The sequence below is a fragment of the Cibotium barometz genome, chromosome 13 (genome assembly GCF_041138505.1).
Source record: "Cibotium barometz isolate CiBa-2024 chromosome 13, ASM4113850v1, whole genome shotgun sequence".
Taxonomy (NCBI): Eukaryota; Viridiplantae; Streptophyta; class Polypodiopsida; order Cyatheales; family Cibotiaceae; genus Cibotium; species Cibotium barometz.
In genome coordinates, this window is record NC_141058.1 from 11,601,971 (window position 1) to 11,670,351 (window position 68,381).

Consider the following 68,381-nt stretch of genomic DNA (forward strand, 5'->3'; position numbering starts at 1 on the left):
CTTTTTTTATCACTAGCCATGGTGGAAGATTATAGTGAACTAGACAATTTGCATATTTTAGTTATAAATCCCGACAATTGTACGATTTCTAGTGATTTTCAAGTCTAAAACATAACCAAATTTTTATAAAGGAATCCTACCAATACAGTGGTTGGGCGGTTGGCTAACCCATAGGCTGGATCAGGGGATTCCTGCGATACAAATAGTTACGATTAAGTTACCTTAATTAGATTAAGTCCTAGGAAGACCTGGGCTGTGCCTCACAAAAGCGAGAAAAAAGCGGTGATTCTATGGACCAAGTGCAAGTCTCTTCCTTGATCTGACCATGTAACTTTTGGGTTCGGTTGGATCAGTTTGGTTAGCTAAGACTTTGACTCGTTAGATCAATTCTCCCGTTAGATAATTTTTCCTGGCGAAATCGAGCGTGCCTTCCAGGCAAGGGACGTTTTTCCGGGTTCCATTTCAGAGGAACCCCCAGGCTAGTCTCTAGTCTGTGGATCCCTGGCCCACATGAGAGACTGACGTTGCTTCTGCCGCCAGCGCCCTCAGAGGGGGCATCGCGAAGGGGGCAGGGGTCTCACAGTAATAACTATCTTGTATTGCTTGCAACATTTCTCTACTCTAAGGTTTGGAAGATTATCCGAGGGTTTCATGACTATGCTCTTGAGATTATCGTAGGGTTTTAGTGTGGCTAAAAATACGGCTAAATACATGGCTACTTCATGGCTTGACCGCATGTATAATCGCGCCTTGTATAATCGCATTTCTAGCCACGTTCATAATCGCGTTCGTATCCTGAGATGATAACCACTTCTCACACTCCCTTTTACTTATTATTGAGCTAGTATCTCGTGATGTTGGTCCATGTTTAATATAATAAATAGACTGATATTGTATTGTAGCTATAGTGGTGTGTGTTAGTCTTTCTTTAAATGTTCACATAACTACCTCTATTTTTTCTGAAGAGATATAGCTCTTTTTCATGACAATGTATACAAACTCTTATCCTTCTAAGGATAAGTGACGTAGATTGTCTTTTGTACAAAAAAATAGTTCATTGCCCTTGTTTTGAGATCGTATCGGTATTTTTAGACCTTAGCCAAGGTATGGAGGACTCATATTTTGTTCTCTTGCATAGATTATGAAATATTAGCTGATGTGTGTTGGGATTAATGATTAGGACTAAACAAAGATGTTCCTACAAGTCTAGAACCAAAGTATCAAAGTGGCTTGAAGATTTTCAAGGCTTAATAGGAGGTTGTAAGGAGCTATATAGGATGCCCTCAACAAGGGGCACACGAGATAAAAGACATTTAGTTTTATACACCTAACGAGTCTTGAACACATGCACGTTTATGTACTGTACTCTCGTTTAAAAATAAACACGCCTAGTGGGTACCCCTTTTTATTTTCTTGAATCAAAAGTTGTACGTTTAGTGTTGTATTTCATGCTCTGATTCGGTGCTCACATAACCCAGTTCGTAGTGTAATTTTCCCGGCTAAAACTTAGAAATCCCGGTTGAAATTTCATGTTGCCTTTAATTTTAATGGTTAAATTTGCATATTTTAGTTATAAATCCCGACAATAGTACGATTTCTAGTGATTTTCAAGTCTAAATCCCAGTTAAATAAGCCTACGCATTGCCTTTAATTTTAAGGGTTGAAAAAAACATTTTTTTCTAGCAGTGCTCTGATATGAAACCTGGAGGTGTTGGGAATGTGTGTTGAGAAGCTCACTTGATGTAAATGTACTTCTTTTACTTGACTAGGCATTTGAGATCATAATTAGAAGAATAAAGAATACTGATGTTTTGGTGGCGTCTAGAAAATGTGGCAGGGCCTTATAGGTTCTTGGTTTTTAATTAAAGAAAAAAGCAAGGCCTAAGGTGAGTTATTGGTGCAAAAAGCAATGAGTTATTGAGGAAGACAGGCACAAGTGGTCTAGTAGTAGAGGTCGAGATCAAAGGAGAGGATCCATCGGGCAGGCATAACCGGCACGATCTCGACGAGGCGATTGGTGACGAGGCCGCGCGCGAGGAGGAAGTCGCCGGTGCCGCCAACGACGGTGAGGGTGCGCACTTCCTGGGCCTCCACGATTTGGCCCATGATGGTGAGGGTGCCCTTGTAGGTGCCATCGTCGATGGTGGCGGTGAAGGTGTGGAAGAGCACGAAGCCTTTCTGGCTGTCCAGCACGTAGAAGCCCTGCGCCACCCCAGCCGACGCCGAGCGGTTGGAGGCGCCCAGCGTCAGTGGGGCCTCGAAGGTGGTCACCACGCCGAAGGAGAAGGGGTGCCCGGAGGGGGCGAACTGTACACCGAGGTGAAGTAGGTGTTATTCACGGCCGTGCTGTACACGGTGTTGTGGAGGTAGAATCTGTAGTGGGACGGGCCGGCCTTGATCTTCTTGTTGTGGCAAGACGCCGGCGTGGCGTTGAAGCTGATCAGCGCCAGTAGCAGGCATGATGCGAGGAGCCAGCGGTTGGCCATATTTTGAATACAGCGGTGATCACACAACAGTAGCTCGCTTGATCAGCCTACAGGAAAATTATTAATATTTGGGAAATCTAAGGAGGACTTGATACGATGTGCAGTAGGCTCCCATATATATATATATATATATATATATATACTATATATAAAGTACAAAGCCGGCAAATTGGGCCGGCCAATCCGTCAACGCTAGTGGGTTTTTGTTTGGTTGTGCTTACTATGAAAGGAGCATCAAGCTACGAGCAATAAGGCCCCAAAACGTTTTTTTGTGGGCATCAATTAATTTGTGTGCGTCTTTTGTAGGTTTGATTAATGTTCTTTTTTGTGGTTAATTAATTATTTTGAGGAATGGTGATTATTAGTTTGATTGCTTTTCTTTAGAATGCATACCCACATTGTGTGGGGTTTCCTCACAGTCTCTCTTGTGCTTGCTCCTGCATGTTGTACGCCTAACCGCTCTCTCTATTAGACCAACGTCCTTGACGATGGACTGTTCTCTCTCTGAGTTCCGCCGAGCCATAAGGAGGAGGAAGTGGGGGTGCTTGTTGGGCGCGTTGAGTGGGGTGGGTTTTGGAGGTTGATTGAGGGGGAGAAAGACGTGGAAGGTGGTCAGTGAGGAGGAGGGAGAGACGTGGAGTAGGAGAGGAGGGGCAGTCGACGAGCATGACATCGCTGATGGGTTGTGGAGGTGGGCGAGCGGGAGAATGGCAAGACATGGAGAGGAAAGGACGTGGAGGCGGTCTCGCGAGGTGGAGAATGGTGAGACGTGCAAGGGGTACCTAAGGTCTTGCGTTAAATAATGCCACGTCAGTGGCATTATTCAATGCACCTACAATAAAATCTGAGTATTCACCTATGAGCATAATACATAGAAAACAAATATGAATCAAACTATGAGTATAATATATAGAAAAGATGAAAGCAAATAATCGTGTTTGGTTATATTAGTTCTTCATGTTGCGTATACTAAATAATTTTTACCTTGCCTTGTCAAGGGCGTCTCTCTTTTCCTCCCTCCCCTTGCACCTCCCGCTCCCTCTCTCTCTCTCTCTTTCCCTTTGCTTGTCTACAATCTCTCTCTCTCCCTCTCTTACTAGTTCTACAATCTCTCTCTCTCCCTCTCTTACTAGTATGTTTGTCTTTATTATTTTCTTTGCATGTGCTGGCATGTCATTCTCTCTCTCTCTCTCTCTCTCTCTCTCTCTCTCACACACACACACACACACACACCTCATCTCCCACTATATCTCCCTCCATTTCTCCCTGATTTGTCTCTCACCTCATATTATTCTCTCTCTCTCTCTCTCTCTCTCTCGATCTTAGGCACTCAATGAAAGAAAGTAGCTAGCCTGATTAGCCTAGATTAGCCTAGAAAACATGGATTAAGCAAAGATTAGCAAAGATGAAAGATATTAGTCTATGATTAGGAAAATAAAGGGTAATTTCCATTAGGAAAGTGATTATCCCAGTTAGCCCCCAATTATGGCTTATGTTGGTATATATACATGACCACCCCTTTCACACTATAATTATTATTGTCCATGGGATGGTCTATTGGCCTTGGGCCCAATATTCATATGAGACCATCCACTTTCTTACAAACCATTCCCACCCAAGACGTTTTGTCCTCAAAACCATTGGTATGTACGACCACAATCCACATGGATGGAGTATATGTGAATGGACTCATGTCAAGCTTCAAGCTCATGCTCACACCATGTATGGGAAGCCAAAAAATTTACTGTATATGGCTGTAAAGTGCACAAGAAGCCTTCAAAACAAGCCATAACGTCTACCCCATATGTAATGGCATAAGAACCTTGTGTAGCTTCCAAACATTAAGCATCCAAAACCCAAGGATATAGGGCTGTCCACAATGAATTTACAAAAATTTCCACCAAGCTAATTCACTGTTCTTGACCCTTGTTGGACTTCCAAAATGCATCCAACAACCCTTTAAACCCTTCTAATGTAGAGGCGGGTTGCTAAGAAGCTTCTTCCTTAGGTAGTCCTCGCCATTTGACCAAATAATCCACTAATGTATAATTGTGAAGGAGCTTGATCTTGTATCCAAAATTGCTTCTAGCATATACACAATCATGCCCTCCTCATTCATAGGAAGCTTACTTGTGAGTATCAAACTCACATCTTTGCATACCGATTTGCAATTCATCTTTGATATGTCCCACTATCAGCTAAAACATGTGCCACCCATTCCATTTATGTATGCCCTCAATCTCTAATATACTTGCATCTCTGCAACTGTAGCCATATTATCCTTGTCATGATGAACACACATAGGAAACTTCACTCTTCTTTGATCCACCCGGATTATCCTTGTCATGATGACCACACATATGCAACTTCACTCTTCTTTGATCCACCCGGATCAAAAGGAAATTCACTTCCATTCTTTACGTCTTCCCCTTCACTCCTCTTTGATCCAAGTGGGTCAAAAAGAAATCCATCAACTCCATGTGCAAATGTATAAATTTACATATATCCATCGTGTGCATAGCATCCACTCGGATCATATTAATCTGAACCACCCATACTCATAAGAAAACTATAATTGATGAAGCTCTTACTCACACACTTAAGCCTTCAAAACAAGCCATAATGTCTACCCCATAATGTCATAAAAGAACCTTGTGTAGCTTCTAAACATTTGAGCATCCAAAACCCAAGGATATAGGGCTATCCACAATGAATTTACAAAAATTTCGAGCAAGCTAATTCACTATTTTTGACCCTTGTAAATAGCATCGAACAACCCTTTAAACCCTTCTAATGTAGAGGCGGGTTGCCAAGAAGCTTCTTCCTTAGGTAGTCCTTGCCATTTGACCAAATAATTCACTAATGTACAGTTGTGAAAAGGACGCTTGATCTTGTACCCAAAATTTCTTCTGGCATATACACAATCATGCCCTCCTCATTCATAGCAAGCTCACTTGTGAGTATCAAACTCACAACTTTGCATACCAAATTGCAATTCATCTTTGATATGTCCCACTATCAGCTAAAACATGTGCCACTCATTCCATTTATGTATGCCCTCAATCTCTAATATACTTGCATCTTTGCAAGTGTAGCCATATTATCCTTGTCATGATGAACACACATAGGAAACTTCACTCTTCTTTGATCCACCCGGATTATCCTTGTCAGGATGAACACACATAGGCAACTTCACTCTTCTTTGATCCACCCATATCAAAAGGAAATTCACTTCCATTCTTTACATCTTCCCCTTCACTCCTCTTTGATCCAAGTGGGTCAAAATGAAATCCATCAACTCCATGTGCAAATGTATAAATTTACATATATCCATCATGTGCATAGCATCCATTAACTCCATGTGCAAATGTATAAATTTACATATATCCATCATGTTCATAGCATCCACCCAGATCATATGGAAATGAATTCGAACCACCCATACTCATAAGAAAACTATATTTGATGAAGCTCTTCCTCACACTTATGCTAGGGTCAAAAGGATATGCATCATCATCATCATCATTGGAAGCATAGGTATTATGGTCACCATCCCATGAATTACCATCATAGACCTCCCATGAGTCGTCTACGTTTATATTTAGATAAACACCATAGATATCCTCATAAGCATTGTAACCCATAGAATCTTCCGCATAAATGTCCTCATCACTACAAGAGAATCATTGTTTTTCGATGCTTAGTTTCCATGCCTGGTTGTGTCGCTGATATGTGCATCGAAATAGGCATCGAAATATGCGTGGAGAAAGTCATCGGAATAAGAGTCGAAAAAACAGTCGAAATTTTTCTTTTAAAAAAAATGAACTTATATATAATATCTGCTAGTTCCCATCTTGGGGTGTGTTTTAACCTTCTCTTTCTACCTCTTTGCAAGCATATGTGTCTATGAGAGAGAGAGAGAGAGAGAGAGAGAGAGAGAGAGAGCGAGAGAGAGAGAGAGATGATCAGAGAGAAAGAGATAGATAAAGAGAGAGAGAGGGGGGGGAGCCGAGGGAGAGGAGGATATAAATTCCATCACGCTCTTTGAAGGAGAAAAAATGCTAGCTCCTCCTCCTCATCATAAGGTGCAATTAAGAAAGTGCTCTATTTTACAATGAAATTAAAGTTCATTATCAACTTGCTCATCCTCAGCAAGATCCATGGCTCCAAATAAATCTATTTCTAGAAATACTCCATCATTGTTGTCAATTGGTGGAACCAGTTGTCTTGTAGTAGTAGAAGGTAATTCATCCATGTCGTCATCCTCTTCTAGCTCTAGCATGAGAGCCGTCGATGCATCATGATCATACTCAGCTTGAATCTCTTCTTCTTCTAGATTATCTCTAGTGTCTGTTTCTTGTTCAAGATGTATTTGCTCAATGAGTACACCTTCATCCGATCCTAACCCCGCGTGTGAGCCTCACCTATTTCCTCAACTAGTATGTCTTCTTCTTGTTCTTCTTCTTGTTCAATAGGTGCTAGTGGTGTATGCTCACCTACTTCCTCAACTAGTATGTCTTCTTCTTGTTCAATAGGTGCTAGTGGTGTATGCTCAACCATCACATGATCTCGGGGAAGTTCCTCAGCATTTCTGGCAAACAGTCAACTGCTATTTTCACCTCTTCAAATATATTTTTCCAGTGGATTTACTTGGATCACAAAAACAACCATTTATGATCTGTCGAGTCTTCCACAAACATGACTTGCTCACACTGCTATGGTAGCACAAATGTGTCCCTTTGGTCAATCCATATCTTTGTGCGATCTACTTGAAGAAATCCACACTTGTCTTTGTGTACAGTTACTTGCGCCCCTTGAGTTACCAACTTGAACCATTTCACATAAAAAATGAACATATCAAACTTTCTGAATCCAACCTTGATAATATCTTGGATTGTTCCACAATAATCTGGCATGCCTACTTCAATATTGCCAGATTATTGTTCCACAATAATCTAGCATGCCTACTTCAGTATTGCCATCACTTGCACTTGAACGACTTTCTTGCATATTAAATTAGCCTTCACACCACAATCAAATGTTGTTCTCTTTTTATCTATTCCTTCTACTCAAAAGTGACGTCCGAGTGACCAAATCGCCCCAAACTTACGATACTGCAAGCACAATAAATAAGTACTTTTATTATATAAATTCACGAAAGCACAACATAAAAGACAATGTGTAGATATCTCTAACTCACATACATGGAAATCACAACCATGTGCAAGCTCCTCCTCCTCATCACTTATTGATTCACCATTGCGTTTAGCTTGTAGTATGGTTTTCTCGAGCCATTTATTTTAGAAGAAAAGTCTCGAAGAAGTGCAAGTTCTGTTGGGTACGGTAGTGTGCGGGTTGTTCGACTCCTTCTAAAACTCAAACGAGGTTGGTCCCTTTCAGCCTTCACTAAGTTATATCACTCGATCCATTTCTCCATAGCATGTGAGTTTAAGATGCAAAATTTATTGATCTTCTCACGCAATGCTACATCCATTGTTCTCACAAGGCCTTTCCCTTGTGGCTCTTCCCTAACTACTCGATCATCTTCTTGTTGTGTCCATAATCTTGGCATATCAGGATCAGACGTACTGAGAAATTCAGTTATAGTATACAAGTGATTCTTGAACAAGCCATCCTGCTACCATACTACCTTCAGGATGAGTTCTTTGACAAACAAATCCTTTAAGTGTCTTCATAAATCTCTCCGAGAAAAACATCCATCGGCTATGGACAACCCCAGCCACAGCAACTTCATCAACCACATGAACTAGCAAGTGCAATTGAATGGTTAAAATACTTGTTGGAAAGTATTTCTCAGCCATTGTAATAGCCTCGATGGAGTTTAATCGTGCTGCTTCCAATGTGTCTCTACTAATCTCTTTCCTTGATATCCAACATACCACTGCACCAATTTTACAAATTGTTGCTCTAATGTCATCATTGAGGCAATCCTTGATGGCTATAGGAAGCACGAATTGCAAGAATTTATGCCAATCATGACTCTTCAAGCCACTAAGCTCGTCATCCTTTGTAAATGCTCCCTTCAAGCAATGCATGCATCCTATAGGGGTACGAAACTCACTAATGCACTTCTTTATACGCTGTTGCTCATCCTTTGTCATGACCCAAGGTGCTTTTGGTAGCTTCACCTTTCCATCTGCTCTATTTTGGGCCCATAAGTGGTGCATGCATTGAACCTCTTGTAAATCATCTCGTTGTGCCTTGCTCTCCCTTGCTCTTGTGATGGTTTTCCAAAGCACCTTGGCTATATTCTTGAGAATGTGCATTGGGTCAAGAAGATGGTTCACTAGAAGGTCATTCCAGTATGGAAGTTGATGGAAAATGGATAGATGCTTCATTCCTGGAGGTGTACAGGTTGGATCCAGCTCCCATAAGGTCCTCCAATCAGTGCTCTTCCATATGCCAGGAGACCTCTCTAGAATTCCCTCATGCAAAGGATGGTCCACTCGGAGATACTTCTTGTGGCCCTCGTATACTATCTTCTTCATAGACTTTGAGTATCGACTAATGCATAGAGATATATGCATAGATTATGCTCTATGCATAGAGCTTAATGCATGCATTCAGCTCTATCTATGCATGCATTAAGCTCTATGCATAGAGCTTAATCTATGCATGCACTAAGCTCTATGCATGCATGCGTAATGCATAGTGTCGGGATATGGTTTAGTTTAGGATAGCATGGCTTGCATAGTGCTTTATGTAAAAGCCTCATGCATAATGCTTTATGCATAAGCTTTATGTAAAGGCCTCATGCATAAGATTTTGTATGTATGCATTACTAATACTTTCCTCACCCTTTTGTTGGTTTTGTAGGTCCTCTAATCCTCTCTTTCAACATCACGAAAAGAGGTATGTGGTTTTATATCTTTCCTCTCTTTCCTCTATTATTATTGCACCCTTGGGTGCTGGGGATTTGTTTTGTAGATTTGCGCATAAGCATTATGCATAATCCTCATTCATGCTTTATGCATAAGCCTCATGCATAGCTTTATGCATAAGGCCTTGTGCATAAGCTTTATGCATAATGATTTATACATAAGGCCTTATGCATAGTGCTTTATGCATAAGCCTAATGCATAGCTTTATGCAGAATGCTTTATGCATAATGAATGCTCTTATTAAAGTGTCCATGTGGGCTTTGTTATGTGTGTATAGAAACATGTCTCGCACTCCAGATGAGACACCGTCTTACTCTCCATCCTTCTCTCCATATACCATGTCGCCTGACCAGTTTATGGGTTTTTTAGCACAAGCCACGCTCGAGCAAAGAGCGATAGCACAACAATACTTTGGGAGAGGGGCGGGCACTTCGGCCGCACCATCGGGCACCACCACCGCTAACCCTAGTTCACCTGTAGAAACCCCACAAAGAGCCGCTAGAACCCCTCCCTCCTTAGGTCGCTCGTCCACTCGTAGAGAGGACAATGCTCGAGCAGTGGAGGTGGAGGCGGTTGTTGTCCAAGTGGGGGCACGGATGGGTCTACGTCCCCACATGAGCGTCCGTCCCCATCTAGCGCAGAAGCACTCCACGCTTACGATCATCTCGCGACATTTTGACACACAGTCCACACCCGCCGATGGAGAAAAATTTTACACAATTGTCAATGGCAATGTGGTTTTGGATAATGTCGGGGAAGAGATGAAGACCCGCATCCACGAGCTTTTCCACATTGTCTTTGCAAATGACTCTATGACTTTATGGCCAAAGTTGGATAAAGACAAGAAAGATAGAGTCATAAATCAAATCAAGGAATGAGTACAAGCCGGGGCCACCGGTGGTAGTGATGTAGTCCCCCATAAGGTGGATAAAGGACCACATGGTGGACGTCATGAAACATTAGCGGGGATATTTGACTAGGAGAGTGAAGGCATGGGGGTGAGAAGCCTTGGTACATGAGCACCGAGGATTGAAACGAGGAGGAGAGGCAAAAGCATGCTCGAAATCCCCAACGCTACAAGCAACAAGAGGATGCGGACAAAGCCCCCGAATGGAGAGCATAGGAATCTCTCACCTTGGAAGCGGCGGTAAGGAAGCATTCCATGTCTACTTTGTAAGTATCAACATTTATCTTGTATGTTTCATTTGATGTTATGTCTACTTTGTAAGTATCAATGCTTATCTTGTTGTTTTGGTACTTTTAGAATTGAGTGGTTGGCCGTGCCGACAACAGGAGAAGAGGAGGACATTGCTTGCCGCCATAACACATACTTTCTTCTGGAGAAGCTTGAGCGAGAAGGCTGTTGAGATTCAAGCTCGATGTCAGTGTGAGCCAGCTATGCTATGTGCTGGCAGATTAGGTAGGAACATGTGTGAGACATAAATGACCGCGTGTCCAGCTGGTCATAGTGTGTGTGGACATTACATTAGGTTTACTTGTAGTGTGGACATAACACTATGTTGTGTTCTCCTTTGTGTGTGTGAGAGAGATGGTGACTATGGCTTCTCTCCTTCTTTATGGTTGATGATTATGGATTAGGGTTTGCTTCTCTTGTGTGTGTTACATCCTGCTCCTGTTTTTTATCATGGTATCAGAGCCAAGAGCTCATTAGCTGTGTTGTGAGAGTGAGTGAGAGAAGAGGGAAGAAGAAGAAAAAGCTGTGAAGGAAGCCATTGGAGCTTGGAGCAAAGGAAAAGCTGTGGAGCACACACCGGCATCAGATCTGAGAGCTAAGGACCATTGGTGAGTGTAGCAAGACCCCCTCTGCGGATTGCAGGTATCAAAGAGTAAGTTCAGTGAAGATTGAAGGGCATAAAGCAAAGGAAAAATTCTGGTTTTTTCTCTAAGCTTTCATGGAAAGCTTGAAGTGAATGTATACTCTTGGCAAATGTATACACAAAGGCACATTTATTTGGGCTTGCAAATGTATTAGCAAAGTGGGCACAAGCAACATACAGAATCTTGAAGCAGATTGATGCATACAGATTTGAGCAAAATCAAGTGAAAGTGAGTTTATGCAAAAATTTCTGGTTTTTCACAAAAACAGAAAACATACCCCCCGTGGAGGATCAATTGCAGGAGCTAGAGGCAAAATTGAGCTAAACCCTTCATACCCAAGGTAGATTAGGTCATTGCTAAGAGGCCTATCTATTCAATTGTGATTTCCCCTCTCTCTACAGCCCTCTGGAGCAGGCGGTGCATGAAGATGCAGAATTCTGGACAGTTTTCAAAGATTTCATCCTAATTCACTCATTTGGACACCAAATTGAATGCTTTAAAGCTTGGGGAGTTTAGCAAAGACATTGCTAAGGACTTATGATGCTTGGTTTCAGCTCATTTCATGGATTAGGAGCTCATTGAAGTGATTTATCAGAGGTGTGCAGGTTTACAGAAATTCTGTCCAGAAACAGAGCATTTTTAATCAAGGCATTAATCTTTGCCTATATCAAATTGGCCAAATTCCTCTGGTACAAGTAGATTCCTATGAGTTGCTAAACTTTTGAATCAAAAAGTTTTGGATTTGGAGAAGATTTGAAGGAGATAGAGCAATTTTAGTGAGAGGTGGTACCTGACAGGTGCAGAAAAATTCAAACCAGAGGTTACAAAAATTGGTGGTTCTCATTCCCCTTGAAGAATTGGATCAAACCCTTCTAGGATATGTTGGAGCAATGTGTTGGGAAGCTAATGCAAGTTGAATCATTGCATTTGGACAAGATTTGAAGGATTTAGAGCATAATCTTGACTGGTTACTGGCGAGAATTTACTGGCGAGAAAAAAACCAGAAAATTTTTTGTGAAGGAGTTTCATTTGATTTCAACTTTAATCGAGTGTACATTGTTGGTGAACCATTGTGGGATGTTAATGCACACAATTTGCAAGCATTTGATGTGATTTGAAGAGATTTGGAGCATTACAGGTACTTCGTACATTGTGATCGAAAGGGTACATCTACTCTATTTTTTTGCAACAATGGGAGATGGTCCGATACAGATTGTTGGAGAGAAGCTTGATCGCACTAACTTTCAAGTATGGAAGTTTCGAATGAAGAGTTTTTTGAAAGGCAAAGGGTTGTGGAGTCTTGTCTCGGAGGAAGACCCGGAGCCATACCTACCTCCTCAACCAAATAATGCTCAGTTACTGGCTCACAAGCAGTGGGTAGAGCGGTCCTCGAAGGTGTTGCATTATTTCTCAATATGTGTAACCGATGCCTTGCTTATTCACATCCAAGATGCAGATACACCGAAAGAAGCATGGGGTATCTTGTGCAGAATGTATGAGACAGACACTGGTGCCAGGAAGATACAACTAAAGCAACAGATTCACAGTGTAACACGAAGGAATCGGAGTATACATGAGTATGTTCAGGAAATCAAGGGTTATGCTGATTCCTTGTCATCAATCCATGCCCCAATGGATGATGATGATTTGGTTGCACTCACGTTGCGTGGTTTAGGCAAAGAATACAAATCTTTTGACACTTCCATCTCAGTAAGGTTGGGAGGAATGCCAGACTTTAATGAGCTTGTGTCATTGCTCATTGTGGAAGAATTGAAGCTTGGCCTTGGTGGTATGAGTGTTACACGTGTTGCATCCTCGTCAAGCAATGATGAACATGCAAGAAATCAAGCTTTTTACTCATCTAGAGGCTTTCGAGGCAGGGGGAGATTCGCATCACGTGGACGTGGTGGTAATGGTCGTGGATGGCAGGATAGGCCTCCACAGCAGAATTTTCAGCCTTCATATGGTGCTCGAGGTGGTCGTGGTTATGCACCTCAGCGAGGCAGAGGTAACCCCCGTGGACGAGGACGTTGGCAAGGCCAACAAAATTCTATGCAAGATGTGGAATGCCATTATTGTGGCAAATATGGTCATATGGCGAGAGATTGCTTTCGCAAACAGAATGATTTGAGAGGGGGAAGAGCACAACGTGGTGGTCATTATGGTGGAAACTATGCACAACATGGTGGCAACTATGCATCAAGTAGCAATGATGGAACTGCAAATCATTTGTTTGCCATGAAGCATGTTGTGGGTTCTATGACAACAAATGCTGAGAATGATGATACATGGTACATGGACTCAGGAGCATCAAACCATATGACATGTCATGGAGAATGGTTTGAGCACATGAAGCCAATGGATGTGAAGGGCTATGTGGAAACAGGTGATGATACCCAGCATGTCATTACACATGTTGGAAGTGTACCATTGGTCATGCATAATGGTCAGACAAAGTCTATGTCAGATGTGCTGTATGTGCCTTCGATCACTAAAAGCTTGGCCTCAGTTGGTCAAATGGTAGAACAGGGATTACAGGTTAGATTCAATGAGCATGGATGCTTCGTTGAAGACTTTAAACATGGATGTAGAGTGATTGCTAAAGGCAAGAAAGAAGGAAGACTGTTTAAGCTGGATGCTGGAATTCCTGAGCTAAAATCAGCCATGTTCTCAAAGAGCAGGAATGTGGTACAGGATATTGACATGTGGCACAAGAGGATTGGACATGTCAATATACAGAGATTAAAGAACATGCAAACAAGGGGCATTGTCAGTGGATTGCCTCGATTTAAATATAATGGACATATGCATGTTTGTGAAGCCTGTCAGTTTGGGAAGCAGGCAAGGTTGAGGTTTCCTAGAGAAGGAAACATGAGTAATAGACCACTTGAAATAGTGCACAGTGATGTATGGGGCCCAGCACAAAACCCATCTATCAAAGGAAGTCTATACTATGTGACATTTATAGATGACTTCAGCAGGATGACATGGATATACTTTCTCAGGGAGAAGAGTGAAGTATTGGAAAAATTCATGGATTTCAAAGCTTTTGCAGAAAAGCAGTATGGCTGTTGGATTAAGTGCCTGAGAACAGATGGAGGTGGTGAATACACCTCAAAAGCATTTGAGCATTTCTTGCGGAAGCATGGGATAAGGAGACAGTTGACATGCAGGTATACACCTCAGCAGAATGGTGTGGCTGAGAGAAAGAATCGTGTCATATGTGAAGTGGCAAGGGCAATGCTCAATGAAAAGAGCATGCCAGATTACTATTGGGCAGAAGCATGTGCTACTGCAGTGTATATCCTGAACAAATCACCTACAGCAGCCATTCATGGAAGCACGCCTGAGATGCGGCTCACAGGTTATAGGCCAGACATTGGACATCTTAAAGTCTTTGGATGTGTAGCTTATGTTCATGTGCCTGATGAAAGAAGACGGAAGTTGGATCCTAAAGCAGAGAAATGTGTCTTTGTTGGATATGCACAGGATCGCAAAGCTTACAAATGCTATAACCCTCAAACTAGACAAGTAGTCATCTCACGGGATGTTGTATTCGATGAGCTTGCTAGTTGGTATAAAGCCAAAGATGAGGGAGTCATTGACACACTTGAGGCGAATGTGCCTGTGAACTTGCCATCACAAGCAAGTTCTAGTTCTACTACTATGTCTGGGCCAGCAGAAGCTGAGAGTAGTAGCAGTGTACGTCCATGGTCAGGACGTCTGAGACATGAGAGTGTGAGCACTGGGAGTAGTGCTATGGATAAAGGCAAGAAGAAAGTTGAAGGAATTGGGATCACAGGCTATGAGTCCTCTAGTTCAGAGAGTTTGGATGAGGAGCTAGGGATACCTGTTGTACGCACACCTGGTGTTAGGCAAGACAGATATGTGCCACCACATGCTCGTGTTACAGGTGTACAGAGTGACCCGCATGCATTGCGGAGATCCCAGCGAGTCAGATATCCAGTGGAAAGATTGACATATAGAGATTTTGCTATGCATTATGCATACATGACATCTATGGTAAAGCATGTGGAACCTACATGCTATACAGAGGCTATTGGAGAGCATGTATGGCAGAAAGCAATGGATGTGGAGATGGACGCATTGGTCCATAATGATACATGGGACTTGGTTGCTCTACCAAAGGATAAGAATGTTATTGGATGTAAATGGGTTTACAAAGTGAAGTGCAAATCTGATGGGTCTATTGAGAGACATAAGGCAAGATTGGTAGCAAAGGGTTATGCACAGACCCAAGGATTGGATTATGATGAGACGTTTAGCCCAGTGGCTAAGATGGGCACAGTGAGAGCAGTCATTGCTATGGCTGCAGCTAATGGCTGGGAAATGCATCAGATGGATGTTAAGAATGCATTTCTGAATGGAGATCTACAAGAGGAAGTATACATGGCACAGCCAGAAGGGTATGTACACCCTAGATATCCCACTCACGTATGCAGGTTGAAAAAGGCATTGTATGGTCTGAAGCAAGCACCACGTGCTTGGAGTGATAAGATGAGCAGATATCTTATCTCACTTTGTTTTCAGACTTCTACAGCAGATTCTTCACTGTATGTGAAGAAGACACAGCATGGGATTGTTTTACTAGTCATCTATGTGGATAACTTGATTATTATAGGTGATCATAGTGCAGATGTGATGCATGTCAAGAAAGCTTTAAGTGGGAAATTTGACATGAAAGATCTTGGTGAGTTGAGATATTTCCTTGGCATTGAAGTGGTGAAAGATCATGCAGGTACTTGGTTAGTACAGCGCCAATATGCATTGGATATGTTGGCAAAGTATGGCATGACAGGGTGTAAGCCTATGAGTACACCATTGGAGCAAAATGTGAAGTTGCGGGCTAATTATGGCGAGGAATTGGATGATCCTTCCATGTACAGGAAGATGGTTGGTAGTCTCATATACATGACTATCACACGCCCAGATTTGAGTTATGCAGTGGGGCTAGTCAGCCAGTTTATGCAGAGCCCCAGGAAACCACATTTGGATGCAGTGAGACGCATCATGAGATATGTGAAAACCACAGCACATTATGGTTTATTCTATGAGAGTGGTAAAAGCTTGGACATACATGGCTACACAGATGCTGATTGGGCAGGTAGCGCATATGACAGGAGGTCTACTAGTGGATATGCTTTTACACTTGGCAGTGCTGTGGTGAGTTGGAGTAGCAAAAAGCAACCTACAGTTGCTTTATCCAGTACAGAGGCTGAGTACAGAGGTGCAGCCATTGCTACTTGTGAGGCTATATGGTTAAAGAGTCTCTTGGCAGATTTATGTGAGCCTCTTGATGGCAAAGTTGTCATACATTGTGACAACATGAGCAGTATGCAGTTGGCAAAGAATCCAGTATTTCATGCGAGGACCAAACACATAGAGGTCCATTATCACTTTGTCAGAGAAAAGGTGCTGGATGGTACAGTTGATCTTCACTATGTGAAGACTGATGAGCAGGTGGCTGATATCTTCACGAAGCCGCTTAGCAGGGAGAAGTTTGAGTACTTCCGGACTATGTTGGGAGTACATGGGATGAGCTTGAGGGGGAGTGTTGAGAGTGTTGATATCCCAAGCTCATCTACATCTTCATCGGCAGTACATCATGAGCTTGAGAGGGGCTGTTGAGATTCAAGCTCGATGTCAGTGTGAGCCAGCTATGCTATGTGCTGGCAGATTAGGTAGGAACATGTGTGAGACATAAATGACCGCGTGTCCAGCTGGTCATAGTGTGTGTGGACATTACATTAGGTTTACTTGTAGTGTGGACATAACACTATGTTGTGTTCTCCTTTGTGTGTGTGAGAGAGATGGTGACTATGGCTTCTCTCCTTCTTTATGGTTGATGATTATGGATTAGGGTTTGCTTCTCTTGTGTGTGTTACATCCTGCTCCTGTTTTTTATCAAAGGCGCCAACCTTAATTGGGGGCGTATTGTAGATATGGTAAGTGTGGCAAGCCTTAACCTCATGATTTGTATACTTGCTTTACCTTGTCATGTTAGATCGTTGTTTTGGTATACCAAAAAGAGCCTCTTGTATGGTTTTTGAAGGGATCAATGCTTGATCTTGAGTGAGGGCTCCGCATAGAGTGGCCTTGCCCATGTCTTTCCCCTTGTACATACACATTTTGGTCAGCTCATATCTTTTTTTAAGTTTATATAGATTGTATGCAAATTTTGGCTTATCTCGTCAGAGCTTGATATGTAAATTTCACATCTTGCAATATAATTTGGCCATTGTTTGCACTTATGTGAATTGTGTACCTACTTTGTAATGTCAAAAACGTTATGGCACTCTCTCTAACGTTTTCAAGAAATTCGCTTCATTCTTCACATCAGAGTACAGTTGCCTTTGGCACTCTATAAATTTGGCATAATGGTGCATCCAGCTACAAGACTGCAGCAGCTGGATGCACCATTATGCCAAAAAAATTTAATACCTGCACGCATCGAAAGTTTCCTGCATCCGTCGAAAATAGCATCCAAAGTTTCTTGTATCCATCGAAAACAACGTCGAAAGTTTCCTACATTCGTCGAAAACAGCGTCTAAATTTAGTCGAAATAAGTGTCAAAATACCAGTCAAAATTGCAGTCAAAATAACCATCAAAATAGTAGTCGAAATGTCAGTCGAGATAGTCATCGAAAGTAGCATCGAAAAATGCGTGGTAAAATTACTTTTTTTAACTCTTGTTTCGACGCTTATTTCGACACCTATTTCGACGTTTCTATTCCGACCCTTTTCTCGACGAGTATTTCCACATTTAGGGGATTTTACGCTTAGTTCTAAAGCATCAAAAAAAGCGTGGATATGGATCATAATCATTTGCATCCCCACTATCATCCACATTATCATTATATGGATCTTTAACACTTGTCTTATCTTCAAGACTAGCCATCATGAAGTTTCCTATAATAGTCATTCTCTTCAACAAGAAAATTCTCATCATAAGGATAACTATTCCCATAATCATTCTCATCAAGAGAATTATGTATTTGTTCTACATTAACCTCATCTACACTTGCATCCTCACGGTTATCCATTGGTTCATTTTCAACCCCACCAATGCACATATAGACATATCTTTCAATTATGTATTGGCATCACCATCTTCACTTGAAGAATCTTCATGGAAATAATGGTCTCCAGTGAAATACTTAGACTGGAGTGAACTCCTTGTAGATTGCCCACTAAGAGATGAGGTAGGGATTCCCAGCACATTTGTTCCACTTCAATCATCACTTGCATTAGCTTGGGGTCTTTGGTTCAAACTCTCCGTAATCTTTCCAAACATTAGGAATTTTTTTGCTCATCCCAATGCATCTTCTTAAGCAATTAGCTCATAGTCCTTTATTGATCATGATTTAATGATCACTTGCACAACCCCTTGAGTCTCAATGGAACCTTGTGGTATATGTGACTCTTGATGCAAGTCAACATTAGTTTGCACAAGATCTTGAGTATCTTGCCTTGCATCATCCTTTGCTTCCAAAGCACAACCCTCATGCTCAACCACTTCCTTGAAAGTGCCCTTGGTCTTTGACATTGACACTATCATGGGAAATGACCAATTTCTAGTTAGGTATGATCCGGAACTCCGATTTGCGAGCTCTTTAGCTCTATAGAGACGTAATGGTTTGTAGAATCATTGTGTATGACCACTTTGACTATGGTCAATGCACAACTACTCTCTGTTTTTACTTTTTTTAAAAGTCAACGGGTGAGTAATTTGCTACTTTGATCAAGCAAATGGAGTCCAATTATGGATGTCTTTAGCTTGCTAGAATGGGGAAAGAGTATACTATCCAACTATGATGTCGAATTTGATTTAGTCCACAAACCCTAAGTTTTGTAAAAGCAGGGTATCCAGTAGGAAAATGGATATAGCGGATACCTGGGTGTCTGATTAGCGAGGCTAAAGGCTTGTTGGGAAGCTTAGGGTATGGGAAACATAAGCCTATGCTCACTTTGCCAATATATGGTGTTGTTTTGGAGTGGGCCACACTTTGACCTATTTGCAAGATCTTCCTGTTGGACAAGCAAGATCTCATGCACATGTCCGAATTTTAAAAATTAGGGTTGGGACTAGTAGATCATATTGCGCATGCAAGCATCTATATTTTGTATATTTATGTGTTTTTGGGTTAGATGCAAACCATAATACATTTTTTTTCTTGGGAAAAAGATCCTTCACTTAAAGAAAAAATAGCCACAAAGGGCTAAGTACAATCACAAAAGGCTAAATATAAACTTGCCTCATATAAGGGCGGGAAAGAGATGCTTCTCCTCCGGCTGGCCACTCTATGAGGAGAAGGCTATCTCATATAGGGGGAGGGGGGGGAAACAATGCCAAATGGGGTCATTGCTCTATCTATGACGAAAGGGCCAGGCCTAAAAAGTCTAAAGAAGGATTCCCGCCGTCACTTTTCCATGTGGTCAGAACCTCCCTGCAGCTCCCCCCACCACCACTAACTGCGGAGGGTGTGAATGATGTCAAGACATATGCTCCTGATGGTCTGAGATGGTGGCGGAGTGTGGGTACCCTCGATGGCCTCGCTACATCTATAGCATGCTAGATGTGCCAGGCTACTATGCTACTACAAATCTCCCATCACTACTATAAGCCTTGTTGCCAAACACTTGCAGGTGGGGCTGGACTGGTACTACTGCAATACGATGGTGGGAGACTCGGGAAAGGCCTCCCCCATCCTCCTCGTAGGTCTTGACCACTCTAGCCTTGGTGGCCCAAGCGATAGTACCCCAAGTTATGATCCGAGTCAATGCCATGTCCATAGCAAAGATGTGGAGAATCCATTACCAAATCTGCTAAGCCTTCGGGCAATCCCAAATGCAATGTCACTGATACTCCTGGGGGTGGCCGCACCTCGGGCAAGCTGTTCCGACCTTTGAAGACTGCCAGCCAAGTACCCAATGCCAGCCAAGTACCCACTGCCAAACTCCTATGTGCCATCAACCAAAGGAAGAGAGTGATCTTCCTTGGTCGAAAGCTGTCCGAGAGCCTCCAAAAATCTGAAAGGAAGCATTGTGAAAGGCCCTGAGACTGCTAGTGTGCCATCTATCTCCGGCATCTGGATCCTGTAGCCACACTATATATGCAAAGAAAGGGGCATGTAGAGTCTCCACCTGATCTCTGGGATCATTCCAAGTCCACTCTTTAGGGTCCCACTATAGCCGCGTGAGAGGTTGGCACTCCCAAATCCATAACCACCAAAATCTCTCCCTGGCCACCTTGGCCGGTTGGCTATATCTATGTGCCATTCATGTGCCCGAAAACCAATCACCCTCACGGCCCTCACCCTCTACAAGGTGAAGCCTCCGAAATCCTCTAAGGGGCTCTCTAATCTCTCTAATATCTGCCATGTAATCCCATAGAAAAAGTGAGCAGAGCACTCTACTCATCTGCTCCATGGACGACCACGAGGATATTGTGTCTTGTGAACACGCCTAGCCACACTAGAGGGGGTTGGGTCTGGAATAGGAGTCAGCCACTCTAGAGGAATAGTTGAGCTTGTCTCTACCCTCGTGGATCCCTGTCAGGCCTCTCTATTGCTCGTGCTGAGGTAACTTCCTGTGTGCAACCCGGTCTCTAAGAGACCTCGTTGGTCCCATGCTCAGGGTGCCCCATGCTATGTGCGCTCGGGCCCCTAGCATGTGGCCACTGGGTAAATGAATCAGGGGGTTCTAGATCAAAGGCTACTGAAGCCGCTCCTTTGAGACCACTGGAGAAATCTGTCTCAGGGCTAGCTTGAGATGATCCCAAGCACGAAGTGGATTGGCTGCAAATCTGTCCTCAAAGGCATGACTAAAACCACGAGCTCCCATCTCTGTGAAGATCCATCTAGTACTTTGCGGCCAACGGGGCTCTAAGGCTCGGAGTGCAAGCTCAAAGAGGAAATCCTTCTAAGGCTCACCATTGGGTAGGATTCCTTTGACAATCAACTTGCCTAGATGGGCACGACTCTATATAGCTGGATCAATGAGGCCGAGCCCCCCTTTTCTACATGGCTGAATGATCACTCTCCATGTCACCTTGGCCCTGGCTCGCCTCCCATCACTTCCCTCCCACAAGAAGTTCTAGATCAAACGTTGTATCTGGCCAATACAAGCCCTCAAAAGGGCCCAGCATGAGGTGATGTACCACATGGTTGCAAGGAGTACATGGCTCGCCACCACCTCTTTGCCTGCTAGGGATAGCCTTGTCGATCTCCTGTATAGAAGCTTCTTTCAAATACTCAGGAGAAGCGGAGCAAGCTGTTGCTCGGGAGAGATATCAATGCCAACCTTGCAATGGAGTTATCAGACTCGAGTGCCCCTCGGGATCCATTAGAAAGCCTTAACTGGTTGCCAAGTCGGGGTGGCTGCTGAGCCTACCCAAAAACCACACAAATTGTGCGAGTTGATATGTGCTCCTGAGATGCACGACAAAAAATCTCTATCGCCTCTGCGAATATTTGGAGATTCCCAACATCTTACAAGGTAGGCTGTTGTGTTGTCTGTAAACTCTGAGTCCAGAAGCTTGTCCTGCATGTGGAGGGGAAGGCGCAATCCTTGAAGTCCAGTCTCCTGGGTGGAGAGAAAATTACTCATGGCCTCGGCCACAAAGAGAAAGAGGAATGGTGCCAAAGGACAACCCTCTCGAGCCGAGGGAAAGGGGAAATCTATCGCCTCCGGCTCCTTGAATGAGAACATGGATGTGAGATGCTGAATAAAGTCCAAAGACTTCATCTATCCCACAATCACCCATTTCCATGCATCCCACCAGCTTCCCTACCCCTCTCACTTCCACTTTACCTACCCCTCTTCCTTCCACATTGTCTACTCCTCATCTTAAGTTATTATCTATGCTAATCCTTGCGGTATTAATTTTTATAGATGTGGCCAGCACTAGAGAATAATCTAGCACATGGAGGGGCATTCTCAAGTACACCTCCTATACCACAGGATGACCCAGATTTATATAGTGCTCGGGGGGGGGGATGGTCACTCATAAATATGTAAGCATAGCCTGTGGGTTCGACATAAGGGGTTTTTATTTTTTACACATTTTTTACATACAAAAGGGTACCATTTAAAGGGGATATTTATAGATTGAATAGAAAAAGGGTGTGTTTTATTCATGAAAAATTTAAGATAAGGGGTTTTTTAATTAGGCCTTGAACGCACGTAAAATAGAGAGCTTACATATAATGAACCCCCTGAGACATAGTGTCTATGAGGCACAAAAGTCTTGGTGTGGCTGGGCAGTTAAACTCTAAGTGGAGCCAAGCTATTGAGGCACAAGTGGCTTGGTGGTGGTGGTGGCTTGGTGGTGGTGGCTGAACTCTAAGTATGGGGATGAGCTATTGAGCCAATTGGGTCTATCCCCCACCTTCTATGTGCCAAATACTTTATCTATCCCACAATCATGCATTTTCATGCATCCCATTAGTTTCCCTACCCCTCTCCCTTCCAATTTGCCTACCCCTCTCCCTTCCACAACCTCCCTACCCCTCTTTCTTCCAAACTTTGTCTATCCCTATTCCTTCAACTTTGCCTACTCCTCGTCCTTTGGCTCCTATAGCGTGGCCTACTCATATCCCCTCCACACAATAAACCAACTCTCCCCAACATGCGATAGCCTCGATGCCACTCAGGTGTGGCGATAGTGCGCGAGGGCCAAGTGGGTGGATTTTTATGAAGAGGGCATTTAAGAGATGACACCACAGTCGCTTGCCAAATCCACAAAACCTAGAACTACTTCCAAAGATTGTGATATCAAATGGCTTCATGAGGGAATGGACCAAGCACAAAGGAATGGAGAAATGATAATGGATGAGGAATGAGAATATGCAAGAGGATGCAACCCTCAAAAGTGCATCTCTTTCACTTCCTACGAATGATATGCTCTTACGTTGATGTCTAACTTTTGTATATATATTGTGTATATTTTATATGGTAGTACAGGGTCTTCAATGCGATGTGATATGAAGGAAGCCATATACACATCGACCGAATGTGTGGATTCAAAGAGAACAACCCTAGATTGTGGAATCATGGTAAATTTTAATGAGCAAGATCAAAATTGAACAAGTGTGTAAGATACTAATATTCTAATCGACAAGCTTGGCTAATATGGAACAATTTAAAACATCTTGGAGATTTAAGTAGCAACTTCAAAAATTTATATATTGAATGTCAAGTTGTTCAAAGTGGTATGTCGAGGTCCTCCTGCACAACCATCAGGGATCCACATGGGTTTATGGCAATCGACTCTACCAAGATTTGGTAAGATGAAAAATACACACTTGTGCTACCTCAACATTGTGAATAGGTAACCATCAAACAAATTCCAAGTGAAGGTTGTAATAAACACTCTTTTTGTATATGTAATTAATGCTCTTTGTGTTCTTCTAAATGGATTGTGTTTGAACCAAGCCTAAATGGTACTTAGTGGTGCTACATCATACAAATTGCTTATCAATCAAGAATGCTATTTCAAAATGAGGAGGTTAAGAAGATCATGAATGAGCTGGTGGAAGTAGATCAAATGTAGATGGATCAAGATTTAGATGAATAAGGAGAAAAGTAGATACAACATCTAATTACCAATTAAGTAAATAGTTCCTACTTCCAAGAAGATGAAGCAAATGCATCATAGACATGTATGGATTTGATTCAATACATAATTAGTAAAGGTAAACCACCCGAACTAATTTACAATATATTTATCTCATTGTTATATAACTTTTTAGGATTGTTAGGTTGAAAAGTTTAAGTAGAATTTGGATAGTAATAACTATCTTGTATTTCTTGCAACATTGCTCTAGTCTAAGGTTTGGAAGATTATCCAAGGGTTTCACAACTATGCTCTCAATATTATCCTAGGGTTTCAGTAAGACTAAAAATGCAGCTAAATACATGGCTACTTCATGGCTTGACTGCATGTATAATTGAGTTGCTATGTATAATCACATTTCTAGCCACGTTCATAATCGCGTTCGTACCGTGAGAGATGATAACCACTTCTCACACTCCCTTTTACTTATTATTGAGCTAGTATCTTGTGATGTTGGATCCATGTTTAATATAATAAATATACTAATATAGTATTGTAGCTATAGTGGTGTGTGTTAGTCTTTCTATAAATGTTCACATAACTACCTCTATTTTTTATGAAGAGATATAGCTCTATTTTTTGATGACAATGTATAAAAACTCTTATCCTTCTAAGGATAAGTGACGTAGATTGTCTTTTGTACAAAAAAATAGTTCATTGCTCTTGTTTTGAGATCGTATCAGTATTTTTAGACCTTAGCCAAGGTATGGAGGACTCAAATTTTGTTCTCTTACATAGATTATGAAATATTAGCTGATGTGTGTTGGGATTAATGATTAGGACTAAACAAAGATGTTCCTACACCAAGTCTAGAACCAAAGTATCAAAGTGGCTTGAAGATTTTCAAAGCTTCATAGGAGGTTGTAAGGAGCTATATAGGATGCCGTCAACAAGGGGCACACGAGATAAAAGACATTTAGTTTTATACACCTAACGAGTTTTGAACACATGCATGTTTATGTACTGTACTCTCCTTTAAAAATAAACACGCCCAGTGGGCACCCCTTTTTATTTTCTTGAATCAAAAGTTGTACATTTAGTGTTGTATTTCATGCTCTGATTCAGTGCTCTAATTTTCGCGCTGAAACTTAGAAATCTCGGCTGAAATTTGATATTGCCTTTAATTTTAATTGAAATTTGCATATTTTAGTTACGGCTAAACATTTTTTTCAAGTAGTGCTCTGATATGAAACCTGGAGGTATGGATCTTTAATACTTGTCTCATCTTCATGACCATAATATCCATTCTTTACATCTTCCACTTCACTCCTCTTTGATCTAGGTGGGTCAAAAGGAAATCAATTAACTCCATGTGCAAATTTATAAATGTACATACATCCATCGTGTGCATAGCATCCACCCAGATCATATGGAAATTAATCCAAACCACTTATACTCATAAGAAAAGTATAATTGATGAAGCTCTTCCTATACACTTATTTTACGCTAGGGTCAAAAAGATATGCATCATCACCATCATCATTGGAAGCATAGGTATTATGGCCACCATCCAATGAATTACCATCATAGACCTCCCATGATTCATCTACGTTTTTATTTATATCAACACCATATATGTCCTCATAGGCATTGTAACCCACAGCATCTTCCACGTAAATGTCCTCATATGGATCACAATCATTTGCATCCCCACTATCGTCCATTATCATCATATGGATCTTTGATACTTGTCTCATCTTCATGACCATAATACACATTGACCTCTTAAGAGTCACCATCATGAAGTTTCCTATAATAGTCATCCTCTTCAACAAGAAAATCTCATCATAAGCATAACTATTCCCATAATCACTCTCATCAAGAGAATTATGCAATTTTTCTTCATCAACCTCATCTACACTTGCATCCTCATGGTTATCCATTGGTTCAATTTCGGCCCAACCAATGCACATATAGACATATCTTGACATTCCTTATTGGCATCACCATCTTCACTTGAAGAATCTTCTTGAAAGTAATGGTCTCCAATGAAAGACTTGGACTGAAGTGAACTCCTTGTAGATTGCCCCCAATAGGAGATGAAGTAGGGATTCTTGGCACATTTGTTTGACTTCAATCATCACTTGCATTAGATTGGGGTCTTTGGTTCAAACTCTCCATAATCTTTCCAAACATTAGAAAATTATTTTGCTCATTCTGATGCATCTTCTTAATAAGCAATTGGCTCATAGTCCTTTATTGATCAAGATATATCTTCTCGATCACTTGCACAAACCCTTGAGTCTCAATGGAACCTTGTGGTATATGTGACGCTTGCAAGTGAACATTAGTTTGCACAAGATCTTGAGTATCTTGCCTTGCATCTTGCTTTGCTTCCCAAGCACAACCCTCATGCTCAACCACTTCCTTGAAAGTGCCCTTGGTCTTGGACATTGATGCCATCATGGGAAATGACCAATTTCTAGTTAGATATGATCCCAGACTCCATTTTGTGAGCTCTTTACTCTATAGAGATGTAATGATGTGTAGAATCCCCGTGTATGGTCACTTTGACCGCGGTCAATGCACAACTACTCTCTGTTTTGACTCAACTAGTGAGTAATTTGCATTTTTGATCAAGAAAATGGAGTCCAATTCTTGATGTCTTTAGCTTGCCGAAATGGGAAAAGAGTATAGCATCTAACTATGATGTTAGAATTAATTCAGAGGCAAAGATTATGAAAAGGAGCTCTAAGTTGATGACAATATTAATGAGAAGACTATTTTTTTGAGAATGTTCATTTTCTCACAAATTTACATAAGAAACATCTACATAGCATTAAACTCACATTAAAAAAAAACAATGTCCTTGATATTATTAGCATATAAGTTTCTTTATATCATGTCACTATCAACTCTCTATGAAGGTATATATACTCATTAGGAAGTGAATGGGGCCTTCTTGGGCCCTTTAATTTGCCCAAGCCTAATCAAGGTGATTAAGGAATAGCCAAATGGGGGGTTGCCATGTGGACTGAAATGTTGGGTTTGTAAGAGAGGTGTAAGAGTGGTCAAAGGGTGCACTTTTTTTCCCAAAAAGGGGGGGAGGCAATTTTACAATTTTCGGACCTCCATAACTTCTACATACAAGCTCCGATTCGAGCGGAGATTATAGATCCGTGATCTACGCATCAAGAGCTTTCCATAGATATGTTACATGATATGGTTTTGTCCGCTAGATTTTAAATTCCATTTTCCCCCCAAAATTCAAATTCGAATAAAGTAGCCGTTTTGAAGCTTCTAATTAGGAAACGTTTCTTCTTAAGAGAAAAGGTTTGACTCCTTAAACTGCCAAATAAAAGGGCCCAAGAAGCCTTCCATTGAGGTCCTAATGCTTCACATTTTTATATCTTTGTAGGACAATTGATATGGTTGTATTATAATGCTTCAAATGGAAATACAATTTTTTCTATTCATGCCAATGGTTGGAATATCTTTATTTTATAATATATATCAACGTCTTCATTTTATATCTTATCAATGGTTGGAATAGCTTTTCTTAAATATAGCATTTATCCATCCAATTACTTTTCCTAAATATAGAATTTATCCATGCAATTACTTTTCTAACTTTAGGAATTATCCATGCAAATCACATTTTGCTTTTAGCATGTTCTATCTATCTATATGACCCCTTGGCTCTCTTATGCTAACCCTCACTCCCATCCCTCAACATATCCCTCTTTATCGCTATCATTCTCTCCCTCCCTTCGTTCTCTCTCTCACTATCATTCTCTACCTCACCCTCCCTCATTCTCACCCTCTCCCTTATTCTCTATCTTTCTCTGACTCATCATGCCTTTATTAAAAAACACCCCAAACTCTACTCTCAAGGATACCCTCAAAGATATTTGCAAGGATTTGTGTAAGAAGTCAGGTAGAGATATGCAAGAATATATCAAGATTATAATAGACATAGGCAAGTCAGGTAGAGATATGCAAGCGTATCTCAAGATTACAATAGAGACTTGTAATCTTTGGGATAAGCTTCTAGCGCATGAGCCCATCAACTCAGAAGATCTATATATGTGGAACGTGAAGATTAGAACCGCCATTGACCCAAGAGATCTATATGTGTGCACATTAAATTTGGTAGAGTTACAACGGTCTACATTGGTGAAGAAAAGGATCAACCACTCCGAGAGAAGCTGAACAATAGAGTAGCCCTTAAAAGCACTTAGGTGTAGGAACCCTAATGTAGTTATGTCATGTTGTCTTTAGGAAATAATATGTAAGGCTGGTGAAAAAACCTTTTTAGAATAAAATCATCTTTTAATTATAATTGTGATTATTATTCACCTTGTCAATTTAACATTATTGATTGTTTTAGGAAAAAATATATAAGCCCGATGTAATATCGTTTTTGGAATAAAATATCTTTTACCCATAATTATCTATATTAATAACCTTTACAATTTTACATTGTTCATTGTCTTTTATGAAATAGTATGCAAAGTCAATGTAATATCTTTCCTAGAATGAAATTAACTTGTACGTATAATTTTGTATTTTATTCACCTTGTTAATTATACTGGCATTGCAATGACATGAAGTCACATACAATGTCATGCAATCACATGAAAAAGTATGCAATGACATGCAACACTATGCAAGTGCATGCAATGACATGTAATCATATGCAATGACATGTAATCATATGCAACACTATGCAAGTGCATGCAATGACATGTAATAATATATGCAACACTATGCAAATGACATGCAACATTATACAAATGGCAAGTAGTACCATCCAATCTAATGCAATGGCATGCATATGTAATAACATCCAAATGCAATGCCATGCCATGCAATGCATGTAATTAATGGAATATACATGCATTCACATGCAAAAAGAATAATAAAGGGCACGCAATGTCATGAAAATGCAAGCACGTGCAACAAGTACTGACATGCACAGAGAGAGAGAGAGAGAGAGAGAGAGAGAGAGAGAGAGAGAGAGAGATTATGATGAGGTGAAAGAGAGATGGACAAAGGGAGGGAGAAGGGTTGAAGATGAGTAAGAGAGAGGGAAGGAGAGATTATGCATAGGGAAGGTGAGAGAGTGAGAGGAATGGAGGGAGGATGGGAGGGAGGGAGAGGCAAAGGAAGGAGAGAGAGAGAGAGGGAGAAGAGGGTGGGAGAAGTAGAGAGAGGGAGAAGGAGAGAGAAAGGGAGAGGAGGGAGAGAGAGGGGGGGGAAGTGGGAGAGAGAGGGGGGGGAAGTGGGAGAAATATAGGGAAGCAGAGAGAGAAGCAGAGGGTGGGAGAAGCAGAGAGAGGGAGAAGGAGAGAGAAAGGGAGAGGAGGGAGAGAGGGGGGGGGGAGTGGGAGAAATATAGGGAAGCAGAGTTTATGCATAGGGAGGGTGGGAGATGGAGAGGAGAGAAGGAAGAGGGTGGGATAGGGAGGCGAGGAGGGAGAGAGAAAGGGAAGAGGGTGGGAGAGGGAGAGAGAGGGAGAGGGAGAGTGAGAGGGGGGGGGGGAAGTGGGAGAAATATAGGGAAGCAGAGTTTATGCATAGGGAGGGTGGGAGATGGAGAGGAGAGAAGGAAGAGGGTGGGATAGGGAGAGAGAGAGGGAGAGAGGGTGGGAGATGGAGAGGAGAGGAGAGAAGGAAGAGGGTGGGATAGGGAGGCGAGGAGGGAGAGAGAAAGGGAAGAGGGTGGGAGAGGGAGAGAGAGGGAGAGGGAGAGTGAGAGGGAAAGGAAAGAGGGTGGGAGAGGGAGAGAGAGGGAGATTTAGAGGGAAAGGGAAGAGGGCGGGAGAGAAAGGGAGAGGAGGGAGAGAGAAGGAGAGAGGGGGGAAGTGGGAGAGATATAGGGAAGCAGAATTTATGCATAGGGAGGGTTGGAGATGGAGAGGAGAGAAGGAAGAGGGTGGGATAGGGAGAGGAGGGAGAGAGAAAGGGAAGAGAGTAGGAGGGAGAGGGAGAGGGAGAGAGTAGGAGAGGGAGGGAGAGGGAGAGGGAGAGGGAGAGGGAAAGGGAAGAGGGTGGGAGAGGGAGAGAGAGGGAGACTAAGAGGGAAAGAGAAAAGGGTGGGAGAGAAAGAGAGGGGGAGAGAGAGAGAGGGAAGAGGGAGAGATAGGGAGAGAGAGAGAGAGAGCGAGGGAAGGATAGATAATGAGAGGGAGAGATTATGCATAAGAATGGTGGGAGAGGGAGAGGGAGAGGGCAAGGAAGGAAAGAGGGAAGAGGGTGGGAGAGGGAGAGAGAGAGAGAGAGAGAGAGAGAGAGAAAGAGGTAAAAGGGTGGAAAAGAGAGAGAGAGAGAGAGAGAGAGAGGGAAGGAGCTAAGTTTGGTTTGGAGAGGGGAGAAAGTGGGTTGGGATGAGAGGTGGTGGTGAAGGTAGTTGGATGAGATGGAAGGAGGTAGTGGCGGAGGTATTGGAGAGAGAATGTCGCCATTGTTAAGAGAGAATAGTTGCCAGCAAAAGCTCCCTCCACACCAAGGTCCCTCAAAAATCATAATCCACCTATGGAAGAAGAAACCATGGAGGTTCCAATTAGATTTCTTTTGATTGTAATTTTAATTTGGGTTTTCAAATATTTCTAAAAAGATGTTGATGAATTTGATGAATGCAAAGGCTTTGGGATTTTGTAAAAAATAACAAAGTGAACTACTTGCCCCAACTAGCAAGGTCCCATAAAGATTTGATGAATGGATTTTATAAAATAAATGTGAGTTAATGGTAAATATCATTGGTAGATCATGCTAGAAGGCCATATTAGGGATGTTCTACATCCAATAGCATATTGAAAACACAACACTTAATGCTATTGGATGTTCTATAGCATATTGAAAATGCAACACTTAATGTATCTAAGAGATCATTAATATCACGTTGTCATGCTAAAAGGCCATATTAGGGATGTTCTACATCCATCTTGATAGAATAACACTTAATGTATCTAAGATATCATTAAGATCAGATTGTTAATTTTAATAATTCAAGCTAAGTAGTTATAGTGCACTCCAGTGAATGTAATAAACATTAGCACAGCTTACCAAACAAATACTTGTTTTCCTTTCTTACCATCTCCAATGAGTCTTGATTTGTTTCCCTTGTGGAGAGGATCTAGCCTTTAGATGAGACCTATTATGAATGCTTTAAGTAGATGAGACAAGGGAAGGAAGAACCCAACGATCTCTGGAGAGAAATCCTTGCTAGTTTTGAAGTAGATAACACTATGCATATGTGTCATCACCTTATGGAGAGAGAGAGAGAGAGAGAGAGAGAGATGAGTTTATAATGAATTTGCCAATACTTATAACTGATCGATTCCCATGCTCTAAGAATGTTATTGTCATCTTTGCTCTTTTGTGCCCACTTATGAATGCACAAACCACTCAATGCACATTGCCACTATTGAGCATGCATCTCCTCCATGACTAGAGAATGACCATGTCCCAACATAGTTGTGTGAAAGACCAGTTCAAGTAATGGACATGAAATTGGCATATTCTTTATGTGAAGATGCATACATGGTAATTAGTGGATTAATTTAACCTAAAGTAACCTTTAGTCATGTGGCAATCATCATACAATGATTGAAGCGTTAATGCTACTCTGAGCCTAAAGTTATACCCAAACTTTCATATCTTTGTAAATTGGCACCTAAAGATTGGATTATTATGCAAAATCCGTGAAGAATCAAAAATTTTATTCTAGTACCATAAGGTGCTCTTACTCTTGAAATGCTCTTACTCTTAAAATATAATCTTCATCAAACTTGAGGTTGGTGAGATAACACAGTTGAAAGTTGGCTGAAGGGCTTACTTGGCTGAGAATAAAGTCCCAAGGTAGTTTCTAGTCCCTTATAATAGAGATTAGTGATGAATGATACACTTTGATGATTAGTGCAAATCTCTCCCTAAAAAAGATAGGCAAAAAATTGGTGATTCTTGGAGGATGCAAATCATGTACCGAATCAAAAAGTATTTGCAAAATAATGATATGGGATGAAATAGCAACTCCCTAATGAATGTTTTAAACCCTTAATGATTAAAAATATTAGAACTAATGGCTCCATAAGCTTATAGAAAAATAAAAAAAGCTTTTATTCTCACCCTCCAATGGTTAAATATTTCAAGATTTTATGTGTGTGTAGAGATTTGACCCAATAAAACACACCTTGATGGAATTTTGCTAATTGTTAAAGATGGCATCAAATTTTATGTTTTCTTGCGTTTTTTTGGCAATTAATGAAGCATCCAATTTTGCTAATTTTCAATGCAATATTGCAAGCCCTCTTAGGTATTGAAAGGGCTATGTTTTGATCCAAAAAGTTTTGGATTTGGTTAAGTATGGTTAGAGATATTATCAAAACCCTAAAATCTACATTTTTTTAGTGAGGGAAGGAAGAGGTTTAGGCTTACGCAAGAGGTTAAATGATGAGATGAAGGAGGCAAATGCCTAGTGTTTGAGACAAAGGAGGCAAATGGTAAATGCCTAGTGTTTAAGATGAAGGAGGAAAATGGTAGACGGCTAGTTTAAGATGAAGGAGACAAATGGTAGATGCCTAGTTTTAAGATAAAGGATACAAATGGTAGATGCCTAGTGTTTAGGATGAAGGAGACAAGTTATAGACCCCTAGGGTTTAAGATGAAGGAGAAAAATGGTAGATGCATAGTGTTTCAGATGAAGGAGGCAAATGGTAGTTGCATAGCTAGTGTTTAATAGCTATCTATAGGGTTAAGATGAACAAAGTTCTTCTCTCTGTCTTTCGGAGCCATCTTCACCTAGTTGTATCCGCTGAAGCCAAAGGAGTACACCTGCTTTCCGGCTACCTCATCTAGAAAGGAGACTGTTCGTGAATGGAAGTGGAAAGGGATCTGAGTTAGTTATGGCATTCAGCTTGCGGTAGTTCACAACGTTTTTTATTTTCATATTCTTTTGAGGGACTACCAAGATTGGGGATATCCACGCAACTTTTTCCACTGGCACTATGAAACCCACTCTTAGTAATCTATCGATTTCTTCTTTGACTGGTTTTGCATAGTTTGGGTTCATTCTATACCTCTACTGTCTGATAGGAATAACTCCCACTTTCAAGTTGATGTTGTGTTGAAAGAATTTAGGGTCAATGCCCTCCATGTCTTCGTAAAACCAAGTGAAGACATCTTGGTATTCCTTTAGCAAGGATACCAACTCCTATTTAAATTCATCTTCCAATTCGAGGCTCATCTTTACATGCTTTTCTTCTTTTCCATCCCCTAGATTTACATCCTATAGTTTGTCAAGGCTTACTTTTGCGGCATTGTGTTCCTGGTTCTCCTTTTGCTTTTGCACCTAGTCTTGGATCTCATGGATCTCTTCTTCTTGCTCCGAATTCTGAGCCCATTTGATTCCTTTCGAGGCTTTTTCCTACAAGCTTTTTCTCAAATTTGAGCCCTCTATCTTTTCAGAATCTTCTTCTTTCTTCATTTGATTATCTGGTGCCTCCTTATTTTGACCCTTTGCTTTTGCATAATGCCTTATTACTTCATCCACATTTAACATGTATAAGGGCATCAGGTCTGGGTGTTCACCGAGTATTCTGTTCGCTTCGTCGTCATCAAAGCCTTCTGACATGTTGAATGTTTCTGCATGGCCTGGTCTATGAGCAGGCTTCATTGATCCCCTTGCATCAGAGAGATCAACCTGCACTTTTTGCTTTCCTTTTCTGATGGTGATTCTGTTCCTGCCCCCCAATCTTGCTTCACCTTGCCATGTCTCAACTAGGGCCTTCCCAATAACATCTAGTAAGACCTGGTGTGGTTTTGTATGGTGGTAATAACCACTCGTTGAGCTTGAAGTCAACTTATTTGATTTTAATTGGGACATTCTTGATGATTCCTTTAGGTACTATTACCCTATTATATGTCATTATTATGTTGAACAGAATGGGCTCCCACTTGAGACCCAATCCCAATGCAGTTTCCTCGGTGATGATATTCACTTCGGATCCTCACTCTAGCACTGGATCGTTGATGAGTACATTGTTCAATTAAATTGTAACTTTGGCAACTTCATCATCTCTAATATTGGCGGTTCTTCGGCTTACATATTATTGCATTCTAGGGATTCTTCTATTGAGTTCTTTAATTCCTTGCTCAATCCTTCAATGTGCTGGCATCATGATTTTGGCCTTGAATCTTGGACATAAGTCCAGCACTTGTCTCAGCTGAACCTATCTATCCAATAGCATTGATATTACATTAGTTTGTAACCACCTAGCATTCTTTTAGGAATTCCTTATTGAGGTGCTCTACATGCTTGCTTCCACTTGTTTTCGGGAAATCCACAACAATTTCACGTGAGCCATCCTCCTTTTGCTTTCCTTGCCTCTCAATTTTCTTAGTAGTTTGAATTCTCACCTTTTTCTACTAATCCTAGTCCACAGTTGCCTTCTTGCAGGCTTGGGGTGAGTTTTGGTTATGAAGCGGGGTTATCACTACACCAAATTCATTAGCTTCAGTCCTTGCGACTACCAAGATGTCATGCACCTCCTTCTATATGTCATTTGCCTACATCATGTTGGTGCTTGGTGGATTTTCTTTGAGCTGCATCAATTTTGCTTGTCTTTCTTCATCATGCTTTTTCTTTATGGCACATTCTGTATTGGTGTGTCCAGGTGGTTGACAATAATAGCATGTGAAGGTTGTAGAACCACTGGCTCGTCCTTGGTTTCTCCTCTTCTTTTTGTCTTTCTTTTTAACCGCCACTGGAGAGTCATGCCAGGAGTCGCTTGAATCATCCTTTTCAGTGGGTGACACTCTTCCCGGGCTTCTTCTTTTGTCTCTTTTCCCGACTTCTTTTTTGAGCCATTTTGTCTAGCTCCACCAAGTCCTTGAACTCCTCTTCAGTTTCTTCTTGTTTTGTGCTGACTACTGCATGGATATTTGGCTTAAGTCTTTGGATAAACCAATCAGCAAAAACTTGCATAGAGGGTCAGGTTTGTTCCGCCACTCTTTACCTTAATCTTAGCAGCTTTATTGCATAAGCTTCCACATCCATATCCTCTTGTCTCGGAGCTCTTTCATTTGATCATAGAGTTGAGTTGCACACTTTATTTTGTGTGGAATCTTCCCAGAAAAGCAGCGAGGACCTCCTCATAGGTTTGGAAATGGTTTTCTTGATATCTTGACACCCAATACATGGCTCTTTCTTTGAAGGTATTCATGAAAGCATCTCTGCGAATGTCACTCAGCTCTGGCTCTTCCACATCCCGTGGTTTGACCAGTTTCTGGTATTGCTCAAACCTCCTCACATGCAAACCTTCGTTTTCCCCTTTTTCTTCTGAGAAAACTGGGAAATTTTTGGCTAACGATGCCATGTCTTCCTTGAACCTTTTTCGGGGGTTCTGCTGTGGTTGTTCTTCTCGGTTTTGTTGCTCCACACTTCTTGGGCTTTCTATATTTGGATTGAGCCTGACTTCTCACTCTTAGCACTCCTTTTCGTGGTCCAAGTTGTGCCTGAATTCTAATGCTTCTTCTTGCTCATGCGGGGTTGCAAAAGTTTTAGCATTGCCTTCTTGATTATAACGGTGCGAGGCACTCCTAGCTGTGAGCTTCTTAGAGGGTCTCTTGGAAGACATTACTTTCCACCATCCTTGGATCCAAGAACATGCCTGAAGGGTTGGGTCGTGTGGTGAGAAATTCTCCATATTGTCTTCTCCAGAAAGTTCCTTCCATGATATGATTTCAGACTTATTCTAAGTAGACCTACACTTTCCTTTGGCTGCTGATGGTGTAGAATGCTACTCAACGGACATTTTCCCTAGTAGCATGTTTGTTGTAATCCCCAGCAGGATTGCCACATGTTTCTCCCTAATTTCCCTCTTAGTGGAATGGCAAGATAGTAGTCTATGATGGTAAGAGACCAGTCACACAATGGCGTGGGAGAAGCGCAATCACCCACTAGAGTTTTTAGGTATGATCACCATCCCTCAAATGGTCATGGGGACACACAGAACACTACTCTATTGTGTAAGCCTTCACTCTCACTCTCTCAGTTCTCACTTTGCATCTATCCACCACTAACTATCTCACTCACTCTCTCATACATAGACATCATGCTCAGCAGAGCAGAGACACTAAAGACTTAATCCACATAATGTAGAGAACAACTCACAATAGTGATGTGATATGAAGACATATACGTTCAATGTGAACAACCCGAGATTGTAGAATCATGGTAAATTTTAATGAGCAAGATCAAAATTGAGTAAGTGTGCAAGATACTATTATTCTAATCGACAACCTTGATTAATATGGAACAATTCAAAACATCTTGGAGGTTCAATTTTAACTTCAAAAATTTATATATTGAATGTCAAGTGGTTCAAAGTGGTATGTCGAGGTCTTCATGCACAACCATCATGCATCCAAATGGGTTTATGGCAATCGGTTTTAGGAAGATTTGGTAAGATGAAAAATACACATTTGTGCTACCTCAACATTGTGAATAGGTAACCATCAAACAAATTCCAAGTCAAGGTTGTAATAAACACTCTTTTTGTATATGTAATTAATCCTCTTCATGTTCCTCTAAATAGATTGTGTTTATACCAAGCCTAAATGGTACTAAGTGGTGCTACATCATACAAATTGCTCATCAATCAAAAATGATATTTCAAAATGAGGAGGTTAAGAAGATCATGGATGAGGTGATTAAAGTAGATCAAATATAGATGGATCAAGATTCAGATGAAGAGGGACAAAAGTAGATACATAATCTAATTACCAATCCAGTAGATGGTTCCTATGTCCAAGATGATGAAGCAAATGTATTGGAAGATGCTAGTCATGTTATACAAATTATTTGGTTCTCACAGGAAGTAGATCAAGATGCAGAGAGAGTTGGAGAGCAATAGACACTGCCACAATTACTAATCAAGTAGATGCTTTCCACGTCCAAGATGATGAAGCAAATAGAGGATGCTAGTGATGTGGTATGAAGGAAGACATATACACATCTAACGTGTGGATTCAAAGAGAACAACCCGAGATTGTGAAATCATGGTAAATTTTAATGAGTAAGATCAAAACTGAGTAAGTGTGCAAGATACTATTATTCTAATCGACAAGCTTGATTAATATGGAAAAATTCAAAACATCTTGGAGGTTCAATTAACAACTTAAAAATTTCATATATTGAATGTCAAGTGGTTCAAAGTGGTATGTCGAGGTCCTCATGCACAACCATCAGACATCCAAATGGGTTTATGGCAATTGACTCTACCAAGATTTGGTAAGATAAAAAAATCACATTTGTGCTACCTCAACATTGTGAATAGGTAACCATCAAACAAATTCCAAGGAATCTCGTAATAAACACTCTTTTTGTATATGTAATTAATTCTCTTCAGGTTCCTCTAAATAGATTATGTTTGAACCAAGCCTAAATGGTACTAATTGGTGCTACATCATACAAATTGCTCATCAATAAAAAATGATATTTCAAAATGAAGAGGTTAAGAAGCTCATGAATAAGGTGATGAAAGTAGATCAAATGCAACTGGATCAAGATTTAGATGAATAAGGAGAAAAGTAGATACAACATCTAATTACCAATCAAGTAGATAGTTCCTAGGTCCAAGATGATGAAGCAAATGCATCAAAAGATGCTAGTCATGTCGTACAAATTAATTGGTCCTCCCTAGAAGTAGATCAAGATGCGGAGAAGCAAAAGGGAAATATACACCACCACAATTACTAATCAAGTAGATGCTTTCCACATCCAAGATGATGAAGCAAATAGAGGATGCTAGTGATGTGGAGGATGATGCTTCCAGTTGTGGGATAGAACTTTTCTTGATATTGGGCCCGTAGATCTTAACATAGACTCATATACATGTATGGATTTGATTCAAGACATAATTAGTGAAGGGAAAAGCGAACTAATTAACCAATAAAATTATATGATTGTTATATGACTTTTCAAGATTGTTAGGTTAAAAAGTTTAAGTAGAATTTGGATAGTAAATAACTATCGTGTATTGCTTGCAGCACTGCTCTACTCTAAGGTTTCACGACTATGCTGTCGTGATTATCGGAGGGTTTCACGACTATGCTGTCGTGATTATCCTAGGTTTTCAGTACGGCTAAAAATGCAGCTAAATACATGGCTACTTCATGGCTTCATCGCATGTATAACCGCGTCGTGTATGTCGAGGTCGTCATGCACAACCATTAGACATCCAAATGGGTTTATGGCAATTGACTCTACCAAGATTTGGTAAGATGAAAAAAGCACATTTGTGCTAGCTCAACATTGTGAACATGTAACCATCAGACAAATTCCAAGTGAAGGTTGTAATAAACACTTTTTTTGTATATGTAATTAATTCTCTTCATGTTTCTTTAAATAGATTGTGTTTGAACCAAGCCTAAATGGTACTAAGTGGTGCTACATCATACAAATTGCTCATTAATACAAAATGATATTTCAAAGTGAGGAGGTTAAGAAGCTTATGGATGAGCTGATGGAAGTAGATCAAATGTAGATGGATCAAGATTTAAAAGAATAGGGAGAAAAGTAGATACAACATCTAATTACCAATCAAGTAGATAGTTCCTACGTCCAAGATGGTGAAGCAAATGCATCAGAAGATGCTAGTCATGTCATGCAAATTAATTGGTCCTCACTGGAAGTAGATCAAAATGCAGAGAAAGCAGGAGGGAAACAGACACCACCACAATTACTAATCAAGTAGATGCTTTCCACGTCCAAGATGATGAAGCAAATAGAGGATGCTAGTGATGTGGAGGATGATGCTTCTAGTTGTGTAGACCTTTTGTTGATATGTGGGGCCATGGATCTTAACATAGACTCATAGACATGTATGGGTTTGATTCAATACATAATTAGTAAGGGGAAACCCGAACTAATTATTATTACCAATATATTTATCTCATTGTTATATAACTTTTGAGGATTGTTAGATTGACAAGTTTAAGTAGAATTTGGATAGTAATAACTATCTTGTATTGTTTGCAACATTGCTCTACTCTCAGGTTTAGAAGATTATCTGAGGGTTTTACAACTATGCCCTCAAGATTATCCTAGGGTTTCAGTACGGCTAAAAATACAGCTAAATACATGGCTAAAAATGCGGCTAAATACATGGCTACCTCATGGCTTGACCGCATGTATAACTGCACCGTGTATAATCACATTTCTAGCCACGTTCATGATCGTGTTCGTACCGTGAGATGATAACCACTTCTCACACTCCCTTTTACTTATTATGGAGCTAGTATCTTGTGGTGTTGGATCCATGTGTAATATAATAAATAGACTGGTATAGTATTGTAGCTATAGTGGTGTGTGTTAGTCTTTCTTTAAATGTTCACATAACTACCTCTATTTTTTATGAAGAGATATAGCTCTGTATACAAACTCTTATCCTTCTAAGGATAAGTGACGTAGATTGTCTTTTGTACAAAAAATAGTTCATTGCTCTTGTTTTGAGATCATATCGGTATTTTTAGACCTTAGCCAAGGTATGGAGGACTCATATTTTGTTCTCTTGCATAGATTATGAAATATTATTTGATGTGTGTTGGGATTAATGGTTAGGACTAAACAAAGATGTTCCTACACCAAGTCTAGAACCAAAGTATCAAAGTGGCTTGAAGATTTTCAAGGCTTAATAGGATGTTGTAAGGAGCTATATAGGATGCCCTCAACAAGGGGCACACGAGATAAAAGACGTTTAGTTTTATACACCTAACGAGTCTTGAACACATGCACGTTCATGTACTGTACTCTTGTTTAAAAATAAACACGCCTAGTGGGCACACCTTTTTATTTTCATGAATCAAAAGTTGTACGTTTAGTGTTGTATTTCATGCTCTGATTCGGTGCTCACATAACCCAGTTCGTAGTGTAATTTTCTAGGCTGAAACTTAGAAATCCCGGCTGAAATTTGATGTTGCCTTTAATTTTAATGGTTGAAATTTGCATATTTTAGTTATATATCCCGGCAATTGTACGATTTCTAGTGATTTTCAATTCTAAATCCCAGTTAAATAAGCCTACGCATTGCCTTTAATTTTAAGGGTTGAAAAAAACATTTTTTTCGAGGAGTGCTCTGATATGAAACCTGGAGGTGTTGGGAATGTATGTTGAGAAGCTCACTTGATGTAAATGTACTTCTTTTACTTGACTAGGCATTTGAGATCATAGTTAGAAGAATAAAGAATACTGATGTTTTGGTTACATCGGGGCGTCTAGAAGATGTGGCGGGGCCTTATAGGTTCTTGGTTTTTAATTAAAGAAAAAAAAGCAAGGCCTAAGGTGAGTTATTGAGGAAGACTGTGAAAAAAGCAATGAGTTATTGAGGAAGACAGGCACAAGTGGTCTAGTAGTAGTAGTAGTAGAGGTCGAGATCAAAGGAGAGGATCCATCGGGCAGGCATAACCGGCACGATCTCGACGAGGCGATTGGTGACGAGGCCGCGCGCGAGGAGGAAGTCGCCGGTGCCGCCAACGACGGTGAGGGTGCGCACTTCCTGGGCCTCCACGATTTGGCCCATGATGGTGAGGGTGCCCTTGTAGGTGCCATCGTCGATGGTGGCGGTGAAGGTGTGGAAGAGCACGAAGCCTTTCTGGCTGTCCAGCACGTAGAAGCCCTGCGCCACCCCAGCCGACGCCGAGCGGTTGGAGGCGCCCAGCGTCAGTGGGGCCTCGAAGGTGGTCACCACGCCGAAGGAGAAGGGGTTGGAGAAGTTGCCCGGAGGGGGCGAACTGTACACCGAGGTGAAGTAGGTGTTATTCACGGCCGTGCTGTACACGGTGTTGTGGAGGTAGAATCTGTAGTGGGACGGGCCGGCCTTGATCTTCTTGTTGTGGCAAGACGCCGGCGTGGCGTTGAAGCTGATCAGCGCCAGTAGCAGGCATGATGCGAGGAGCCAGCGGCTGGCCATATTGCTGGTAGCTGGGGGCTTTTGAATACAGCGGTGATCACACAAGAGTAACTCGCTTGATCAGCCTACAGGAAAATTATTAATATTTGGGAAATCTAAGGAGGACTTGATACGATGTGCAGTAGGCTCCCATATATTAATATTTGGGAAATCTAAGGAGGACTTTGTGCTGTTAGCTGGGGGCTTTTGAATACAGCGGTGATCACACAACAGTAACTCGCTTGATCAGCCTACAGGAAAATATTAATATTTGGGAAATCTAAGGAGGCGATGTGCAGTAGGTTCCCATATATATATATATATATATATACTATATATAAAGTACAAAGCCGGCAAATTGGGCTGGCCAATCCGTCAACGCTAGTGGGTTTTTGTTTGGTTGTGCTTACTAGGAAAGGAGCATCAAGCTACGAGCAATAAGGCCCCAAAACGTTTTTTTGTGGGCATCAATTAATTTGTGTGCGTCTTTTGTAGGTTTGATTAATGTTCTTTTTGTGGTTAATTAATTATTTTGAGGAATAGTGAACCCTCATAATTCGGGTGATTATTAGTTTGATTGCTTTTCTTTAGAATGCATAGCCACATTGTGTGGGGTTTCCGCACGGTCTCTCTCGTGCTTGCTCCTGCATGTTGTACGCCTAACCGCTCTCTCTATTAGACCAACGTCCTTGACGATGGACTGTTCTCTCTCGGAGTTCCACCGAGCCTTAAGGAGGAGGAGGTGGGGGTGCTTGTTGGGCGCGTTGAGTGGGCTGGGTTTTGGAGGTTGATTGAGGGGGGAGAAAGATGTGGAAGGTGGTTGGTGAGGAGGAGGGAGGGACGTGGAGTAGGAGGAGGGGCAGTCGGACGAGCATGAGATCGCTGATGGGTTGTGGAGGTGGGCGAGCGGGAGAATGGCAAGACATGGAGAGAAAGGGATGTGGAGGCGGTCTCGCGAGGTGTAGAATGGTGAGACGTGCAAGGGGCACCTAAGGTCTTGCGTTAAATAATGCCACGTCAGTGGCATTATTCAATGCACCTAACGTGGCATTATTCAATGCACCTACAATAAAATCTGAGTATTCACCTATGAGCATAATATATAGAAAACAAATATGAATCAAACTGTGAGTATAATATAAAGAAAAGATGAAAACAAATAAGCATGTTTGGTTATATTAGTTCTTCATGTTGCATATACTAAATAATTTTTACCTTGCCTTGTCAAGGGCGTCTCTCTTTTTCTCCCTCCCCTTGCACCTCCCTCTCTCTCTCTCTCTCTCTCTCTCTCCCTCTCTCCCTCTTTTACTATTTTGCTTTTATTATTCCTTTCATTTATCAGCATATCTCTTCTCTTCTCTTCTCTTCTCTTCTCTCTCTCCCTCTTTTACTATTTTGCTTTTATTATTCCTTTCATTTATCAGCATATCTCTTCTCTTCTCTCTCTCTCTCTCTCTCTCTCCCTTTGCTTGTCTACCATCTTTCTCTCTCTCCCTTTGATGTCTACCATCTCTCTCTCTCTCTCTCTTACTAGTATGTTTGTCTTTATTATTTTCTTTGCATGTGTAATTGGCATGTCATTCTCTCTCTCTCTCTCTCTCTCTCTCTCTCTCTCTCTCTCTCTCTCTCTCTCTTTTTCGTGAAATGGTGTTTTATATTATATGTAAAAAATGTACATCAGCCACATGGCTCACACAGAACCTATGGCCCCAAAAAAACCCCCACAAAAGATCCTCGAAAGGATCATGACCATGCAAACCTGTACACTAATAAGAAAGCCTCCTAGCCAAATAAGCATCCCAGACAAAAGCATCAAAGATGAGTCAGCCAAGCTGCCGTAGACCATAACGAAATAACATCTGCATCTAGTAGTAGCTGAGCTGAGAGAAGAGAAGAAAACTGCCAAAGCAGCAAACCGCGGATACGTAGAATGTGCCCATGTATTCCAGACAAGGAATCAAAGATGAACCCATTCCATGTAGTCCAAATATGCCAAAGTCCTGTCCATCTAAGGAAATGGAATATCACAAGGTGACTGTCCGAAGTAATGACTTGAGGACAAATCCCAAATATCCACTGATGAGCCAAAACAGTAGACCTCTCTACTGCCTCCCAAACGCGAGAGACAAAAGACCAAATCTGATGGGCCACTGGACAACTCATGAACAGATGCATAACTGTTTCAGTGCATGTCGTGCAGAAGAAGCAAGAGGCCAATGTAATTTTACAACGGCTGAGCTGATCCCGTGTAATATGAGTATAATATGAATCAAATTAACTATGAGTATAATATATAGAAAAGATGAAAACAAATAAGCGTGTTTGGTTATATTAGTTCTTCATGTTGCGTATACTAAATATTTTTTACCTTGCCTTGTCAAGGGCATCTCTCTTTTCGTCCCTCCCCTTGCACCTCCCGCTCCCTCTCTCCCTCCCCTTGCACCTCCCGCTCCCCCTCCCTCTCTCTCTCTCTCTCTCTCTCTCTCTCTCTCTCTCTCTCCCTCTTTTACTATTTTGATTTTAATATTCCTTTTATTTACTAGCATATCTCTTCCCTTCTCTCTCTCTCTCTCTCTCTCTCTCTCTCTCTCTCTCTCTCTCTCTCTCTCTCTCTTTCCCTTTGCTTGTCTACAATCTGTCTCTCCCTCTCTTACTAGTATGTTTGTCTTTATTATTTTCTTTGCATGTGCTGGCATGTCATTCTCTCTCTCTCTCTCTCTCTCTCTCTCTCTCTCTCTCTCTCTCTCTCTCTCTCACACACACACACACACACCTTATCTCCCTCCCTTTCTCCCTGATTTGTCCCTCACCTCATATTATTCTCTCTCTCTCTCTCTCTCTCTCTCTCTCTCTCTCTATCTTAGGCACTCAATGAAAGAAAGTAGCTAGCCTCATTAGCCTAGATTAGCCTAGAAAACGTGGATTCAGCAAAGATTAGCAAAGATGAAAGATATTAGTCTATGATTAGGAAAAGAAAGGGTAATTTCCATTAGGAAAGCGATTATCCCAGTTAGCCCCCAATTATGGCTTATGTTGGTATATATACATGACCACCCCTTTCACACTATAATTATTATTGTCCATGGGCATGGTCCATTGGCCTTGAGCCCAATATTCATATGAGACCATCCACTTTCTTACAAACCATTCCCACCCGAGACGTTTTGTCCTCAAAACCATTGGTATGTACGACCACAATCCACATGGATGGAGTATATGTGAATGGACTCATGTCAAGCTTCAAGCTCATGCTCACACCATGTATGGGAAGCCAAAATTACATGTATATGGCTGTAAACTGCCCAAGAAGCCTTCAAAACAAGCCATAATGTCTACCCCATAATGGCATAAGAACCTTGTGTAGCTTCCAAGCATTAAGCATCCAAAACCCGAGGATATAGGGCTGTCCACAATGAATTTGCAGAAATTTCCAGCAAGCTAATTCGTTGTTCTTGACCCTTGTTGGACTTTCAAAATGCATCCAACAACCCTTTAAACCCTTCTAATGTAGAGGCGGGTTGCTAAGGAGCTTCTTCCTTAGGTAGTCCTCGCCATTTGACCAAATAATCCACTAATGTATAATTGTGAAGGACGCTTGATCTTGTATCCAAAATTGCTTCTAGCATATACACAATTATGCCCTCCTCATTCATAGGAAGCTCACTTGTGAGTATCAAACTCACATCTTTGCATACCGATTTGCAATTCATCTTTGATATGTCCCACTATCAGCTAAAACATGTGCCACCCATTCCATTTATGTATGCCGTCAATCTCTAATATACTTGCACATATTATACTTGTCATGATGAACACACATAGGAAACTTTACTCTTCTTTGATCCACCTGGATTATCCTTGTCATGATGACCACACATAGGCAACTTCACTCTTCTTTTGATCCACCCAGATCAAAAGGAAATTCACTTCCATTCTTTACGTCTTCCCCTTCACTCCTCTTTGATCCAAGTGGGTCAAAAAGAAATCCATCAACTCCATGTGCAAATGTATAAATTTACATATATCCATCGTGTGCATAGCATCCACTCGGATCATATGGAAATGAATCTGAACCACCCGTACTCATAAGAAAACTATAATTGATGAAGCTCTTCCTCACACTGAAGCCTTCAAAACAAGTCATAATGTCTACCCCATAATGTCATAAGAACCTTGTGTAGCTTCTAAACATCTGAGCATCCAAAACCCAAGGATATAGGGCTGCCACAATGAATTTACAAAAATTTCCAGCAAGCTAATTCACTAATCTTGACCCTTGTTGGACTTCCAAATAGCATCCAACAACCCTTTAAACGCTTCTAATGTAGAGGCGGGTTGCCAAGAAGCTTCTTCCTTAGGTAGTCCTTGCCTTGTTCTCTTTTTATCTATTCCTTCTACTCGAAAGTGACGTCCGAGTGACCAAATTGCCCCAAACTTATGATACTGCAAGCACAATAAATAAGTACTTTTATTATATAAATTCACGAAAGCACAACATAAAAGACAATGCGTAGATATCTCTAACTCACATACATGGAGATCACAACCATATGCAAGCTCCTCCTCCTCATCACTTACACTACAAGACAATGCTGCCATACACGCGTTTCATACACGCGATAAATTACGAACGCGTGTATGGTCGCGCCTGTATTTGAATAGAATCGGGCGCGTGTATTTTAGCATTTAAGTTCGCGTGTATGTTTGCATTTATCAACGAGTGTATAAATGCGTTTATATACACGCAATAATACACGCATCTATACATGGTAATATTCACGGATTAATACACGCTATTATACACGGATTAATACACGCCACTATACACGGATTAATACACGCATGGCAGAGAAAAACTGAATTCCTTTACAAAATTAAAAACTATTTTCTTTAAACCATCTCATAGTACATTACAGTATACATCATTACACAATCCCACTACATGCATTTACAACAATGAAATATATTCAAAAATAAATCATGCATATGAGATGATAGAAATGTCATCAATTTAGAACGTACAGTGACGGATTGGTTAGGGTTCGATCTCATCTTCAATAAGATCCATCCTTGCTAAACGATCAACATCAATATCCATTTGATCAATTTGTAAGGCTACGATTAAATTTATTCCACTATCGATATTCTGTACTCCATTGATAATGGTATCGATGTCCTGATCATCCTCATCAACATCACCATCATCCTCAATGGTAGGGTCATTCTCATGATCATGAGAAATGGCATGCTCATCCTCATTATCATGATCATCTCTTATTTCTTGATCATCGATCACAACATCTTCAATGGCATGTTCGACATCATCTTCATTGCGGCTTGTTACATCCTCCATATGCTCCATATCAGTGAATGTATTATACATCACTTTGGAACGTGGTGCAATAGGGATGACGTACCACCATTTGATGTCATGCACCATTGGTAGATAGATAACCTACTCAAATACACATAGTACAGTAATTAATTAGCATATCAAAAGTCAAGGTGTACGCGAGCTTAGATATATATGTACATGAAACACATTAGTAAAAAAATGCATACCTGCTCACATTGTTGTGGCAATACGAGCCTATCTTTCTTTGTTTGCCAGAACTTTGTAGAGTCAATAGTTACATATCCACTTGCATGGCGTTTTATCGTTGCATCAGGCCCTTTTTCCACCACGTTCATTTGCCATTTGACATCCAAAACATACACAAAGAAGCGACGAAAGTCAAGCCTAAATATGTCTTGGATTATGCCACAATAATCATCCATTTTTCCATTAGCTCCCTCAAAGCTACTAATGACACCGCAATCTTGTGTATTTCTCTTTTCATCAATTCTTTGTGTTCGAAAATGCTTGCCTTCACACCATATAGCATTGAACATAGTGCACTGGACCAAAATAGAAGCAATATTTGTGTAAGCAATGTGAATAAATATTAAAAGCAAATCACTTACAACTAATGCAAAACATTAGTTCTATGTACCTTTGACATGCATCCTCGTGCATACTCCCATTCTTCCGCCGTGATATGCAGCCCCTCGTCGCTCTCTGCTCTCTCCATTTCCTCATGCAACCAATCAACATGGATATCATTCGGAAGTGTTGCTAGATGCTTAGGGTACGCCTTCCGAGAGCCATGTTGCCTCCGAAAGAGAGCTCTTTCTGCTTGCCTTTTTGTCTTTGCATCCTCATATCTTGTAACCCATCTGCTCATCACATCACTATTAAGGATACAAGTGAAATTGAGATCATCAATCAATGTTCTGTCAATTACTTTACTCTGTCCTTTTCCTTGAGGCACAATAGAGGTCATCCTTAAGTCCTCTTCATTGCTCCATAGTCGTGGCAAAGAGCTGTCCACCTGACCAAGAAATTCTGAAATATATACAAGAGACTCTTGTATCAACCAACGCTCGGCCATGCTTCCTTCAGGCCTTGCACTTTGCCTCACAAAGTCTTTTAAGGTCTTCATGAAGCGCTCTAGGAAGAACATCGAGCGTGCATGCACAGTACCACATAAAGCAATTTCGTCCACTAAATGCACAATGAGATGTAGTTGACTTGTGAGAATGGTTCGCGGAAAAGTCTCCTCTACCAAACAAACCACCTCCACTGCCATAACACGCGCATCATCCAACGTGGCTGGATCAATTGCTTTGGAACTAACATATCTGAAAAATAAATAAATAGTACGTTATACCTCATGCACGTTCATTTTGCAAGGTATAATGAAGGGTGATCTGAGCATGGGTTTTACATACTTCACAAGCTCGCCCATCTTATAAATACATTTTTTCAAACTCTTATTTGCACAATGGTCGATGCTAGTAGGTAGTATGAACTGCGCACATAACAGCACATGTATGTATGGTTTATGGCATTACAAAATTTAATTTCAATGTACGTACAAGACTTGGAAAACACTTACTTGAAGCATCTTGTGCCAATCGTGGGACTTCAACCCATATAGTTGCTCAACGCCTCTTTTCTTAGTGGTTGTAAAGGCTCCCTTCAATGATCTCATGCATCCAGTGGGAGTACGCAAAGTGGTGATGGCCTGCTTTACCTGCTTCTCCTCTTTCTTTGATATAATCCATGGTGCATGCGGAAGACGAACGTGCCCACCCACCTCTCATGGCCAAGCTTGATGCATACGTCCTGCAACCCGCAAGTCCTCACGTACGCTAACATTGTCTCGTTTACCAATAATATGTTCCCAAATACCAGATCCCACATTCTTGAAGATGTGCATGGGATCAAGAAGATGGTCGATCTTAAGATGGGTCCAATATGGCAGCCGAAAAAAAATGGAGTACCTACACAAGGGATTGCTCTATGTGACCTTTAATCCAATTAGAGACTACACAAAACAAGATTGAAAAAACATCACTATACCTGTTCATGCCATCTGGAGGAAGAATAGTTGTAGACTCCCAAATACGCTTCCAATCTTTTGCACGAAGTGTTTGTGGAGGAATGTTACTCTTACTAGCAACATATTTAGGATGATCTGAGGGGAGAAATCGATGATGATTATCGAATATAGTCTTACACAAACCGTCAGCATACTCATGTACTAATGAAGGGCCACAAACAGGACATGCATGTTTACTCGATGTTTTCAAACCTGTTAAAATATAAATAAAAGTTAGAATAATAAAGTCAAACCGTCTAATTAATATATATAGCCAATAGTAATAGAGTAGGGAGGTAATTAGAATTCTTACCAGAACAATCGCTGTATCCTGGAAAGTCATGCATTGTCCACATCAACACTGCTTTTAAGTCGAAGTGTCGAGAGGAGGGAGGCCTACTAATGTCCACCACCGCAACACCTCTCCATAGTTCCTCCAACTCATCAATCAATGGTTCAAGATAAACATCCATATGCTTGACTTAATGTTTCCCTGGAATTAGAAGGGATAACATAAGATGTCCCTTCTTGATCGCCATTGATGGTGGAAGGTTGTAATTCACCAACACAACTGGCCACACGCTGTATGCGGTGCTTTTGAAACCAAATGGATTCACTCCATCCATACCCAGGCCAAGTCTCAAGTTTCTGGGCTCTGTTTTAAAGCTGGGCCACTCATCTTCAATATGCTTCCAAGCAAGAGTGTCTGCGGGAATTCTCCACATGCCATCATCCGATCGATGTGAGGAATGCCATGACATGAGCTCTGCTATGGATTTGCACTTGAACATGTGTTTGATGCGAGGAATTATAGGAAAGTGTCGCAAGACTTTACGAGGTACATCAAAACTCTTCATATTTGTTCTGTACCTTGCTTCACCACAAGTGGGACAATGTAGAGCCTCCTTATGCGTCCCACGAAAGAAAATGCAATCATTGACGCATGCATGTATTTTATCATAATCCAGTCCTCCAAGAGATGTCACGCCTCGCTATGTCTCTTGAGGTGGAGTCTATTTTCCTTTGGAAGCATGTTTGATAATAGCCTGCATCGAATTTCATCAATTATAATTAGTCTTAAATCCTAAACCTTAAACCACTAATTCAAATTTGTAAGTTAGAATGCTTACTTCAACAATGCGTCAAGACTTGCATTGCTCCATCCATAAACTGTTTGTATATTAAGTAGTTCAAGTGAAGCACGTAAAACAGAGAATGTGCACCCTTCAAACACCGGTGTCGATGAAGCCTTATAAAGATGCTCTTGTTCCATATCATCGTCGTCCATACCTTTGGGATCATCCTTAAAAAGATTCCGCACCATATCATCAAGCACCTCCTCTTCCACAACTTCGTGGGGTGCAGGGCTATTGTCATCCCTTTCCCACTCATCTCTGACAATATATCCCGAAGCTCCAGCATCATCTCGTCGACGCTTTACGTGCTCTCGTCGCGCGTAGGGTACCATGTTAGGGTGTGGTACTGCATCCTGCTTCAATTAGAGTTTATATATTACAACTCTATTAATTTAATTTGGATACCATGAGTCATTTGAATACCATCAATTTACATCTACTCACCTCTAAACCTGTTTGATTCCATTCTCCATACATGGAGATGTGATTCAAGGTAATTCGACGTGCTCGTACAATGCATCCTTGACATCGATTACACATACATTTGATCCGTTGTCCCAACCACACATCGCGATTACGATGACGCATTGTCTCATCTTCCCCAGAACTGCTTGAAGAGGTTGATGACATCCTGTGTACAAACCAGAAAACATAAAATCATAATAGGTTTTTAATGAAAGTATAAAAATCGCGTGTATTGACGCGGCTATTTTCTAAAAATTGTGTGTATTAACGCGGCTACTTCCTAAAAATCGCGTGTATTAACGCGGGTAACTTCTGCAAAACGCGTGTATAAACGCAGCTAAAATATCATACACGCGAATATACACGCATTTATAAACGCGACGGTATGTTTAAACTAAAAATAGCCCGCCTTCCCCAAATATAGATTTTGAACTAACATATCAACACTGCTTGCGTTTTCGCCTCTTCCAACAGCAAGGAGGGAGCAGAGAAAGGAGCACACATGGGAGAAGGAGGGAGCAGAGAAGGAGCAGAGAAGACTCACTTTTTCAGAGGTGAGTCAGTTTGTCCTGTGCCTTGTCTCTTTCCTCAGATTTGTTTATGCTATTTGCTCTTTGCTTTTTGGGTTTGTCTCCGTCCTTTTGCTTCTGTGCACACGATTGGGTGAATGATTCTGACAGGGGCGACAATGGTCCTTTTATAAGGACACTTTGTCTTTGTCGGGGGTCGGTCCTTTTGAAATTTTTTTTTCGTAGGTCGCATGTAGAAACGCGTGTAATCTGTCTGCAGAGTCTGTTCACGCGGATATACACGCGTTTCTGGACGGGTGTATACACGCGTTTTCTGACGGGTGTATACACGCGTTTCTGCACGGGTGTATACACGAGACTGCGTTTCAGAATTCATGATTTGCAGGCAACACAACTGACTTGAATGATGATATTTGTGTGAGTCAAGAGACAGCCCATGATGTACATGAAGATGTTTGTTGCAGGTTCTTTATGGATATTCCAGGTTCTTCATCCGATCCATTTGCGTACAGCAATTGGCTGATGGAGATGCTGAATCATTTTGGGTGCCATCCTGGTCCGGTTGAGCTTACAGAGTATATGTATGCCCATCCCCCTCCTTCCCTGCCTTGTGTCTATACCCCTACCGCGAGTATCCAGGGCACAGTGCCGTCTATTCCTCCGAGTCCAACGAGACGGCATGCAGCTTCTCCTCTTCCACGTCCACCGAGGAGACATACCTCGTCCCAGACACACTCATGTACACCCTCACAGCCACCATCACGTGCTCCCTCAGAGCCACCGTCACGTCAGGGCTCACAGCCACCGTCACGTAGACAATCCCCCAGTCGTGACTCCACCCGCAGCAGTAGGAAGAGTGGGAGTGGAGGATGCGGCGGGTGCTTTGGTGGGGGAGGTGGGGGAGGTGGGGGAGGTAGTAGGGCACGCGGTGAGAGAGGAGATAGAGGGAGAAGAGTTAGAGGAGACAGTTCGGAAGAGGAGGAGATGAGAGAGATGGAGAGAGTGGTCTGCTATGATGTGACGGATAGGGGCGGGATAGTGATGGATGCGAGGGGGAGGGAGGTAATGGAGTACATGCGTGGGGTAGTATCAAACTCATATAGAAATTATTTTATTAAATTTAAAGATCAAAATAGCCGATTAGTTGGGGACGTGATAGAGGCTGTACATAGTCGGTACCCCAATCCCCCACATGCTACATTCTCGGATGTATGGGGAAGGACGCGAATAAGGGAGATCTTAAGTAATAAAAGATCTCACCTTAAAAAACTCGCGTACGATGACCGGCTAAATGTAGCTGCGGGTGGCTATCCTGCCGAGAAACCTGCCCACTGCGCACAAACGCGAGTGGAAGGAGGCAAAGAAACGAGCAGAGGGTGGCGTGAAGAGCAGGCAGCATGTGGAGGCACGACGGATCCAGATGGAGACCATTGGATCTTCGCATTTCGGATCTGGCGGCGTCGAGTCATGGGAGGCAGAGTTCGTAAGTATCTTGCCACTTTATTTGATTGTTTACTTAATTCATCGATTCTATGATTGTTTTAATCTTACAAATTGTGTTGATTATGATACAGCGACGGGTTACGGGGAGGAAGCCCATAACCCACGATACTGCGTATGCTCGCCGGCATAGCAGACGTGACATGTGGGCCATCTTCAGAGCCGAGGGACGTATTACGGACGTGCAGTTTGAGATGGCCATGAGACCATACGGTCGACAGGTACTTGAAAATTCTAAACGAATGATTTTGGTTTATTGAATTACATATATATATACTTATATACTATATATTACTTGAACAGGCACAAGCAGCTGATGATCCACCGGCCGCCACTGCAGAGGGTGGACGTGAGCACTACTCATCGGACATTCCGACCGATGTGAGCTCATCTGAGCATGGAGGGAGCACCGAGTCATCATCTGGGTCTGAGTAGTACTCAGACTTATAGTATCACATTCCATATTGAGGATGTGATTGTATATATATTTTTGTAAACTGAAGCCATGGGCTACTTCGAGATATGGACTCCCTTGTATACATGTATGAAATTTTGATAGTAATATTGAATTGATTGATCGATAGTATTACATTCATGTCTGTCTTGAATCGTGTATTGACAATGTATGCATTCATGTCGTTCTTGTCTTAATCTCCCTCGTGCATATGTTCTTCGTGGATGGTCTAATGCACAAAAAAAAAAATCCAGAGAGTGCTATTGGGTGCTGGAATGCTGGAACAGTATTCAGGCACCAAATAGCACTCTCTGGATTTTTTTTTTTGCTCTCTGTTCGCGTGTATAAATGCGTCAGAACTGCTAAAACTCGCGTGTATCTACGCGGATACTCTGTAAAATACGCGTGTATTAATGCATCAAAATTGACAATTACGCGTCTATAAGCGCATCTAAATTAAAGAAACGCGTGTATAGATGCAGGTATCAACGCACGTATCGGTATTTTTAGACCTTAGCCAAGGTATGGAGGACTCATATTTTGTTCTCTTGCATAGATTATGAAATATTAGCTGATGTGTGTTGGGATTAATGATTAGGACTAAACAAAGATGTTCCTACAAGTCTAGAACCAAAGTATCAAAGTGGCTTGAAGATTTTCAAGGCTTAATAGGAGGTTGTAAGGAGCTATATAGGATGCCCTCAACAAGGGGCACACGAGATAAAAGACATTTAGTTTTATACACCTAACGAGTCTTGAACACATGCACGTTTATGTACTGTACTCTCGTTTAAAAATAAACACGCCTAGTGGGTACCCCTTTTTATTTTCTTGAATCAAAAGTTGTACGTTTAGTGTTGTATTTCATGCTCTGATTCGGTGCTCACATAACCCAGTTCGTAGTGTAATTTTCCCGGCTAAAACTTAGAAATCCCGGTTGAAATTTCATGTTGCCTTTAATTTTAATGGTTAAATTTGCATATTTTAGTTATAAATCCCGGCAATAGTACGATTTCTAGTGATTTTCAAGTCTAAATCCCAGTTAAATAAGCCTACGCATTGCCTTTAATTTTAAGGGTTGAAAAAAACATTTTTTTCTAGCAGTGCTCTGATATGAAACCTGGAGGTGTTGGGAATGTGTGTTGAGAAGCTCACTTGATGTAAATGTACTTCTTTTACTTGACTAGGCATTTGAGATCATAGTTAGAAGAATAAAGAATACTGATGTTTTGGTGGCGTCTAGAAGATGTGGCGGGGCCTTATAGGTTCTTGGTTTTTAATTAAAGAAAAAAAAGCAAGGCCTAAGGTGAGTTATTGGTGCAAAAAGCAATGAGTTATTGAGGAAGACAGGCACAAGTGGTCTAGTAGTAGAGGTCGAGATCAAAGGAGAGGATCCATCGGGCAGGCATAACCGGCACGATCTCGACGAGGCGATTGGTGACGAGGCCGCGCGCGAGGAGGAAGTCGCCGGTGCCGCCAACGACGGTGAGGGTGCGCACTTCCTGGGCCTCCACGATTTGGCCCATGATGGTGAGGGTGCCCTTGTAGGTGCCATCGTCGATGGTGGCGGTGAAGGTGTGGAAGAGCACGAAGCCTTTCTGGCTGTCCAGCACGTAGAAGCCCTGCGCCACCCCAGCCGACGCCGAGCGGTTGGAGGCGCCCAGCGTCAGTACGGCCGTGCTGTACACGGTGTTGTGGAGGTAGAATCTGTAGTGGGACGGGCCGGCCTTGATCTTCTTGTTGTGGCAAGACGCCGGCGTGGCGTTGAAGCTGATCAGCGCCAGTAGCAGGCATGATGCGAGGAGCCAGCGGCTGGCCATATTGCTGGTAGCTGGGGCTTTTGAATACAGCGGTGATCACACAACAGTAGCTCGCTTGATCAGCCTACAGGAAAATTATTAATATTTGGGAAATCTAAGGAGGACTTGATACGATGTGCAGTAGGCTCCCATATATATATATATATATATATATATATATATATATATAAAGTACAAAGCCGGCAAATTGGGCCGGCCAATCCGTCAACGCTAGTGGGTTTTTGTTTGGTTGTGCTTACTATGAAAGGAGCATCAAGCTACGAGCAATAAGGCCCCAAAATGTTTTTTTGTGGGCATCAATTAATTTGTGTGCGTCTTTTGTAGGTTTGATTAATGTTCTTTTTTGTGGTTAATTAATTATTTTGAGGAATGGTGATTATTAGTTTGATTGCTTTTCTTTAGAATGCATAGCCACATTGTGTGGGGTTTCCTCAAAGTCTCTCTTGTGCTTGCTCCTGCATGTTGTATGCCTAACCGCTCTCTCTATTAGACCAACGTCCTTGACGATGGACTGTTCTCTCTCTGAGTTCCGCCGAGCCATAAGGAGGAGGAAGTGGGGGTGCTTGTTGGGCGCGTTGAGTGGGGTGGGTTTTGGAGGTTGATTGAGGGGGAGAAAGACGTGGAAGGTGGTCAGTGAGGAGGAGGGAGAGACGTGGAGTAGGAGAGGAGGGGCAGTCGACGAGCATGACATCGCTGATGGGTTGTGGAGGTGGGCGAGCGGGAGAATGGCAAGACATGGAGAGGAAAGGACGTGGAGGCGGTCTCGCGAGGTGGAGAATGGTGAGACGTGCAAGGGGTACCTAAGGTCTTGCGTTAAATAATGCCACGTCAGTGGCATTATTCAATGCACCTACAATAAAATCTGAGTATTCACCTATGAGCATAATACATAGAAAACAAATATGAATCAAACTATGAGTATAATATATAGAAAAGATGAAAGCAAATAATCGTGTTTGGTTATATTAGTTCTTCATGTTGCGTATACTAAATAATTTTTACCTTGCCTTGTCAAGGGCGTCTCTCTTTTCCTCCCTCCCCTTGCACCTCCCGCTCCCTCTCTCTCTCTCTCTTTCCCTTTGCTTGTCTACAATCTCTCTCTCTCCCTCTCTTACTAGTATGTTTGTCTTTATTATTTTCTTTGCATGTGCTGGCATGTCATTCTCTCTCTCTCTCTCTCTCTCTCTCTCTCTCTCTCTCTCTCTCACACACACACACACACACACACCTCATCTCCCACTATATCTCCCTCCATTTCTCCCTGATTTGTCTCTCACCTCATATTATTCTCTCTCTCTCTCTCTCTCTCTCTCTCTCGATCTTAGGCACTCAATGAAAGAAAGTAGCTAGCCTGATTAGCCTAGATTAGCCTAGAAAACATGGATTAAGCAAAGATTAGCAAAGATGAAAGATATTAGTCTATGATTAGGAAAATAAAGGGTAATTTCCATTAGGAAAGTGATTATCCCAGTTAGCCCCCAATTATGGCTTATGTTGGTATATATACATGACCACCCCTTTCACACTATAATTATTATTGTCCATGGGCATGGTCTATTGGCCTTGGGCCCAATATTCATATGAGACCATCCACTTTCTTACAAACCATTCCCACCCAAGACGTTTTGTCCTCAAAACCATTGGTATGTACGACCACAATCCACATGGATGGAGTATATGTGAATGGACTCATGTCAAGCTTCAAGCTCATGCTCACACCATGTATGGGAAGCCAAAAAATTTACTGTATATGGCTGTAAAGTGCACAAGAAGCCTTCAAAACAAGCCATAACGTCTACCCCATATGTAATGGCATAAGAACCTTGTGTAGCTTCCAAAGTCATCGAAAGTAGCATCGAAAAATGCGTGGTAAAATTACTTTTTTTAACTCTTGTTTCGACACCTATTTCGACGTTTCTATTCCGACCCTTTTCTCGACGAGTATTTCCACATTTAGGGGATTTTACGCTTAGTTCTAAAGCATCAAAAAAAGCGTGGATATGGATCATAATCATTTGCATCCCCACTATCATCCACATTATCATTATATGGATCTTTAACACTTGTCTTATCTTCAAGACTAGCCATCATGAAGTTTCCTATAATAGTCATTCTCTTCAACAAGAAAATTCTCATCATAAGGATAACTATTCCCATAATCATTCTCATCAAGAGAATTATGTATTTGTTCTACATTAACCTCATGATTTGTATACTTGCTTTACCTTGTCATGTTAGATCATTGTTTTGGTATACCAAAAAGAGCCTCTTGTATGGTTTTTGAAGGGATCAATGCTTGATCTTGAGTGAGGGCTCCGCATAGAGTGGCCTTGCCCATGTCTTTCCCCTTGTACATACACATTTTGGTCAGCTCATATCTTTTTTTAAGTTTATATAGATTGTATGCAAATTTTGGCTTATCTCGTCAGAGCTTGATATGTAAATTTCACATCTTGCAATATAATTTGGCCATTGTTTGCACTTGTGTGAATTGTGTACCTACTTTGTAATGTCAAAAACGTTATGGCACTCTCTCTAACGTTTTCAAGAAATTCGCTTCATTCTTCACATCAGAGTACAGTTGCCTTTGGCACTCTATAAATTTGGCATAATGGTGCATCCAGCTACAAGACTGCAGCAGCTGGATGCACCATTATGCCAAAAAAATTTAATACCTGCACGCATCGAAAGTTTCCTGCATCCGTCGAAAATAGCATCCAAAGTTTCTTGTATCCATCGAAAACAACGTCGAAAGTTTCCTACATTCGTCGAAAACAGCGTCTAAATTTAGTCGAAATAAGTGTCAAAATACCAGTCAAAATTGCAGTCAAAATAACCATCAAAATAGTAGTCGAAATGTCAGTCGAGATAGTCATCGAAAGTAGCATCGAAAAATGCGTGGTAAAATTACTTTTTTTAACTCTTGTTTCGACGCTTATTTCGACACCTATTTCGACGTTTCTATTCCGACCCTTTTCTCGACGAGTATTTCCACATTTAGGGGATTTTACGCTTAGTTCTAAAGCATCAAAAAAAGCGTGGATATGGATCATAATCATTTGCATCCCCACTATCATCCACATTATCATTATATGGATCTTTAACACTTGTCTTATCTTCAAGACTAGCCATCATGAAGTTTCCTATAATAGTCATTCTCTTCAACAAGAAAATTCTCATCATAAGGATAACTATTCCCATAATCATTCTCATCAAGAGAATTATGTATTTGTTCTACATTAACCTCATCTACACTTGCATCCTCACGGTTATCCATTGGTTCATTTTCAGCCCCACCAATGCACATATAGACATATCTTTCAATTACGTATTGGCATCACCATCTTCACTTGAAGAATCTTCATGGAAATAATGGTCTCCAGTGAAATACTTAGACTGGAGTGAACTCCTTGTAGATTGCCCACTAAGAGATGAGGTAGGGATTCCCAGCACATTTGTTCCACTTCAATCATCACTTGCATTAGCTTGGGGTCTTTGGTTCAAACTCTCCGTAATCTTTCCAAACATTAGAATTTTTTTTGCTCATCCCAATGCATCTTCTTAAGCAATTAGCTCATAGTCCTTTATTGATCATGATTTAATGATCACTTGCACAACCCCTTGAGTCTCAATGGAACCTTGTGGTATATGTGACTCTTGATGCAAGTCAACATTAGTTTGCACAAGATCTTGAGTATCTTGCCTTGCATCATCCTTTGCTTCCAAAGCACAACCCTCATGCTCAACCACTTCCTTGAAAGTGCCCTTGGTCTTTGACATTGACACTATCATGGGAAATGACCAATTTCTAGTTAGGTATGATCCGGAACTCCGATTTGCGAGCTCTTTAGCTCTATAGAGACGTAATGGTTTGTAGAATCATTGTGTATGACCACTTTGACTGTGGTCAATGCACAACTACTCTCTGTTTTTACTTTTTTAAAAAGTCAACGGGTGAGTAATTTGCTACTTTGATCAAGCAAATGGAGTCCAATTATGGATGTCTTTAGCTTGCTAGAATGGGGAAAGAGTATACTATCCAACTATGATGTCGAATTTGATTTAGTCCACAAACCCTAAGTTTTGTAAAAGCAGGGTATCCAGTAGGAAAATGGATATAGCGGATACCTGGGTGTCTGATTAGCGAGGCTAAAGGCTTGTTGGGAAGCTTAGGGTATGGGAAACATAAGCCTATGCTCACTTTGCCAATATATGGTGTTGTTTTGGAGTGGGCCACACTTTGACCTATTTGCAAGATCTTCCTGTTGGACAAGCAAGATCTCATGCACATGTCCGAATTTTAAAAATTAGGGTTGGGACTAGTAGATCATATTGCGCATGCAAGCATCTATATTTTGTATATTTATGTGTTTTTGGGTTAGATGCAAACCATAATACATTTTTTTTTCTTGGGAAAAAGATCCTTCACTTAAAGAAAAAATAGCCACAAAGGGCTAAGTACAATCACAAAAGGCTAAATATAAACTTGCCTCATATAAGGGCGGGAAATAAGTGATCGTAAGGGAAAGAGATGCTTCTCCTCCGGCTGGCCACTCTATGAGGAGAAGGCTATCTCATATAGGGGGAGGGGGGGGAAACAATGCCAAATGGGGTCATTGCTCTATCTATGACGAAAGGGCCAGGCCTAAAAAGTCTAAAGAAGGATTCCCGCCGTCACTTTTCCATGTGGTCAGAACCTCCCTGCAGCTCCCCCCACCACCACTAACTGCGGAGGGTGTGAATGATGTCAAGACATATGCTCCTGATGGTCTGAGATGGTGGCGGAGTGTGGGTACCCTCGATGGCCTCGCTACATCTATAGCATGCTAGATGTGCCAGGCTACTATGCTACTACAAATCTCCCATCACTACTATAAGCCTTGTTGCCAAACACTTGCAGGTGGGGCTGGACTGGTACTACTGCAATACGATGGTGGGAGACTCGGGAAAGGCCTCCCCCATCCTCCTCGTAGGTCTTGACCACTCTAGCCTTGGTGGCCCAAGCGATAGTACCCCAAGTTATGATCCGAGTCAATGCCATGTCCATAGCAAAGATGTGGAGAATCCATTACCAAATCTGCTAAGCCTTCGGGCAATCCCAAATGCAATGTCACTGATACTCCTGGGGGTGGCCGCACCTCGGGCAAGCTGTTCCGACCTTTGAAGACTGCCAGCCAAGTACCCAATGCCAGCCAAGTACCCACTGCCAAACTCCTATGTGCCATCAACCAAAGGAAGAGAGTGATCTTCCTTGGTCGAAAGCTGTCCGAGAGCCTCCAAAAATCTGAAAGGAAGCATTGTGAAAGGCCCTGAGACTGCTAGTGTGCCATCTATCTCCGGCATCTGGATCCTGTAGCCACACTATATATGCAAAGAAAGGGGCATGTAGAGTCTCCACCTGATCTCTGGGATCATTCCAAGTCCACTCTTTAGGGTCCCACTATAGCCGCGTGAGAGGTTGGCACTCCCAAATCCATAACCACCAAAATCTCTCCCTGGCCACCTTGGCCGGTTGGCTATATCTATGTGCCATTCATGTGCCCGAAAACCAATCACCCTCACGGCCCTCACCCTCTACAAGGTGAAGCCTCCGAAATCCTCCAAGGGGCTCTCTAATCTCTCTAATATCTACCATGTAATCCCATAGAAAAAGTGAGCAGAGCACTCTACTCATCTGCTCCATGGACGACCACGAGGATATTGTGTCTTGTGAACACGCCTAGCCACACTAGGGGGTTGGGTCTGGAATAGGAGTCAGCCACTCTAGAGGAATAGTTGAGCTTGTCTCTACCCTCGTGGATCCCTATCAGGCCTCTCTATTGCTCGTGCTGAGGTAACTTCCTGTGTGCAACCCGGTCTCCAAGAGACCTCGTTGGTCCCATGCTCAGGGTGCCCCATGCTATGTGCGCTCGGGCCCCTAGCATGTGGCCACTGGGTAAATGAATCAGGGGGTTCTAGATCAAAGGCTACTGAAGCCGCTCCTTTGAGACCACTGGAGAAATCTGTCTCAGGGCTAGCTTGAGATGATCCCAAGCACGAAGTGGATTGGCTGCAAATCTGTCCTCAAAGGCATGACTAAAACCACGAGCTCCCATCTCTGTGAAGATCCATCTAGTACTTTGCGGCCAACAGGGCTCTAAGGCTCGGAGTGCAAGCTCAAATCCGAGCCAAGAGGAAATCCTTCTAAGGCTCACCATTGGGTAGGATTCCTTTGACAATCAACTTGCCTAGATGGGCACAACTCTATATAGCTGGATCAATGAGGCCGAGCCCCCCTTTTCTACATGGCTGAATGATCACTCTCCATGTCACCTTGGCCCTGGCTCGCCTCCCATCACTTCCCTCCCACAAGAAGTTCTAGATCAAACGCTGTATCTGGCCAATACAAGCCCTCAAAAGGGCCCAGCATGAGGTGATGTACCACATGGTTGCAAGGAGTACATGGCTCGCCACCACCTCTTTGCCTGCTAGGGATAGCCTTGTCGAGCTCCTGTATAGAAGCTTCTTTCAAATACTCAGGAGAAGCGGAGCAAGCTGTTGCTCGGGAGAGATATCAATGCCAACCTTGCAATGGAGTTATCAGACTCGAGTGCCCCTCGGGATCCATTAGAAAGCCTTAACTGGTTGCCAAGTCGGGGTGGCTGCTGAGCCTACCCAAAAACCACACAAATTGTGCGAGTTGATATGTGCTCCTGAGATGCACGACAAAAAATCTCTATCGCCTCTGCGAATATTTGGAGATTCCCAACATCTTACAAGGTAGGCTGTTGTGTTGTCTGTAAACTCTGAGTCCAGAAGCTTGTCCTGCATGTGGAGGGGAAGGCGCAATCCTTGAAGTCCAGTCTCCTGGGTGGAGAGAAAATTACTCATGGCCTCGGCCACAAAGAGAAAGAGGAATGGTGCCAAAGGACAACCCTCTCGAGCCGAGGGAAAGGGGAAATCTATCGCCTCCGGCTCCTTGAATGAGAACATGGATGTGAGATGCTGAATAAAGTCCAAAGACTTCATCTATCCCACAATCACCCATTTCCATGCATCCCACCAGCTTCCCTACCCCTCTCACTTCCACTTTACCTACCCCTCTTCCTTCCACATTGTCTACTCCTCATCTTAAGTTATTATCTATGCTAATCCTTGCGGTATTAATTTTTATAGATGTGGCCAGCACTAGAGAATAATCTAGCACATGGAGGGGCATTCTCAAGTACACCTCCTATACCACAGGATGACCCAGATTTATATAGTGCTCGGGGGGGGGGGGAATGGTCACTCATAAATATGTAAGCATAGCCTGTGGGTTCGACATAAGCTATTGAGGCACAAGTGGCTTGGTGGTGGTGGTGGCTTGGTGGTGGTGGCTGAACTCTAAGTATGGGGATGAGCTATTGAGCCAATTGGGTCTATCCCCCACCTTCTATGTGCCAAATACTTTATCTATCCCACAATCATGCATTTTCATGCATCCCATTAGTTTCCCTACCCCTCTCCCTTCCAATTTGCCTACCCCTCTCCCTTCCACAACCTCCCTACCCCTCTTTCTTCCAAACTTTGTCTATCCCTATTCCTTCAACTTTGCCTACTCCTCGTCCTTTGGCTCCTATAGCGTGGCCTACTCATATCCCCTCCACACAATAAACCAACTCTCCCCAACATGCGATAGCCTCGATGCCACTCAGGTGTGGCGATAGTGCGCGAGGGCCAAGTGGGTGGATTTTTATGAAGAGGGCATTTAAGAGATGACACCACAGTCGCTTGCCAAATCCACAAAACCTAGAACTACTTCCAAAGATTGTGATATCAAATGGCTTCATGAGGGAATGGACCAAGCACAAAGGAATGGAGAAATGATAATGGATGAGGAATGAGAATATGCAAGAGGATGCAACCCTCAAAAGTGCATCTCTTTCACTTCCTACGAATGATATGCTCTTACGTTGATGTCTAACTTTTGTATATATATTGTGTATATTTTATATGGTAGTACAGGGTCTTCAATGCGATGTGATATGAAGGAAGCCATATACACATCGACCGAATGTGTGGATTCAAAGAGAACAACCCTAGATTGTGGAATCATGGTAAATTTTAATGAGCAAGATCAAAATTGAACAAGTGTGTAAGATACTAATATTCTAATCGACAAGCTTGGCTAATATGGAACAATTTAAAACATCTTGGAGATTTAAGTAGCAACTTCAAAAATTTATATATTGAATGTCAAGTTGTTCAAAGTGGTATGTCGAGGTCCTCCTGCACAACCATCAGGGATCCACATGGGTTTATGGCAATCGACTCTACCAAGATTTGGTAAGATGAAAAATACACACTTGTGCTACCTCAACATTGTGAATAGGTAACCATCAAACAAATTCCAAGTGAAGGTTGTAATAAACACTCTTTTTGTATATGTAATTAATGCTCTTTGTGTTCTTCTAAATGGATTGTGTTTGAACCAAGCCTAAATGGTACTTAGTGGTGCTACATCATACAAATTGCTTATCAATCAAGAATGCTATTTCAAAATGAGGAGGTTAAGAAGATCATGAATGAGCTGGTGGAAGTGGATCAAATGTAGATGGATCAAGATTTAGATGAATAAGGAGAAAAGTAGATACAACATGTAATTACCAATTAAGTAAATAGTTCCTACGTCCAAGAAGATGAAGCAAATGCATCATAGACATGTATGGATTTGATTCAATACATAATTAGTAAAGGTAAACCACCCGAACTAATTTACAATATATTTATCTCATTGTTATATAACTTTTTAGGATTGTTAGGTTGAAAAGTTTAAGTAGAATTTGGATAGTAATAACTATCTTGTATTTCTTGCAACATTGCTCTAGTCTAAGGTTTGGAAGATTATCCAAGGGTTTCACAACTATGCTCTCAATATTATCCTAGGGTTTCAGTAAGACTAAAAATGCAGCTAAATACATGGCTACTTCATGGCTTGACTGCATGTATAATTGAGTTGCTATGTATAATCACATTTCTAGCCACGTTCATAATCGCGTTCGTACCGTGAGAGATGATAACCACTTCTCACACTCCCTTTTACTTATTATTGAGCTAGTATCTTGTGATGTTGGATCCATGTTTAATATAATAAATATACTAATATAGTATTGTAGCTATAGTGGTGTGTGTTAGTCTTTCTATAAATGTTCACATAACTACCTCTATTTTTATGAAGAGATATAGCTCTATTTTTTGATGACAATGTATAAAAACTCTTATCCTTCTAAGGATAAGTGACGTAGATTGTCTTTTGTACAAAAAAATAGTTCATTGCTCTTGTTTTGAGATCGTATCGGTATTTTTAGACCTTAGCCAAGGTATGGAGGACTCAAATTTTGTTCTCTTACATAGATTATGAAATATTAGCTGATGTGTGTTGGGATTAATGATTAGGACTAAACAAAGATGTTCCTACACCAAGTCTAGAACCAAAGTATCAAAGTGGCTTGAAGATTTTCAAAGCTTCATAGGAGGTTGTAAGGAGCTATATAGGATGCCGTCAACAAGGGGCACACGAGATAAAAGACATTTAGTTTTATACACCTAACGAGTTTTGAACACATGCATGTTTATGTACTGTACTCTCCTTTAAAAATAAACACGCCCAGTGGGCACCCCTTTTTATTTTCTTGAATCAAAAGTTGTACATTTAGTGTTGTATTTCATGCTCTGATTCAGTGCTCTAATTTTCGCGCTGAAACTTAGAAATCTCGGCTGAAATTTGATATTGCCTTTAATTTTAATTGAAATTTGCATATTTTAGTTACGGCTAAACATTTTTTTCAAGTAGTGCTCTGATATGAAACCTGGAGGTATGGATCTTTAATACTTGTCTCATCTTCATGACCATAATATCCATTCTTTACATCTTCCACTTCACTCCTCTTTGATCTAGGTGGGTCAAAAGGAAATCAATTAACTCCATGTGCAAATTTATAAATGTACATACATCCATCGTGTGCATAGCATCCACCCAGATCATATGGAAATTAATCCAAACCACTTATACTCATAAGAAAAGTATAATTGATGAAGCTCTTCCTATACACTTATTTTACGCTAGGGTCAAAAAGATATGCATCATCACCATCATCATTGGAAGCATAGGTATTATGGCCACCATCCAATGAATTACCATCATAGACCTCCCATGATTCATCTACGTTTTTATTTATATCAACACCATATATGTCCTCATAGGCATTGTAACCCACAGCATCTTCCACGTAAATGTCCTCATATGGATCACAATCATTTGCATCCCCACTATCGTCCATTATCATCATATGGATCTTTGATACTTGTCTCATCTTCATGACCATAATACACATTGACCTCTTAAGAGTCACCATCATGAAGTTTCCTATAATAGTCATCCTCTTCAACAAGAAAATCTCATCATAAGCATAACTATTCCCATAATCACTCTCATCAAGAGAATTATGCAATTTTTCTTCATCAACCTCATCTACACTTGCATCCTCATGGTTATCCATTGGTTCAATTTCGGCCCAACCAATGCACATATAGACATATCTTGACATTCCTTATTGGCATCACCATCTTCACTTGAAGAATCTTCTTGAAAGTAATGGTCTCCAATGAAAGACTTGGACTGAAGTGAACTCCTTGTAGATTGCCCCCAATAGGAGATGAAGTAGGGATTCTTGGCACATTTGTTTGACTTCAATCATCACTTGCATTAGATTGGGGTCTTTGGTTCAAACTCTCCTTTCCAAACATTAGAAAATTATTTTGCTCATTCTGATGCATCTTCTTAATAAGCAATTGGCTCATAGTCCTTTATTGATCAAGATATATCTTCTCGATCACTTGCACAAACCCTTGAGTCTCAATGGAACCTTGTGGTATATGTGACGCTTGCAAGTGAACATTAGTTTGCACAAGATCTTGAGTATCTTGCCTTGCATCTTGCTTTGCTTCCCAAGCACAACCCTCATGCTCAACCACTTCCTTGAAAGTGCCCTTGGTCTTGGACATTGATGCCATCATGGGAAATGACCAATTTCTAGTTAGATATGATCCCAAACTCCATTTTGTGAGCTCTTTACTCTATAGAGATGTAATGATGTGTAGAATCCCCGTGTATGGTCACTTTGACCGCGGTCAATGCACAACTACTCTCTGTTTTGACTCAACTAGTGAGTAATTTGCAACTTTGATCAAGAAAATGGAGTCCAATTCTTGATGTCTTTAGCTTGCCGAAATGGGAAAAGAGTATAGCATCTAACTATGATGTTGGAATTAATTCAGAGGCAAAGATTATGAAAAGGAGCTCTAAGTTGATGACAATATTAATGAGAAGACTATTTTTTTGAGAATGTTCATTTTCTCACAAATTTACATAAGAAACATCTACATAGCATTAAACTCACATTAAAAAAAAACAATGTCCTTGATATTATTAGCATATAAGTTTCTTTATATCATGTCACTATCAACTCTCTATGAAGGTATATATACTCTTCACATTTTTATATCTTTGTAGGACAATTGATATGGTTGTATTATAATGCTTCAAATGGAAATACAATTTTTTCTATTCATGCCAATGGTTGGAATATCTTTATTTTATAATATATATCAACGTCTTCATTTTATATCTTATCAATGGTTGGAATAGCTTTTCTTAAATATAGCATTTATCCATCCAATTACTTTTCCTAAATATAGAATTTATCCATGCAATTTCTTTTCTAACTTTAGGAATTATCCATGCAAATCACATTTTGCTTTTAGCATGTTCTATCTATCTATATGACCCCTTGGCTCTCTTATGCTAACCCTCACTCCCATCCCTCAACATATCCCTCTTTATCGCTATCATTCTCTCCCTCCCTTCGTTCTCTCTCTCACTATCATTCTCTACCTCACCCTCCCTCATTCTCACCCTCTCCCTTATTCTCTATCTTTCTCTGACTCATCATGCCTTTATTAAAAAACACCCCAAACTCTACTCTCAAGGATACCCTCAAAGATATTTGCAAGGATTTGTGTAAGAAGTCAGGTAGAGATATGCAAGAATATATCAAGATTATAATAGACATACGCAAGTCAGGTAGAGATATGCAAGCGTATCTCAAGATTACAATAGAGACTTGTAATCTTTGGGATAAGCTTCTAGCGCATGAGCCCATCAACTCAGAAGATCTATATATGTGGAACATGAAGATTAGAACCGCCATTGACCCAAGAGATCTATATGTGTGCACATTAAATTTGGTAGAGTTACAACGGTCTACATTGGTGAAGAAAAGGATCAACCACTCCGAGAGAAGCTGAACAATAGAGTAGCCCTTAAAAGCACTTAGGTGTAGGAACCCTAATGTAGTTATGTCATGTTGTCTTTAGGAAATAATATGTAAGGCTGGTGAAAAAACCTTTTTAGAATAAAATCATCTTTTAATTATAATTGTGATTATTATTCACCTTGTCAATTTAACATTATTGATTGTTTTAGGAAAAAATATATAAGCCCGATGTAATATCGTTTTTGGAATAAAATATCTTTTACCCATAATTATCTATATTAATAACCTTTACAATTTTACATTGTTCATTGTCTTTTATGAAATAGTATGCAAAGTCAATGTAATATCTTTCCTAGAATGAAATTAACTTGTACGTATAATTTTGTATTTTATTCACCTTGTTAATTATACTGGCATTGCAATGACATGAAGTCACATACAATGTCATGCAATCACATGAAAAAGTATGCAATGACATGCAACACTATGCAAGTGCATGCAATGACATGTAATCATATGCAATGACATGTAATCATATGCAACACTATGCAAGTGCATGCAATGACATGTAATAATATATGCAACACTATGCAAATGACATGCAACATTATACAAATGGCAAGTAGTACCATCCAATCTAATGCAATGGCATGCATATGTAATAACATCCAAATGCAATGCCATGCCATGCAATGCATGTAATTAATGGAATATACATGCATTCACATGCAAAAAGAATAATAAAGGGCACGCAATGTCATGAAAATGCAAGCACGTGCAACAAGTACTGACATGCACAGAGAGAGAGAGAGAGAGAGAGAGAGAGAGAGAGATTATGATGAGGTGAAAGAGAGATGGACAAAGGGAGGGAGAAGGGTTGAAGATGAGTAAGAGAGAGGGAAGGAGAGATTATGCATAGGGAAGGTGAGAGAGTGAGAGGAATGGAGGGAGGATGGGAGGGAGGGAGAGGCAAAGGAAGGAGAGAGAGAGAGAGGGAGAAGAGGGTGGGAGAAGTAGAGAGAGGGAGAAGGAGAGAGAAAGGGAGAGGAGGGAGAGAGAGGGGGGGAAGTGGGAGAAATATAGGGAAGCAGAGAGAGAAGCAGAGGGTGGGAGAAGCAGAGAGAGGGAGAAGGAGAGAGAAAGGGAGAGGAGGGAGAGAGGGGGGGAAAGTGGGAGAAATATAGGGAAGCAGAGTTTATGCATAGGGAGGGTGGGAGATGGAGAGGAGAGAAGGAAGAGGGTGGGATAGGGAGGCGAGGAGGGAGAGAGAAAGGGAAGAGGGTGGGAGAGGGAGAGAGAGGGAGAGGGAGAGTGAGAGGGGGGGGGAAGTGGGAGAAATATAGGGAAGCAGAGTTTATGCATAGGGAGGGTGGGAGATGGAGAGGAGAGAAGGAAGAGGGTGGGATAGGGAGAGAGAGAGGGAGAGAGGGTGGGAGATGGAGAGGAGAGGAGAGAAGGAAGAGGGTGGGATAGGGAGGCGAGGAGGGAGAGAGAAAGGGAAGAGGGTGGGAGAGGGAGAGAGAGGGAGAGGGAGAGTGAGAGGGAAAGGAAAGAGGGTGGGAGAGGGAGAGAGAGGGAGATTTAGAGGGAAAGGGAAGAGGGTGGGAGAGGGAGAGAGAGGGAGATTTAGAGGGAAAGGGAAGAGGGTGGGAGAGAAAGGGAGAGGAGGGAGAGAGAAGGAGAGAGGGGGGAAGTGGGAGAGATATAGGGAAGCAGAATTTATGCATAGGGAGGGTTGGAGATGGAGAGGAGAGAAGGAAGAGGGTGGGATAGGGAGAGGAGGGAGAGAGAAAGGGAAGAGAGTAGGAGGGAGAGGGAGAGGGAGAGGGAGAGGGAGAGAGTAGGAGAGGGAGGGAGAGGGAGAGGGAGAGGGAAAGGGAAGAGGGTGGGAGAGGGAGAGAGAGGGAGACTAAGAGGGAAAGAGAAAAGGGTGGGAGAGAAAGAGAGGGGGAGAGAGAGAGAGGGAAGAGGGAGAGATAGGGAGAGAGAGAGAGAGAGAG

The 68,381-nt window shown here is 41.5% G+C and overlaps 3 protein-coding genes across 3 annotated transcripts; all 3 read right to left on the bottom strand.

The window, feature by feature from the left end:
* Positions 1-40,088: 40,088 nt before the first annotated feature.
* Positions 40,089-40,959, bottom strand: LOC147632371 (dirigent protein 6-like). The gene has a single exon (XM_086806851.1). It carries the CDS (start codon positions 40,775-40,777, stop codon positions 40,214-40,216), a length of 564 nt encoding a protein of 187 aa, XP_086662977.1. The 5' UTR covers positions 40,778-40,959; the 3' UTR covers positions 40,089-40,213.
* Positions 40,960-44,130: 3,171 nt separating this feature from the next.
* On the bottom strand, positions 44,131-46,721 carry LOC147632372 (uncharacterized). Its single transcript, XM_086806959.1, has 3 exons — positions 46,319-46,721; positions 45,843-46,211; positions 44,131-44,223 (listed from the first exon to the last, which is right to left on the bottom strand). Exons 1-3 carry the CDS (start codon positions 46,646-46,648, stop codon positions 44,131-44,133), a joined length of 792 nt encoding a protein of 263 aa, XP_086663085.1. The 5' UTR covers positions 46,649-46,721.
* Positions 46,722-53,626: 6,905 nt separating this feature from the next.
* On the bottom strand, positions 53,627-54,085 carry LOC147632373 (dirigent protein 6-like). Its single transcript, XM_086806960.1, has one exon. It carries the CDS (start codon positions 54,083-54,085, stop codon positions 53,627-53,629), a length of 459 nt encoding a protein of 152 aa, XP_086663086.1.
* Between the last annotated feature and the right edge of the window lie 14,296 nt (positions 54,086-68,381).

Excerpts from the sequence above, each read along its gene's own strand:
- LOC147632371 (XM_086806851.1), bottom strand. The coding sequence starts at position 40,777 with ATGGCCAGCCGCTGGCTCCTCGCATCATGCCTGCTACTGGCGCTGATC.
- LOC147632372 (XM_086806959.1), bottom strand. The coding sequence starts at position 46,648 with ATGTTCAATGCTATATGGTGTGAAGGCAAGCATTTTCGAACACAAAGA. Across the intron at positions 46,212-46,318 it reads TGCCACAACAATGTGAGCAG|GTTATCTATCTACCAATGGT; the intron begins GTATGCATTTTT and ends GTATTTGAGTAG. Across the intron at positions 44,224-45,842 it reads TTGATCAAATGGATATTGAT|TCCAACAAGGGTCAAGAACA; the intron begins GTTGATCGTTTA and ends GCATTTTGAAAG.
- LOC147632373 (XM_086806960.1), bottom strand. The coding sequence starts at position 54,085 with ATGGCCAGCCGCTGGCTCCTCGCATCATGCCTGCTACTGGCGCTGATC.